This window comes from Rhinoderma darwinii, chromosome 9, assembly GCF_050947455.1.
Source record: "Rhinoderma darwinii isolate aRhiDar2 chromosome 9, aRhiDar2.hap1, whole genome shotgun sequence".
In the NCBI taxonomy this organism is placed as follows: domain Eukaryota; kingdom Metazoa; phylum Chordata; class Amphibia; order Anura; family Rhinodermatidae; genus Rhinoderma; species Rhinoderma darwinii.
In genome coordinates, this window is record NC_134695.1 from 8,182,118 (window position 1) to 8,254,206 (window position 72,089).

The 72,089-nt window shown below is 42.5% G+C and overlaps 1 protein-coding gene across 4 annotated transcripts; it reads right to left on the reverse strand.

Moving 5' to 3' along the window:
* Positions 1–7,066: 7,066 nt before the first annotated feature.
* Positions 7,067–58,166, reverse strand: RCOR2 (REST corepressor 2). Of its 4 annotated transcripts, none has more exons than XM_075837227.1 (13): positions 57,953–58,166; positions 56,691–56,848; positions 40,081–40,137; positions 31,354–31,431; positions 29,230–29,282; positions 26,089–26,250; positions 25,205–25,323; positions 10,578–10,647; positions 10,165–10,380; positions 9,703–9,780; positions 9,562–9,619; positions 9,196–9,416; positions 7,067–7,774 (listed from the first exon to the last, which is right to left on the reverse strand). In XM_075837227.1, the coding sequence occupies exons 1-13, from the start codon at positions 57,988–57,990 to the stop codon at positions 7,508–7,510; spliced, it is 1,575 nt and encodes a 524-aa protein (XP_075693342.1). In that variant the 5' UTR covers positions 57,991–58,166; the 3' UTR covers positions 7,067–7,507. The 4 variants fall into 4 exon arrangements, with proteins under 4 accessions (XP_075693342.1, XP_075693341.1, XP_075693343.1 ...); XM_075837226.1 differs by lacking the exon at positions 57,953–58,166 and adding an exon at positions 57,293–57,569; XM_075837228.1 differs by lacking the exons at positions 56,691–56,848; positions 57,953–58,166 and adding an exon at positions 55,876–55,995.
* Between the last annotated feature and the right edge of the window lie 13,923 nt (positions 58,167–72,089).

A 72,089-nucleotide genomic window follows, 5' to 3' on the forward strand; every position in this document is an offset into this window, starting at 1 on the left:
GATTTTATTGCGCAAACGCTGCAAAACATAAAAAAACCTGTATACATATGGTATCGCCATAATCGTACTGACCCACAGAATAAAGTTACAATATCATTTATAGCGTACGGTGATCAGTGTCAGAATTCCTGGTTTTTGGTCAGGATTGCAAAAAAATGTAATAAAAAGTGATAAAAAAATAAATAAAATAAAAAAATAAAATAAAATAAAATAAAAACAAAAAACGCATGTACCCCAAAATGGTACCAATGAAAACTACAGATTGTCCCGCAACAAATAAACCCTCACACAGCTCCGGTGGTGAAAAAATAAAAAAGTTCTGGCTCTCAGACTATGGCGATGCAAAATGTGCAAAGCGTTCCAAAAGCGGATAGGATCGGGCGCCATTTATAAGTGCGACACCGGCCACACATCTGCGGATTATTATTTATTTACCCCATTATTATACCCTCTTATTATGCCCTTATGTACTCTGCCCAGCTTACATACGCCCCCACATTATAAACTGAAATACCAGCAATACCCCAAACAGAACTATTACCAAGCAAAATCTACGCTCCAAAAGCAAAATGGCGCTCCCTCCCTTCTGAGCCCTGAAGCGTGCCCAAACACCAGTTTGCGCCCACATATATGGCATCACCATCCTGGGAGAACCCTCTTAACGTTTTATGAGGCATTTGTCTTCAGTGGCACAAATTGGGCACAACATATTACGCACTAAAATGGCATATCAGTGGAAAATTGCAATTTTCACTTTTAACCATCTGCTGTGCATTAACTGCTTTGCGCACTATGACTTAATAGCACGTCATGGTGCGGGGGTTGATGTATGGAGCCGGCTCACATGCTGAGCCCGCTCCATATGCTGCGGGTGTAGTAGTGTAGTGTAGTAGTAGTGTGAAAATTATTTTTTATTATATTTAACTTTTCCCATTTCTCTTCTAAAGTAATGTAAAAAAAATTAACAAAATTGGTATCACTACGTCCGTAAAAGTCTGAACTATTACAATATACCATTATTTAATTCACACGGTGAACACCGTAAAAAAATTGAGATCATTTAAACCGCCAAAACTGGTTTTTTTTGGTCACCTTAGCTCTCATACAACTTTTTAATCACTTTTTATATGCCAAAAAATTGTACCAATAAAAACTACAGCTCGTCCCGCAAAAAATAAGACCTCCCACCTCTCATTTAACCGAAAAATAAAAAAAGTTACGGCTCTCAGGATGTGGTGAAACAAAACAATTTTTATATTAACCAATAGATTTTTCTTTGGAAAAGTAGTAAAATATAAAAAAAACGATATCAATTTGGTATCACCGTAATTGTATTGAGCCGCAGAATAAAGTAGTTTTCGTTTTTATCGCACGGCGAAAGCTGTAAAAAAATAAAGATTGTTTCCAATTTCAGCTCGCAAAGAATTTTTTTCCCAGTTTCCCAGTATATTTTATGGTACTTTAAATGGTGTCAATAGAAGCTACAGCTCCTCCCACAAGAAATAAGCCCTCACACTGCTCTATTGATGGAAAAATAAAAGTTATGGCTCTTGGAAGCTGAAAAACGAAAATAAGAAAGCAAAAAATGGATCAGCACTGAAAGGGTTAATTAATTTCTAATGAAAAAAAACGTATGACCACATGTGGGGTATTTCCATACTCAGGAGAATTTTTTTTCTCCTTTTATCCCTTGTGAAAATGAGAAAGTGGAAAAAATTTGATATTCATTTTCGTGGCCTAATTCTAATAAATTCTGCAAAAGACCCGTGGGGTCTAAATGCTCACTATACCCCTAGAAAAATTCCTTGAGGGTTTTTCCAAGATGGGGTCACTTTTGGGGGTTTTTCACGGTTTTGGTCCCTCCAGTGCATTCCAAACACGACATGGCACCGAAAACCAATCCAGCAAAATCCGTGCTCCAAAATTCAAATGGCGCTCATTCCCTTCTGAGCCTTGCTGTGGGTCCAAACAGCAGTTTATTACCACATATGGGATATTGTTGTAATCGAGAGACATTGCTTTACAAGGTGTGCATTTTCTTCGTTATTCCTTGTAAATAAAAAAAAGTAGATTTTCATTTTTACAGACTAATTTCTATATATATATATATATATATATATATATATATATATATATATATATATATATATATATATATATATATATATCCTGCACTTCTTTGCAGAGGCAGTCAATTTACGCGTCGTCGTTTGACAGCTGTCAAATGACGACGCGTAAATGACAGGTCGTCGGCAAACCCATTCAAATGAATGGGCAGATGTTTGCCGACGTATCATAGCCGTATTTTCAGACGTAAAACGAGGCATAATACGCCTCGTTTACGTCTGAAAATAGGTCGTGTGAACCCAGCCTTTGGCCTGTGTATCAGTCCAGTAGCACACTAGGGCCACATGTGGATATTGCAGGATCTGGGCAATAAAATATTGAGTTGCATTTCTCTGGTAAAACATTCTGTGGTACAAAAAAAAAACATTATTAGAAATGAATTTCGGCAAAAAACATAAAATTTGTAAATGTCACCTCTACATTACTTTAATTCATGTGAAACACCTATAAAGGTTAAAACACTTTGTGAATGCTGATTCGAATACCTTGAGGGGTGAAGTTTTCAAAATGGGGTGATTTATGGGGACTTTCTAATATATAAGGCCCTCAAAGCCAATTCAGAACTGAACTGCCCCATGTAAAAATAGCTTTTTGAAATTTTCTTTAAAATATGAGAAATTGCTGCTAACGTTCTAAGCCTTGTAACGTCCTACAAAAATAAAAGGACGTTCAAAAAATGATGCAAACAAAGTAGACATATGGGAAATGCTAACTAGATAATATTGTGTGGTATAACGATCTGTTTTACAAACAGATACGTTTAAATTTAGAAAAATGCAAATTTTCTTACAAATTTTGGTGTTTTTTAGAGATACATACCGAATTTATCGACCAAATTTTTTCACTAACAAAGTACAATATGTCACGAGAAAACAATCTCGGGAATGCTTTTACCTATCCAAGCAATTCTAAGTTATTACCACAAAGTAACCCATCAGATTTGAAAAAAAATCGGCTGTGTCCTGAAGGCCAAAACAGGCTGGGTTCTTAAGGGGTTAATGACCAAGTGTTTTTTTAGATGTAGGTTTTGGGCAAAACAACGGACACCCAAAAGTGTGTGAAGGAGGCCCTAAACAGAACATGGCTAGACACCGTAGAAGCAGTTTTCCCTCATTTCTTCATGTTTCCCTAAGTCCTATAAAACGAATTCAGATCAGTTTGAATGTAAAATTAGAAAGCCCCGTGCCAGAATAAACCAAATATAAAATACATTTTGCTCTGAGCATGGAGGGCCCAAACACCCCTAATCATGAAGGGGTTAAAACAATTTTTACAGATTTTTAGTGTTGGGTCCCCTGCACACGGTCATGAACGTAATCACGGTCAGTGATTACGGACACTGAAAGCCACCCGCATTTGCAGGCCGTGCTTCCATAAAACGCATGGCCCGTCTGTAAAAAGCAAAAGATAGGACATGTCCTATCTTTTGCGGAGCCTTTCTACAGCACGGACACCTTCCAGTAAATACACAGGAAGGTGTCCGTGGGCAATAGAAATGAATGCGTCCGTAATTACGGATGAATTCTACGGTTGCGTGCATGGGTCCTTAGTCTAAATTTCCATGTCACAATTTTTTTTTTGGAGTTTGCATGTGTCAAGCTCGAATACTTTTCATTTGTTTAGTATTCCTAGAATATAGAATTGTATTATTATATACTTGTTACACACAAATAAAAATAGATTTTTAAAAAGGGAAAAAAAAAATCCTGAAACATTAGTTTTTACATTGACCACTGAGCCTCACAATGTGCTGATACTGTTTTGTAGAGAGCAGTTCTTACCTTTTATTGTAATCCTGCCCTCTGGTGACAATGTGATGACACCCAAGTTCAGATTTCTGTTTTTCTGCTCCGTTATGGGAGCAAAAAAAAACCCCAAAAAAAACCCGGATTAAAAACGGAAACGCCAGATCCGTTGCATGACTAACACCAGCCGCGCTCAATGGAACCCATTGACTTTGAAGGGTTCAGTCGGATTTCCGTCGAGGTGTCCATCATTTTACCAGAAAAAATAGTGCAGCATACTGCACTATTTTTGCAGGATTTTGGACTGGATCTGCAACGGAGCCTTCGAGTGAACAAAGCCTAAACGCCTTTATTATAAAATCTGAAGGAGAAACTACAGGATCCACCATTTAGAATAGACAATGGTCACCACTACAGCATATCCCTGTAAAGCATATCTCTAAACTGCGATCCACTGCCGTTCAGTGAAGATGGCAGCCCCCATAATCATGTACAAAAAAAATAAAACAAATCTACAGAGAGAATATATAATCACTCCAGATACTGGTTTTTTTATCTCTACCTCTGTCCAGATACTAAAACATTTATGTATAACATTTCCTTTAAACAGGTTTTCCCATAATCAATATTTACCACCTATCCACAGGTGGGGGTGCGACTCCCTGTAAGCCCCCCATATGAATGGAGGGGTACTGCCCACACTCCATTTTCTATGGGGCTGCTGGAAATAGCGCTCAGGGACGGCCAGGTAAGCCCATTCCTCAGGATTGGTGGGGGTCCCAGCACTCAGATCCCCACCGATCAGATACTCATCACCTAAAATAAATATCAATTATTGCAAAAAACGCTTTAAATTGGTGGTAGCGGCGGGATACAATTGGCACGGAGGGTAATGCATCAACAAGAAATAAAGTTAGTCATCACCGACCTCCATTAGTGTAGTAAAGACATCTTACTTGAAGCTAAAACGAAAAAAAACTAAAAAAGAGGGCAGCAGAAAAGATCATCCACTTGCAATTCAACATGTGTGTCAAAGAGATTGTATAATAGTAACCACCAGCTTTCCAAAATATTTAAGTTGGAAAAAATTGAGGCTTCCCTCAAACCCTTTCAGAAATCAAAAGGGCGTATTAGCCACATGCAGCGTTCTTTGACTGAATCTTAACAATCACGCCAGAATTTTACTAAGTTTTTACTCACATAAAGTCAACTTAACCATGGGTCAATTTGCTGGCAAATTCCAATTAGGCCCCATGCACACGAACGTGCTTTTGCGGCCTCATTTCCCCCGACAATCCACGGCAGAATTGCGGCTCCATTCATTTCTATGTTGCCATGCACACAACCGTGGTTTCCACGGTCTGTGCACGGCCAAGGAGCCTGGACCACAGAAAGAACAGACATGTCTTATTACGGCCGTGTTCTGCGGTCCAGGCTCATAGAAAATAATGGACGCAACCATGTGTGCGGCCCGCGGATGACACTCCGCCCCTGGTCGACCCGAAAATCACGGCTGTGCACATGGTTACGGTTGTGTGCATGAGGCCTTATGCGATGGACAAATAACTACTCTTCTTCCACTGATTTAAGACACTTATGCTGAAAAGTTCTTGGCAGCTGTTTGACTGTGGGAGAAGTACAACTGAACCACCAAGGCTTCGTTCACATCTGCGTAGGGGTTCTATTTATGGGTTCTGGCGTACCTTTTCGTCAAGGGAACCTATGAACAGAAACCAAACTGAAACCATAGCTTTCATTTTACATTACCATGGATTTCAATGGTAACGCATCCGTTGCAAATGGTTTCCGCGTGTCACCATTTTGTAAAGGTGTCCGTTATTTTGACCGAATCCATAATGTAGTCGACTGCGCTATGGATTCCAAACAATGGCCTATAGATGAATTCACACGGGACGGAAATGCTGCAGATTTTCCTGCAGCAAAACATACATGCTTTATGTGTTTTATTTCACTCCAACACTGAAGAGACTGAAATCCGCAGTTTCCTTCCTTCCTTTAAAAATCCATCATGCTCTGAGCTCCGCTCAAAAAATGTTTAGCAGCATGTGGATGAGATTTGTTCAAATTTCATGTACAAGGCTGGGACTGTAATTACTAGTGCATTTCCATAGGTCCGTTTAGGGCGGCCACCCTGGGGCCGAGGCACCAATGACCGGCCGAAAAATAAATCCACATGTTTTGACCGCGAAACAGGGCAAAAAAAAAAACAGGACTGCTTTGTGTATGGGGCAGAAAGCCCACTTGACAAGGGCGGGTAGGCCCTTACATAGGACTCAATTGTATCTGCATCCTTTGGTTTCGGATACAGTTCACCGCGCTGGCGAGGAAAGGGAACCATCAGTTCCCTACCCCGCCATTCAGAGCATATTTTGTAAGACAAGCAACATGATGACTTTATCGCACGGCCTACGTCGCTCTGCTGGATGAGGCCTGGTCAGAAAAGACCAGGTCTGCATCGCTGCGAGAAGAGGATGGTGCGGAAACCAGTATGTGTGCCGCTACCTACAGGGGGGCTCTATATGAGGCACTACCTACACCGAGCATTGTGACTGGCTCGATCGACAAGGGGCACTGTATGTGTGTGGTGCTTATAGGCCAGATTCACACAAGCATGTTCGGTCCGTGATATACCGCCCTATGTCGGCAGTATTTCCCGGACCGAACACACTTCAGGAAGCCGGGCTCCTAGCATCATAGATACCTATGACGCTAGGAGTCCCTTCCTCGCTGCGGGAAATCTGTCCCGTACTGAAAACATGAGTGGCAAGTACTACAGAAATAGGTTGTGGCTGGGAGAAGTCATCATGAGGTCTGGACCGGATGAAGAAAATAGAAAAAGGACGATGAGAATGAGAAGACGTCACTGGATTTAGAGCAGTGCTGTCACCTCTACGGACATGTCTGTTATAGGAAACACTTGTAAAACTTGTAGGAAAACATCATGATATCTAAAACTTCTGGCTACCATTTCAAACACTTGCAACATTAAGAAACTAACCGATTTTATTAATTAACTATTCACAAAAAGGTAAAAGCCACTACTACATCATACACAGTGAGTGTAGCCTAGCATGACCGAACACTGTCTAATGACACCATCCTGAAAAATCAGCTCAATACTCCCCATCAAGAGTTCGTGTGAAAGTTGAAACAAAGCCATCTTGAAGACACAATGCCAAGGCTGTTACCTTTTCACACAGCTGTAGACATTTTACTTTTCAAGTAAATGTATTACTGCTACAGGGGACACCATCGCCAAAGAAAACATCAGTTTTATAAGAACTCTCATATTTAAATCCTTGATGGAAGAGTTCAAATGATCCTTAAGAGGGCAACAGCAAGTACATAGAAAAACATTCAATGGCAAAACATTAAAAAAAAAAAGTTCAAAGCTTGCTTTTTCACCCTCTTGTGCTCTCTGAACCGTAGCTCCACATGATTGTGCATCCTGAACTACAAAGGGCTCCTTGACTGCACAATGTTCCTTGCGGTTCTTTTGAGAATAGATGAGTAGTTTCACAGGTCAGATGTTTAAATACTACTAATTCAGTGCTACCCCATAAATAAACCCACCCCATTCACAATTTGCCACAGGTAATGTATGAAATAAATCTTCATGAGAAGGTTGGCTCTGCGTGATTTCCTAATAGGGCAGGTGGTGCACGAGGACTCTGCCGGGGACCTGGACGCACAAGAGGGGGAGGACGGGGTTGAAGGAGGCGTCCTGGCTGGAGTGGAGGAGGCTGACGATGCAGCGTGGGAGCTGACGGAAGAGCTGGACGTAGTAGAGGAGGTGGAAGAGACAGAGTGGCAGCAGCAGGTGACGCTATTGTAGCGGCTGTGATGGTCTGCGTTGTGGAGGAGACTGATGTGATTTGTACCTGCAGTCAAATAAGTGGATTTAGCTTTATGACCTTTTCATATTATGTGTTAATGAGTACAATGACCGTAAATACACGTTCGGGCCTGTTCATATCACCTGTGCCCTTCCGTTGTTTTGACGGAATCAATAGCGCAGTCGACTGCGCTATTGATTCCGTCGAAGCGACGGTGACAAACGGAAACCTTTAGCAACATTTCCGTGACCATTGATATCAATGGTGAGGGAAACGGAAGCTTAGGTTTCCATTTGCCTTTTCGTTGAGGGGTTAACCAGACGGAACCTCTCAGCAGAAAGGATTGGTGATGGGAACACAGCCTTACTGTGTTCAGTATTGCTGCTTTCAGGCCACATCCAAAATATTTTAGACACAATGCACAATATTAAAGGAGCTTTTCTCAAAAACTTTTACGGCATGCCAAAAGCAAGTGGGTTCTGGTCCTGGGTCTTAGCAGTGCAGAAGTTGCATGTGCATGGTCACGCTCCAACTTAATAAAAAAACAAGTAAAGCCAGTGGTCGGACCTCACCAATAACACTTTTATGGAATGTCTAATTCACATGCAATAAAATGTATTTGTGGGAAAACCCAAATGCATAAATAGATGGCATCCAGAGTGGTTGTCACTTTAGTCCCCTATGCTATGAGTGGGGGATATGAGAGTAGGAATTGACTTAGAAGTAAACAATTTACACTGGTCAATCTACTCTACTTGTGCAGATAATGCAGCGTGAATATACAAAGCAATGGCATAAAAATGTGTTAAGATGTGAAGACTGCAAAAGTAGGATCCTAATCATAGTCCTATCAAAATAAACCATGCTCCTACCGCACTGATTAAGTGCAATCCTCTCTGTCCTTCTCTGTCTGTAGCGCCGTGTCAATTTCGCCTTGATCAGTAGACCAGAGTGGTTTGAAACCGGAGACTTAAAGGGTCAGTCCTAACTCAGACATTTATGGCATGATATGCTATAAATGTCTGATAGATGCGGGTCCCAGTGGCCGCCTTACCAGGCGGACAAGAACCGGGTGACCCCCTGTTCCTGTGGATATTCCATAAATGTCTAAGAGTTGGGAATAACCCTTTAAGCTGGTCATACACTATGATTTTAGATGGCCAAAAACACTGGTTCAGGCTATTTTTGCAGACTGTCGCGGCTTTTCAGAACACAGAGACACTGACCGAAGGTAGATATCTGTGGAAAATTGAATCTGCCACAGACTTTTCAGTCATTGTCAGATGCAGACCTTGGAAAGTCGTTCATGCCAAATGACAGATCTGCATCCCATCAATAAAAGGCCAGGCCACAGATCAAGACCGAGATTGACCGGAAATTTGTTAGGAAAGCACCACTTAACCACATTTAAAGGGCAATAGTAATTAGAATGATTAGTAAATTAGACATCTAACCAGAAGTCTCACCTCATCTTCAGCGATCTCTTGGGAGGAGCCAGTGTTCTTACTGGTGGAGTCCATAAGTGCATTCGATGGAGCAATGTCCTGTTCCGCCTCCCATTCATGAAGTACCTCCTCCAAGTTAAAACGTCTACGATAACTTATGAAAAAAGTCTTCACCTGGGATGGAGTTTTATTACCCAGAACCTCTGAGATGGCCTGAAAATCCTTACCATATCGTCTGACAGCTAGAACAGCAACAAGAAACTTTTCTATCTCTGCACATTAGTTATATTCCCCAGTACATCACAATTATCTACAAGCCAAGTGACCCCTAACATATTGATTTAGTACAATTTAAGAATTATGAATTTTAACACCAAACAAACTTACCTTGTACAGCCAGTAGCTGCTCATCCGTAGTCCAGCGAGCGTTCACTTTGATATTCAGCTACAAAGAATAAATAAATCAAAAGGTACAGTCACTTTTTAAGCTACTAGAAAGACCGGTACTCAGATATTAAGCGATCTCACCTCTGGGGGTCTCAGGTCACTTATCCCTCCATTTATAGTCATTTTTAAGCCACTGTTCATTTGCTTAATGTTCTGTACCTGAAAAGTGAATAAGAATACCTTAACATCTACAAAACCCTTATATATATATATAAAAATAAAAGGTCTGTGACTTGGAAGATTATTTGAGCGCAATTAAATATTACAAAGTATTATTTTACTTTAAATACATACACAAGGGGTTGTCATGCAACCACTAAATAAATAGCCAGGCAGGTCTTCATAACTACAATCCAGCAGAGCAATGTGCTGTGTATATATACAGTTTCTCCACTGCCACCTAGTGGCTACATGGCACACTGCAGTTACTTATTACCATCATGTACCGTCTGCAAGTAGGACATAATGACCATGGCTCAGCTCAAAAAGACTGCAATATCTTCGGCAAAATAATCAAAAGAAACCTATAACAATCTTCCCTACCTGGCGCTTAAGTTGGACAAGCTGTGTGTCCAGCTGACTCAGAGTGAGTGCTGGCATTTCTGAACTAGTAGACACAGAGGAAATATCACTCTTGCTAAGATGCATGCCTTTTGGTGGCCTCCGGCGGGACCGTAATGGGTGATGTCGATACTGAGACACCACAGGTTGCTTTTTGATTGGTCCAGGCTTTCCAATAGATACTAATTTCTGAGGGTCCTAGAACGTTTCAGAAATAAGAAATGACAGAAGTGAGAATTACCACAAGAAACAGTTAAATGTTTAAAAAAAATAAATAAAAAAAAAGGACAATAGGTGATGAAGCACAATCATAATGTGAATATAGTCAGAAGTGCATCCCTGCTGAAAAATAAAGAAATAATGAAGAACACTGAAGCTACAGAACGTTAGCTCACCTCTTTTGTCGTCTTGTCGGCAGCATCTAAGTCATTGTCATTTATTTTTTGCAGATCTGTACCTTCATTACTGTGTGGGAGAGGAGACACATTTATTCATTGCAATAACCAAAAGCATAGAAAACCGTGCTCTATGTAGATTACTTAGAGAAATGCTCTGACTGCTGCCCATTACAGATGTGTCCACCCTTATCTTTGCTTGAATATGGTTAAGGACTCCAATTTCTTATAAAACAAATTCAACATAATACCGCGAGATGCTAGTAAAACCCATGAAGGCTGCAATTAACATCATAATCACTTGTTGACCACACAGAAACATATAGCAAAGACATCTTGTGACAGAATATTAAAAAAATAAAGTTTGGGGTTTTTGTCAAAGCTGGTCACCTCACACAACATATCTCAGGATTTGTTGTTTTGAGAGGAAAGGTAAGTAAGAACAGATTTGTTTATTACTTTAACCCCTTAAGGACGCAGCCTAGTTTGGGCCTTAAGGCTCAGAGCCTATTTTTCAAATCTGACATATTTCACTTTATGTGGTAATAACGTCGGAATGCTTAAACCTACCCATGCGATTCTGAGATTGTTTTCTCGTGACACATTGGGCTTCATGTTCGTGGTAAAATTTGGTCGATATATTCAGTATTTATTGGTGAAAAATTGCAACATTTGAGAACATTTTGAAAAAATAGCATTTTTCAGAATTTAAATGCATTTGCTTGTAAAACAGACGGTTATACCACCCAAAATAGTTACTAGTTCACATTTCCCATATGTCTACTTTGGATTGGCAACGTTTTTTTGAACACTTTTATTTTTCTTGGACGTTACAAGGCTTAGAACATAAACAGCAATTTCTCATATTAAGAAAATTTCAAAAGCCTTTTTTTTTAAGGTACCTCTTGAGTTCTGAAGTGGCTTTGAGGGGCCTATGTATTAGAAACCCTGATAAAACACCCCATTTTAAAAACTAGACCCCTCAAAGTATTCAAAACAGCATTTAGAATGTTTTTTAACCCTTCAGGCATTTCACAGGAATTAAAGCAAAGTGGAGGTGAAATTTGCAAATTTCATTTTTCTTGCTGAATTTCAATTTTATAAATTTTTTTTTTCTGTAACACAGAAGGTTTTACCAGAGAAACACTACTAAATATGTATTGTCCAGATTCTGCAGTTTTTAGAAATGTCCCACATGTGGCTCTACTGCGCTCGTGGAATAAAACACAAGCCCTAGAAGCAAAGAAGCACCTAGTGCATTTTGAGTCCTCTTTTTTATTAGAATATATTTTAGGCAGCATGCTAGGTTTGAAGAGGTGTTGAGGTGCCAAACCAGTAGGAATCCCCCAATAGTGACCCCATTTTGGAAACTACACCCCTCAAGGAATTCATTTATGGTTGTTGTTAGCATTTTGACCGCACAGTTTTTTCACAGCACCTATTTCAATTGGGCTGTGACATTTAAAAAAATGACATTTTTGGGGGGCGGAGTTACGATGCATCGTGATGGCAGCTTAATTCTTGAGCTCCTCACTTCACCTTCAGAAACCACAGCTTTATAGACGATATAACCAACCAAAATGGTGAGAACATCAAGGGACAAGAGCAGAGACTCACCCGGTCCTGCAAAACAGGGAAAAAGTCAGTCCGAAATGGACAAATACCTGAAGAAAAAAAACTTTCCTCTCCTGCGGCCCGGGAAAAAATGGCGCCGGCACAGCATGCAGACGAGGCTGGTGATGATGACTCAGAGGGAGATAGCTCTGCAGCCTGTTCAGAACCGGCGAGGGACAGAGACACGCTATCACGCTCCTACTTTAAAAAGGTACTGACACAAGCAATCACCCCTGTAATGAAAGAGTTGGCGGATATAAAAGGGGATATTAAACAGATTGGGCAAAGGGTGGAATCCCTAGAAGAAACGCAAACCTCTATTTTGAGCCACAGTGCTGTCGTTTCCAACATGCTTGTCTCACATCAGACTCACATAAATAACGCTCATTTGATGATTGAGGACCAGGAAAATCGAAGCCGCCGCCGGAATATCAGAGTGCGGGGCCTCCCTGAAGCAGTAACAGGAGACACATTGCCCCAAGTAATCACACAGATCTTTGCTGACCTCGTGGGTCAAGAGAGGGCCGACAAGATGGTGGTGGAGAGGGTACACAGAGCGCTGAGACCAAAGCCTGCGCCGAACGAACCGCCGAGGGATGTGATTTGCGGCCTGCTGAGTTTCCTAGACACATCAAGCCTGCTGAAAGCGGCGAGGGAACGACAGGAGTATCTGTATGAAGGGACACAAGTACTCTTTTTTCAAGATATAGCACCCAGTACTTTGGCTAAAAGGAGGATCTTAAAGCCAGTGACAGACATGCTTCGTGTCAAGAAATTGCCGGTGCGGTGGTTATTCCCGTTCGGTTTAGCGACTATGATAGAAGGGCGACAATGCATCATTCGTTCCCCAGATGACCTCCCTAAACTCTGGGAAAAGTTGGGCATTTCACCGCTTGACATTCCATCATGGCTGCCTGTGCAAGCAACATCGGATATACCAGAACTTCCATACTTACCGTCGCCAACAGGATTGCAGGTGGCGTCCAGGATGAAGTCTCCGCGATATCGGAAACACCCAACGCCAGCTTTGGCTGATTGAAATGCTCATCATGGACGATGAAAATATTTTCCATAACTACATAAGTGGTGAATCCTAGGGAGTGCGTGAGTGTTTACTGAAATGCTTTTGTTCAAAGCAGCAGATCCCTTTGTACCTTGTATTACATAAGTAAATGGTCTATTTCAAATGTCCTCATATAATACGTGTACTATTATCTGCTATATAGGGGTAGATACAGTGGTGTTAGACATTGCTATAGTATATTTGCTCACGATTAGACAGTGTTGAACATTGTTGAGCTGTTAGGAGTGATTATACTGTGATAAAATGAGATGCAATATAGATATGCTGGTTTACACTAATATAGTGAGTTGGACGTAGAGGACAGCCCATTCTTACTTTAGTATTGTCGATGAGCTTAAAGTGGATATTACAGTTTCTGGAGGTGGAACCTTGTTTTCTGGCGTTCCAGTCTCCCCCTCACCCCCACCCTTATCCAGGTGCTTTCTCCGGGACGGATTAGTTAATCTTTATGGACCAAATGTGAGACAGGCGCAGTGGTTGACGAAGGTATTGCATTCTCTTCAGCCATTCTTTGAAGGAATGGTTATAGTAGGAGGAGATTTTAACATGGTATTAGACCCGAACTTGGATTCCACATCCAAAGTATCACATATTACCCATAAGACCCGCAGAAGATTAAAAATGCTGTTAACCAGGTTAAAATTGATCGATGTGTGGAGAGTACACCATCCATCCGACCGGGATTATTCCTTTTATTCAGCCCCACATAAGTCATATCAGCGCTTAGACCATTTGCTAATTTCAGAACGTTTGCCTGCGGTCACATCTTCCGGAATCGGTAACATTACCATTTCGGACCATGCACCGATCTTTATCAAAATTAAGTTGACAGACCTCCCTATGAGAGGGTGGAACTGGAGGCTAAATTACACTTTACTAGAAAATGTAAAAGATTCATATGCCTTAGAACTCCGGTTGAAGGAATTTTTTGTGGTTAATGATGATCCTCTTATCTCCCAGCCTATACTATGGGAGACACATAAAGCTGTCATAAGAGGGGAACTAATTGCCTTGGGGTCTAGAGTTAAGAAGGAACGGATGAAAGCTATCAACCAGGTGTTGGGTAAAATCTCCTCACTGGAAAATATACATAAATGTGCACAGTTGGAGTCAGCACAAGCTGAATTACGACACCTTAGGCAGGAATTAAAGAATATCCTTAATGTAAAATCGGCGAAAACCCTTCAACTATTAAAGTATAAAACCTATGCACACGGGGACATGGGGAACAAAATAATGTCAAACCTCATTAAAAAACAAAGAGGGAAAACGTTCATTTCATCCATCAAAAACAAGGTAGGGCATAAACTCACCACAACAGATCTAATTGCCAGGGAATTTAGGAATTATTATCTGGAATTGCATAATATTAAAAAAGATCCTATACAGGCCAGTAGGACCCCACAGGCGGACGCCATACAAAAATTCGTAACATCTATTGAAGCGCCCTCCTTGTCAGAAGAACGAGCCTCGTTGGTGGTTCCATTCACTATGTCTGAAATTGAAAAGATTCTGATGTCCATACCAAATGGGAAAAGCCCTGGGCCGGATGGTCTGCCCATAATTTATTATAAAAAATTTAAAAACACACTAATGCCGTACTTTTTGTCACTATGTAATGCCCTGCTGAATGGAGCTACCTTCCCTAAACAAGCTTTAGAGGCCAACATTACCATTCTACCAAAAGAGGGGAAGGATCTGGAAAGGTGCAGCAGTTACAGGCCTATTTCCCTATTAAATTCGGACTTGAAATGGTGGGCAAAAATTTTGTCAACACGCATTAATGGTTACCTTTCTAAATTGGTTGGAGCGGAACAGGTGGGATTTGTTCCAGGGAGGGAAGGGAAATTTAATACCATAAGAATGGTTCATGCTATATATCACGCTAGACAACACAAAATTCCCTTGATCTTATTAGGGACAGACACGGAGAAGGCCTTCGATCGCATTGATTGGGTATTCCTGAAAGCTGCTCTTACTAAATTTGGCTTCCCCCAAACACTTAGACATGATTTTCTCCTTATATCAAAATCCTACAGCAAGAATACAGGTGAACGGCACCTTTTCAGATCCTTTCCCTATTCAAAATGGAACAAGGCAAGGCTGCCCTCTGTCCCCCACGTTATTCGTTTTGGTAATGGAAACACGCTTACTTAACCCCTTTGGCCACTTTTGACCTTCCTGACAGAGCCTCATTTTTCAAATCTGACATGTTTCACTTTATGTGGTAATAACTCCGGAATGCTTTTACCTATCCAAGCGATTCTGAGATTGTTTTCTCGTGACACATTGGACTTTATGTTACTGGCAAAATTTGCCCGATACATTCAGTATTTAATTGTGAAAAACACCAAAATTTAGCGAAAAATTTCAAAAATTAGCATTTTTCTCAATTTAAATGTATCTGCTTGTAAGACAGGCAGTTATACCACACAAAAATGTTGCTAACTAACATCCCCCATATGTCTACTTTATATTGGCATCATATTTTGATCATCATTTTATTTTTCTAGGACGTTACAAGGCTTAGAACTTTAGCAGCAATTTCTCACATTTTCAAGAAAATTTAAAAATGCTATTTTTACAGGGGCCAGTTCAGTTGTGAAGTGGCTTTGAGGTCCTTAGATATTAGAAACCCCCAATAAGTCACCCCATTTTAAAAACTGCACCCATTAAAGTATTCAAAACAGCATTTAGAAAGTTTCTTAACCCTTTAGACATTGCGCAGGAATTAAGGCAAAGTAGAGGTGAAATTTACAAAGTTCATTATTTGTTTCCAGAAATTCATTTTGAATCCATTTTTTTTGTACCACAGAATGTTTTACCCAAGAAATGCAACTCAATATTTATTGCCCAGGTTCTGCAGTTTTAGAAAATATCCCACATGTGGCTCTAGTGTGCTACTGGACTGAAACACCGGCCTCAGAAGCAAAAGGAGCACCTGGTGGATTTTGGGCCTCCTTTTTATTAGAATATATTTTAGGCACCATATCCGCTTTGAACAGGTCTAGTGGAACTAAAACAGTGGAAACCCCCCAAAAGTGACTCCATTTTGGAAACTACACCCCTCGAGGAATTTATCTAGGGGTGTAGCAAGCATTTTGACCGGCCAGTTTTTTTGCAAAAATTTTTGGAACTAGGCCATGAAAATGAAAATCTACATTTTTTCAAATAAAATGTAGGTTTAGCAAATTTTTTTTCATTTCCAAAAGAACTAAAGTAGAAAAAGCACAACAACATTTGTAGAGCAATTTCGCCCGAGTAAAACAATACCCCACATGTGGTAATAAACGGTTGTTTGGACACACGGCAGGGCTTAGAAGGGAAAGAGCGCCATTTGGCTCTTGGAGCTCAAATTTAGCAGGAATGGTTTGCGGAGGCCATGTCACATTTGCAAAGCCCCTGAGGTGACAAAACAGTGGAAACCCCCAACAAGTGACACCATTTTGGAAACTATACCCCTTGAGGAAATTATCTAGGGGTATAGTGAGCATTTTGACCCCACAGGTTTTTTGAAGAAATTATTGCAAGTAGGCTGTGAAAATGAAAATCTAAATTTTTTCAAATAAAATGTAGGTTTAGCTAATTTTTTTTCATTTCCACAAGGACTAAAGGAGAAAAAGCACCATAAAATTTGTAAAGAAATTTCTCCCGAGTAAAACAATACCCCACATGTTGTAATAAACGGCTGTTTGGACACACAGCGAGGCTGAGAAGGGAAAGAGCGCCATTTGGCTCTTGGAGCTCAAATTTAGCAGGAATGGTTTGCGGAGGCCATGTCGCATTTGCAAAGCTCCTGAGGGGACAAAACAGTGGAAACCCCCAACAAGTGACCCCATTTTGGAAACTACACCCCATGAGGAAATTATCTAGGGGTGTAGCAAGCATTTTGACCAGCCAGTTTTTTTACAGAACTTATTGTAAGTAGGCCGTAAAAATGAAAATCTACATTTTTTCAAAGAAAATGTAGGTTTAGGTTTTTTTTTTTCATTTCCACAAGGACTGAAGGAGAAAAAGCACCGCAACATTTGTAAAGCAACTTCTCCCGAGTAAAACAATACCCCACATGTGGTCACAAACATCTGTTTGGACTCACGGTAGGGCTCAGAATGGAAGGAGAACCATTTGGATTTTGGAATGGTTTCTGGGTGTCATGTCATATTTGCTGAGCCCCTGTAGTACTAGTACAGTGGAAACACCCCAAAAGTGACTCCATTTGGGAAACTGCACCCCCTGAGGAATCATCTAGGGGTATAGTGAAAATTTTGATCCCAAAGGTTTTTTGCTGAATTAATTAGAATTAAGCCATGAAAATGAAAAATAATTTTTTTTTTCCAACAAGATGTAGTTTTAGATACACATTTTTCATTTTTACAAGGAATAGAGAAGAAAATGCACCCCAACATTTGTAAAGTAATTTCTCCCGAGTACGGTAACACCCCATATGTGGTTATAATCAGCTGTTTACATATATGGGAGCATTCAGAAGAAAAGGAGCGGTATTTATCTTTTGGAGCGTAGATTTTGCTGGAATGGTTTGCGGACGCCATGTTGCATTTGCAAAACCACTGATGTACCAAACAAAAGTGACCCCGTTTTAGAAACTACACCCCTAAAGGCATTTATCAAGGGATGTAGTGAGAATTTAGACTCCACAGGTGTTTTTCAGAAATGAATACGCAGTGGATTGTGCAAAGTGAAAATTGCAATTTCTCCACTGATCTGCCCATTCACCGCACAAGATGTTGTGCCCCTAGAGAATCTTACCCCATAAATTGTTAAGCGGGTTCTCCCGGGTATGGTAATGCCTTACTTGTGGCCATAAATTGCTGTTTGGGCACACTGTAGGGCTAAGAAGGGAAAGACCGCCATTTTGAGCATGGATTTTGCTTGGTAACTGTTCTGTTTGGGGTTTTGCTGATATTTCCGTTTATAATGTGGGGGCATATGTAATCGGTGCGGAGTACATCAGGGTATATGTAATCTGTGCGGAGTATATCAGGGGTATATGTAATCTGTGCGGAGTACATCAGGGCATAATAAGAGGGTATAATAATGGGGTAAATAATACAATTATCCATAGATGTGTGTTACGATGTGAAGTGATCCGTTATGCGCAGGCCGGCGTCACACTGATAAACGGTTTTCTTTCTTATCCCCCTTTTGTAACGCTCTGCACCTTTTGGGGACTTTTTCTCCTTCGTAGTTTGGGAAATATTGCTGGGAAAGTTTTGCGCTGGTATAATACGGGCGCCCTCGCTTCCAGCGGATGTGCTGTGTCCCTTCCCTTTCCTAGTTCCTAAATACTAGGGTCCTGAAACTGAAGGAATGTTCCCCTCCGGCCTGCGCATTGAGATGTTTTTCATCACCGCATTACTAGTGCCATAACTTTTTTATTTTTCAGTAGATTGAGCGGTGTGCGGGCTTGTTTTTTGCGAGACGGGCTGTAGATTTTATTGGTACCATTTTAGAACACATACGACTTTTTGATCACTTTTTATTTCATTTTTTGGTAAAGGAAATGACTAAAAACAAGCAATTCTGGAATAGTTTTTTATTGTTTTTTTTATCGGCATCCACAGTGTGCCCTAAATTACATGTTAGCTTTATTCTGCGGGTCGATACGATTACGGCGATACCAAATTTATATACTTTTTTTTATGTATTGCAGCTTTTGCACAATAAAATCACTTTTTTTATAAAATCATTTGTTTTCTGTGTCGCCATATTCTACGACCCATAACTTTTTTATTTTTGCGTGCACGAAACGGTGTCAGGGATTATTTTTTGCGGGACGGATTGTCGTTTTTCATGGTACTATTTTGGAGTAAATGTGACTTTTTGATCACTTTTTATAGCATTTTTTGGAAGGAGACGTGACCTAAAAACAAAGATTCTGGCGCTGTTTTTCATGGTTTTTTTTTACCGCGTTCACCGTGCGGGATAAATTACATAATAGTTTTGGTCGTTACGGACGCGGCGATACCAATTATGTATAGTTTTTTTTATTTTTACGGTTTTTCCCATAATAAAAGACTTACTATGGGAAAAAAGTCAGTTTAGCTTTATTTTTATTTGAAACTTGTGTGTTTTTATTGTTTTACCACATTTTTATTAACTTTTTTTTACTTTTCTGACTTGTCCCACTAGGGGACATGAGGGCCTGATGCCCCGATCGCTACTCTAATACACTGCACTACATATGTAGTGCAGTGTATTAGCGCTGTCAGTCATTCACTGACAGCAAGCCTATGAGGACACGCCGCAGGCGGGTCCTCATCGGCTCCCGTACAAGGCAGACTCGGCCGCCATTTTCTGGCGTCCGATTGCCACAGCAACCCAGCGATTGCATCACTGGGTTGCCGATCGGGTGAAAACCTATCAGATGCTGCGCTCTATTGAGCGCAGCATCTGAGGGGTTAATCTGCCGGATCGGAGAATAGCTCCGGTCCTGGCAGTTACAGGAGGGTGCCAGCTGTATAATACAGCTGTCACCCCGCGGTGATGGTGCTGGCTCTGCTCCTGAGCCCGCACCATCACTGCGCCGTACATGTACGGCGCTTTGCGGGAAGCACCTCCAGACAGCGCCGTATATATACGGCGGATGTCGGGAAGGGGTTAAAATTAGACAAACTCCCTCTATTAAAGGCCTGAAAGTAGGACAATTCGAGCACAAAACAGCTGCATATGCGGATGATTTATTGGTCCTCATAACAAACCCTGTAGTGGCCTTCCCAAATCTTTTACAAATTTTTGAAGAATTCGGTTGGATTTCAAATTTCAAAGATCAATTATGAGAAGTCAGAAGCATTAAATATAACCTTACCTAACAATATTTTATTGACAATTAGCTCATGTTCACCTTTTAAATGGCAAAAATCCGAACTGCAATATTTAGGACTTAAAATTACGGCTAACCCAAACTTGCTTTTTGCCAGGAATTACGACCCATTATACTACAAAATTAAAAATTACTTGAACAAAATACGCATCCCATATATGTCGTGGATAGGACGCAAAAATCTCCTTACTACATTCATTTTACCACAAGTTTTATACCTGTTTCAGACTTTGCCAATTGACATCCCGAAGTATTATTTCCTAAAATTTAGACGCTTATTCACGGAATTTATGTGGAATAATAAAAAGGCCTAGAATCGCATATCAGCAATTGATAAGGAAAAAAAATGGAGGATTGGCATTGCCAGACCTAATTTCGGATTACAATGCAATACAATTGGGGAGATGGACACAACTGGCAAAGGCTGAAGGGGGATTGCCACATGTAGCTATAGAGAAGGGGTTATTGATACACAATCAGACTTCTGCTTTTTGGGTCGGAAATACGCTTCCTGCCAGAGAATCGGTAGTGAGTGATATGACATGGGGGATGCTTAAGGTGTGCCACACTTCCTCGGCACTACATCTACGTGACAATAAGTTCTCAATGTTAGCGCCACTCTCTATACTTCCATGTTTGGTGAACCCCACTTGCTCTAGGGTTCCTGATTCTTGGTCTCATTTGAGCTCCTTAAAGATAGAAAGAGTTTTTGACTCAATGGGCCCGCCTACACTTCATACCTTACATGAGGAACTGAAAATTCGTAGCCCTTCAAGCTTACAAGTGATAGACTTCACACACACATGTAAGAGGTTTCTCGCTTCCGTAGCTGCAAGCAAATCTGATCCCACATGGTTGGAAAACTACACTTTATGGGATACGACCCCTAAAAAGTGTCTAAGATATACAAACAGTTAATAACAAATATGAGCAAAGACACGCCAGGTTTTATACCAGCATGGGAAAGGGAACTGGGTTGTTTGTTTACGGCAGAGGATAGATCTTACATTTTGCGCCCTTCACATGGTTTTTCTAGATGTGCCAGAATGCAAGAAAATTCTTACAAGCTACTAACGCGATGGTACAGAACGCCAGATTACTTATGCAGGATTCGGGCATCTACTTCAGATCAATGCTGGAGGTGTGAGAGGGAAGTGGGTAGCATTTCCCACATATGGTGGTCATGCAGGGAGATCCAACCCTTCTGGAAAGAAGTAGAAAATCTGATTGCAAGAATTTGTTCAAATCCAGTGTTACTCACAAAAGAATTGATTTTACTGTGGTTACCCACAAAAGAGTTCTCCCCATCCTCCAAAAACCTTCCCACATACATAATCTCAGCGGCTAAAATATTGATCCCTACCTTGTGGAGGAGCTCAATACCCCCATCATTGGACCAACTAGTGAACAAAATACACCAAATATGTCGGCTGGAGGAACTTGCAGGTTGGGAAAATAAAAACAGGAAATAATTTCTCAAAATCTGGCAGCCTTGGCTAGCGAATAGGGACAAGGCTTTAGGTAATCAAGGATAAGAAAGACATGAGCGGGACTCGTTGATAGAGAAGGGAGTAGAGAAAAATTTTTGATCAAGAGGGATAGTACAGAGTGTTTAGTACTTGATAGTACTTACAGTACGGGAAGGACATTACATGAGTCACGGTCACATGTTTACTTGGTTTATTGGTTTGTCTGGTTGTCTGTCATATCGCAGTTGAGCTTACAAGATATACTGATTATATACATTAAACATCGTATTGCTATGGCATAACATTTTTAGATGTCATGAAGAGAAGATATTGTTCTCAAGCATAACATATTGATGTGCCAGGCATAAATGCTGCCTGTTATGGTCGTTGTAATTGACTAATGTATTTCTATGTAACTGCTTCAATAAAAAGAGTTTATACAAAAAAAAAAAAAAAATTTTCCAATAAGATGCAATTTTTTTTCAACATTTCTTATTTTCACAGGGAACAAAATACCCCATTTTGTTGCCCAATTTGTCCTTAGTGTGGCAATACCCCATTTGTGGTGATAAACTGCCGTTTGGGCTCATGGGAGGGCTCAGAAGGGAAGGAGTGCTATGTGTTTGTTGGAGTACAGATTTTGCTAGATTGGTTTTCGGGTGCCATGTCGCATTTGCAGAGCCTCAGAGGTATCAAAGCAATGGAAACCCGCCAGAAGTGACCCCATTTTGGAAACTACACCCCTCAAGGAATTAATTTATGGGTGTTGTGACCATTTTGACCCCATAGTTTTTTCACAGAACTTATTTGAATTGGGCTGGGAATGAAAACAAAATTATCTTTTTCAAATAATATGTCGTTTTGGCTGAAAATGTCTTATTTTCACAAGAAACAAAATACCCCATTCTGTTGCCGCAATACCCGATTTGTGGTGATAAACTGCCGTTTGGGCCCATGGGAGGGCTCAGAAGGAAAGGACCACCATTTGGCCTACTGGGGATTTTCTAGTGCGAAGTCATGTATGCAGAAGCACCTGAGGTACCAGTACAGTTGAAACCCGCAAGAAGTGACCCCGTTTTAAAAACTACACCCTTAAGGCATTCATCTAGAGGTGTAGTGAGCATTTTGACCGGAGACCTACACCCCATAAACTGTAATGTGGGTTCTCCCGGGTACGGCAATACCCTACATGTGGCTGTTATCAGCTGCCTGGGCACACAGCATGGCTCAGAGTGGAAAGACGAGGGAGGATAAGCTGTGCGGAGTACATCAGGGTAAGCAAAATTGGGGTAAATTATAAACCAAGGGATGTATGATACATTTTAAAACACTCTTTCATACAGAGCTCTGTTTATTTGGGATACGTGTTTGCCAGTTTGGGGAACTTCTCCTGGAAAGTGTTGCCGCCCTGGTACGATGCGTGTGGCCCCGCTTCCAGAAGTACTGGGTGCCCCCCCTTCTTGGTCCCTAAAGATTAGGTTCTTGATAATCACCTCTTGAAATTCCAGGAAAGTTCCAGTCTGGCCTGCACATCGACGTAGCACGTACGCATTGTACAAAGCCATCTGTATGATGTGCCCGGCCAGCTTCTTATACCACACCGCATGGCGCTGTAGGGCTTCAGGATTTGATCTGACAAGTCCATCCCTCCCATGTACCTATTGTAGTCCAGGATGCAGTCTGGTTTGGGGGTGGCCTTTCCTTCATATATCCTAAACCTGTAGGTATACCCTGATGCACTCACAGCTTAGACATCTTCACGCCATACCTTGCCCTCTTACCCGGCAGGTACTCGCGGAATTGAACCCTCCCTTTAAAATGTACCAGGGACTCATCAATAGAAATACACTTCTTGGGGGTGAATGCTTTGGAAAACCGGGCACTGAAACGGTCTAATAGGGGTCTCCGTTTATACAAACGGTCAAAACTGGGGTCATCTCGGGGTGGGCACGGCTCATTATCAGTATAATGTAAGAAGCGAAGTATTGCCTCATTTATTTATTTTTTTAGGTTCTAGTTCAGTTCTGAAGTTGCTTTGAGGGGCCCATATATTAGAAACCCCTATCAAACACCCCATTTTAGAAACTAGACCCCTCAAAGTATTCACAACAGCATTTAGAAAGTTTATGAACCCTTTAGGTGTTTCACAGGAATTTAGAGCAAAGTAGAGGTGAAATGTAAAATTTTTTTTTGTCAGAAAATCCTCTTTATACCATTTTTTTTATAACACAAAAGGATTTATCAGAGAAACGCAACTTAATCCGTATTGCCCAGATTCTGCAGTTTTGAGAAATATCCCACATGTGGCCCTAGTGCGGTAATGGACTGAAGCACCGGCCTCCGGAGCAAAGGAGCGCCTAGTGGATTTTGAGGCCTCTTTTTTATTAGGCACCATGTCCGGTTTGAAGAGGTCTTGTGGTGCCAAAACATTGGAAACCCCCCAAAAGTGACCCCAATTTGGAAACTAGACCCCTTGAGGAATCCATTGTAGTTTTCTTGGGGTGCATGCGGCTTTTTGATCAGTTTTTATTCTATTTTTAGTTGGCGTGGTGACTAAAAAACAGCAATTCTACTATTGTTTGTTTATTCTATTTTTTTTACAGCGTTCACCGTGCGCTATAAATTACATATTCACTTTATTCTGCGGGGCGATACGATTACGGCGATACCAGATGTTTATAGTTTTTTTTTTATGTCTTATGGCGTTTGCACAATAAAATACGTTTGGTAAACAATCATTCACTTTTTGTGTTACCTTATTCTAAGAGCCAGAACTTTTTTATTTTTCCATCAATAAAGCCGTGCGAGGACTTATTTTTTGCGTAACGAACTGTAGTTTCGAGCAGTACCATTTTTCGGTACATGCGACTTTTTGATCTCTTTTTATTCCATTTTTTGGGAGGTGAAGTGACCAAACAATTGTGATACGGTTTATTATTATTTTCTTTTACGGCGTTCACGGTGCGGGATAAATAACGAAATAATTTTGTAGTTCAGGCCGTTACGGATGCGGCGATACCAATTATGTATAGTTTATTTGTTTATATATTTTTATTAATAATAAATGACTGATCAGGGAAAAAAGGGGGATTTTTACTTTTAATACTTTTATTTTCACACATCTTTTTTTAACTTTTTTTTTACTGTATTACTTTGTCCCACTAGGGGACTTGAGGGCAGGATGCCCTGATCGCTATTCTAATACACTGCACTACATGCCATTGTTTGGTGTCCGGTTGCCATAGTCACCATCGCCGGCCGCTATCGTGTAGCAGGCCGGCGATGGCAGCTTAACCCCTAAAAAGCCGCGCTCTCTATAGAACACGGCTTTTAAGGGGTTAATCAGCGGGGACACAGCGATCGGTCCCCGCTGTAGGAGCTGTGACAGCTGCTGAACAAGACAGCAGCTGTCACAGCTCCTGTATGTGTCGGGAGGACGGCCGAAACGGCCGTTACTCCCGAGACGTACTATTAGGTCATGGAGCGTGAACGCTATAGTTACCATGACCTAATAGTACGTCCAGGAGCGGGAAGGGGTTAAACCAGCCCCTTCATATCCCCCCTGTATCCCAAATCACTTCTCCACAAGCCTCCTACATTTAGCAGTTATATAACTCACCACTCCTCCCGTTTGCTCTGAAGTCGACGGGCCTGCCGATCCATCACACTGGTTCTGCTTCGGGTCTTCTTCCATGAGTAGTAATACTTCACCAGACTGGGGATCATTTTATCAGGGAGCTGGAACAGCAGTGAGTAGTTGGTTACTTCGTTATAATGACCATGCTTTTAACATATCTCTGTGCAAGTCTCATGTTCATGGCAAAGGCTTGTGCATGGAACCCGTATGGTGCAGCTCGGAGTTGTATTACCAAGCTGTGGGCATGTGTACCTAACACATGGCTGTCACTTTACGGTGTATATAAAAAGACAATGCTCACTAAATAGAAATATTATTGTTCTTTCGATCGGTTGACTTATTACATTCGTCCCTTTGATCACATGCCATACACAGCCTAAAAGAGCAACAGTGTACTACCCAGAGGAGGAGACGTGTAATAAATACTTGTTTGCATCTGGTGCTAGTACTTAAGATTGAATAAATTATGCACATTTTCAACAGGAATTGTTGTGCCTATCAAGACATGTAAACTTTTTAAAGCTGTATTAATGTTTTCTAGCAATGATTTGGTCACGGGAGAACGAAATATAAACCAAAAAGGATTTGAAAAAGTAAATGCTATAAACCATATTTTTCAACTAGCTGAGAGACATGTCAAAAGTTGTAAATGGTGGTGAACCAGGAGCTAATCCCCACCTGTTAGACAGTATAAGGCCAAAGGGGGTTAATGTCCACGTTCCCCTTTGTTCTAGCATTTGAAAGACATCTCAACACCTGGACCACATCAATCACAACTTCTGACATGCCTCGGTCACATGTCGGATATCAGTTGAAATTATAGTGATAGTAAAGGTATGACGTAATTGCACAACTGGTAAAGTTACCATTTGCTGTATTCGCTGGAAGCATTTTCCATGGAAACTGAATGCCTGTTCAAAAATAACTTTATCCTCCACACTCCACTCATCAGGAAATGGTGTAAAATTTGCAAGGTCAGCGAGAGAGCGTTCAACATCATGTTTATGCCAGAGCAGCATACCGAGAGCCTGTTAATGTCAGAGTATGAAGTAGATTGAAAGAAAATATTTAAGAAGAGAGGAATGGGAGAACGAGAATGGCAGAACAATGAGAAAATATGAGTGAATTAAAGAAAGAGCATGAGGAAAAGGAGTTAAGAAGAGAGATGCATGGAAATAGCGAAGGATACAAGGAAGAAAAAAAATAGTACATTTACTAGTGAAGATGAACTTTGATATATTATATTACAGTTGTCTGTAGAATTTTTGAAGACCTGCAAAAAAATCATGCAAAAGTTATATAAACCCCACAAGTCAGGCATAATGCAATTATTGTACAGCGCACCATATCTGAACAATAACAAAAAAACTGAGAAATATGGGACTATAATAAACACCCAGACTGCTAACAAATAAAATAGATCCCACACAGAAGTACCGCATCTATTTCTAGTGTCATACAGTAAAGGCCCTATTACACCGGCCGATAAAGCGAGCGCCTGTCAGTGAGACATTGTTGATCAGCACTCGTTTGCTTCTGTCACACGGAGCTATGGATGGGTACGAGCGGTCGTTACTCTGATCGCTCGTCCCCATACGTTATGTCGGCAGGGAGATGTGCTGACAACGACGTAATATTGTACTTTTTTAAAACGATACGATCAGCAGATAGTTTACTTGTTTACACTGGGCAATTATCGGCAACGAGCGTTCTATAAATGCTTGTCTGCCCGATAATTGCCCAGTGTAAAACCCCCTTAACTATTGAGTTTATATTTGCCGTCTACCTACAAAATCTGCATTTATTGGTCACACTGGATGGTCTGGGCAACCGGCTTTGGTTAGGTCTGAAGTATTTATGATTAATCTACAATAAATTTTAAGATATTATAAACAATCTATTTTATAGGAGAGGTCTAAATTTAGCGGTCAATTTAGTCCCATATTTTTGTGTTTTTTGCAGAAATACCTACAAAAGGAAATTATAACGGTTCATTTAATTATGGGCAGTCCAAAAATCGATGGCTACGGGGTAGGGCTGGGCAATTAATAAAAAAAACAAAAAAAAAAAACACAAAACCAAAATTCAGCGCAATTAACCGATGTCCGCTTGTGCATTTCTGTTTTTACATTTTTTCTATTTATCGCCGGATGCTGACGGCTCGGTGGAGACAGGTGCGAGGCCATTTGGTTTATCTGCGCTGAGCAACACAGACCAGAAGAGCAGAGAAATTTCCTCCACTTATCGTTAGAACAGGGTTAGGGGAGTATGTATTTTATTAGGCACTATTGGGGCTGTGTTGGGGCAGCTATGTGAACATTACACAGCGTGGGGGCAGCTATGGGGGACTTTTACCGTGGGGGCATTATACTGTGGAGAGCAGTTATGGGGACATTATACTGTGTGGAGGGCAATATACTGTATGGAGGGCAGCTATAGAGGCAATATACCGTGTGAGGGGCAGGGTCAGGGGGTATATTATATATAGTAGTATACAGCAGGCTCAGGAGATAAATAGTAATTCAATGGCGTAGCATGCAAAAATAATTGTTCATTAATTGTAAAATCGAGGTTACATGTTCAATTAAATGGGATTTTGATCATAATCGCCCAGCCCTACTGCAGGGTAGTATGCATGCCATCCAACATACCAAAAACATGCATCCATACAGAAAAAAAAAAATCATGGGTGTGTGTAAGCAGTAGAACACTATGGTAAATAGGGCCAGCAGCGAATACTGCAGCTTACCTGCTTTAGCTTGGGCTACACAGTAAAATTACCGCAACACAAGCAGGCAACCTTGCAAAAGATCCAACTTTTCAGCAAATATGATCATAAATATTCATCAAAATGCCATTGTCAAAATCATACTACAGGATAGAGGTATTGTTACAGAATAGTTATAGTCAGTTACAGGCCTGCAAAAATAAAGGAAGGATCATCTGTAACAACTAGCACGTAGTCCCAACCCCAGGGAAGCATGGCATTCTATATTTAGTAATGCGATGTCGAAAATGTAATGCTGCAAAACATGAACGTCACCATGCAGCCATAGCCTAATAATTACACCTGTAGTAACATCACTGCTTCTAAAAAAAAGTGCGAATACTATGCCATCTTGTGGTGAACACCGTACAAGACAGCATACAATGGGTGTGCATGCAACTTCTAACTAAACTGAAATTACATTTAAAAAAAACCTGTGCCTGCAGTTAACTGGTTATCCCATTACAATGTTAGGAACCCCCACTCACAAATTTAGAAGAGGAGCCATTTTAGTCCCACTCAACAGTGGAGAGCCAGACAAGCCTCCTCCGTCTCTCCTTCAGAATTTCAGTTACGGAGTAGGAGGGAGATCCAGTGATCAGACTCCCCAATCAAAGTTTTATGTCAGTCAGTCTGGATTGATTTTCACGCTAGAACAGACGTTGAAATCTGGCTTCACTAATATGTTTCACATAATGTAATGGCACCTCTTTATTGTAACACACAGGTCATTGCCCCTTCCATTCTTCCTTACCCCCTACTTCTATCGGCCCATTAATAATCTCTTCCCGGCTCTCATTTTTGTGAAGGTATTAGTACAGTTGAAGGTCTTCAGTCGGCCTTTTACTTCTTAATCTGAACAATGTGATTGTCTTGGCGGCCTACAGTTCCGACCTCATGCCATTCTAGTGGGACAATATGTTTTTGATGCCATAATGCCCTTATGCTTACTTCACTGTTATATCTTCTAGGATTGTGATATTTATTGTACTATTGGGTTTTTCCCGTCCTTTTGTGTTGTCTTTTTTATTGTTATATACATACACACGCTAAGGGGGTACATTTTGTGTTGGGGGCAAACGTGTCACGTGATCACAGTGCTGCTTCTCTGCAAAGAAACGTAGAGACAAGGCAGCCCAGGATGTCAATTATAGGCACTTGACAAAGAGATTTTGTGGGGACACGTGGCTGGCTACTGAAAGGTCAATAAAGATTTTAGAGGATAGATGTCTCCTCTTACCTGCTCCACATTGTAGCCATGTTTCTCCTTTGCCATGGAGATGTACTCATTCACTACAAAACAAAAAGCAAGTGGGAATAAAGACAACAGTGTAGAGGATTTACTTCACTTTTAAACCATTACTGCTTTCCTTGATCCCTAAAGCCAGAGCAGATCTGCCTTACAATTCTGGGTATAAGCTACACAGCCTGGACTGCAGATTAATACATTGCGGCATACTACCAGAAAGATTTGTGGAGCTCATGTTGATGTATTTAGCTCACAGAGCACCGTCTTGACTGAGAACAGGACTTGGACTCTACAGGCTTTTTAAAGGGATTTTTCAAGCTTATGAAAAATAACATAAAAACAGCTTTGTGTCTGTATGGTCACCAGATGATGCCACCATAGCTCAGAAGTAATTTTTTCATTATGTTGCCCAGCTCTGTGCATAATAGTTTTCATTTTGCTAAGGAATGCTATGGACGGGATTACCATGTAAAAAGGACTACAGTTCCCACGATTCCATTCACAGACACTGCCTATATTTACAAGCTGCCTGCAACCATTTGTAAGGTTGTGTTGTAATTACGTACTGTCTGTTCTGCCATTTGGTTACACAAGGACTCTGCATGATCTAGTGCCCAGCATGTGACGCACGATCCCTCCAGATGAAGAATACTTAATTTATACATTGATTAGGCTTTATTTGGATAAAACTGGAAAACCCCATTAATAGATTTTTCAAGAGGAACATGTTGGAATTTATCGACCTTTATCCATTATATTCACACCCAGAGGCACAATCTGGCTGTGCACAGACATGAGAGATTTTATAATAATATGTGCGTCTATTAGTACATACACTTTACGTTCATAGTAAAACCCACATGAGGGACAACACGCCCTTTAAGCATAAAACTCAGATACAACTTTATCATCAAGCTAAAAATATGAAAATCTAATAAAATGGAGTGTACAACCTTCACAGAAAAAGAGGGAGAAAGAAAAAGTTCGGTATTCGAGATGGGTACAAAGACTGTGTCAAGGTCCTTCATGTAAGGCCTCATGCACACGACCGTAGCCATGATTTTCGGGTCGGCAAGCAGCGGAGTGTCACACGCGAGCCGCCCGCAAATCGCGGGCCGTGCACATGAACTACGCAGAACACGGCTGTAATAAGACTTGCCCGTTCTTTCTGCTGTCCAGGCTCCTGGGCCATGCACGGACCGTGGAAATCACAGCCGTGTGCAAGGCCCCATAGGGATGAATGGGTCCGCAATTCTCCCGTGGATTTTCGGGGGAATTGCGGCCGCAAAAGCACGTTCGCGTGCATGGGGCCTTAGACATACAGTGATATAGTTAGTTAATGCATCCCAGCCCAGGTAAGTCATGATAAACATTGATAGTAACCATATGTCATAGTACACAGGTACAAATGCATAGTATGCTAAACAAATACATATCATTAACCCTAAGTGGGGTTAAGTAGCATACATGAAGGATCTTGACACTGTCTTTGCACCCATCTCGTCTACCGTGCCTTTTCTTGCCCCCTCTTTTTCTGTGAAGGTTGTACGCTCCACATTATTATATTTCTGTATTTTTATTTTGTTGATTAATAAAGTTGTATCTGAGTTTTATGCTTAAAAGTTTGCGTTGTCCCTCATCTGGTTTTCTTTGAATTTGCTTTACGTGAGAATAAATATATATATATATATATATATATATATATATTCCTTTTTAGGAGATATTTAATAGCAAAACAATGTGTTATCCACTAGGATGATCAATTTAATTATACGTTATGCAAAACAACTAATCACATTCTTTGAATCTCACCATCAACAAGGTATGAAGTTGTGTACTTTTTTTTCTAAATAAAAGGATATTGTGGTTCTATTCACACTATCGTCATGTGTCAGATCCATACGGTTACCGATGGACCCTACGGATTTAAAATTGGGTCTGTCATAGTTAAGTCAGGATTTCCATAATTTTGACAGCAAGTATATCATTGGCGTCAAATAATCTTGCCGTCAAAAGTGATAGAAACTCTGATGCTCTGAACGTTTAGCAAATGAAGTTATACTTGTAGCAGAATGAATTACACTAAAATGTTATTGGCAGCACAGAAAAACTTACATTTGGCATCGGAAACAAAATGATTGGGTGACCAAACCAACATCCCCCTCATCTCCACGATATTCTGTGCTGCATAGTCTGTAGAAAAAAAAACAGAGCATTCAATGGTCAGCTGTGCCAGACTGCAGATTAGTGCCCTAGAGGCGATGCTGTAGAATATCATAAAGGGTCAGTAACTGAGAATATTGAGCATAACAAAATCACTTGGCCTGTTCACTCTGAGTATTTTGACGAGCTTTTTGGAGCGGAATCCGCTCCGCAAAACCCGTCAAAAACCAGCCAAAAATGCCTCCCATTGAATTCAATGGGAGACGGGGGAGGTTTTCTCCCGCGAGCGGTAAAACCGCCTCGCGGGAGAAAGAAGGGACATGCCCTATCTTCGCACGTTTACGCCTCTAAACTCCCATTGACATCAGAGAGAGCATATTTCAGGGAGTTTTTTGTCCGTAGCACTCAATGGCCGAGGGCTAAAAACACAGCGAAAATGGCGGCAAACGACGTGCAGGAAGGACAAAATCTGCCTCAAAATCCCAAACAGAATTTTGAGGCAGAATTTTCCTCCTGCAAAAAACTCCATGTGAACACAACATGCTATATTTATTTACTTATTTTCCACACCACTCAGTATCTTCTCAGGCTGGGTTCCCACACTGTGCAATGGAATTCAGAGTGGAAATTCCACAGCAATAACAGTAGCAGCAAAGTGGATGAGATTTTAAAAATCGTAGCCACATGCTGCAGAAAAAAGGTGCCTGGAACGTGTTTTGCAGTGCGACTTTTAAATCTGCATGTCAATTTATGCTGTATATTCTGTGTGGAGTTGCTGCATGTTTGGCCCATAGACTTCTATGAAAAGCGTACATGTTGCACTAAAATGTGCAAGTTGAGTTTTGCACAGCACTTACATATGCGCACAAAGTTTGCTATAAATAATGCTTAACAAAAAATGCACTATTTACGGAGGATGTCTGTGACAGATTTACCAGCGTTTTATTGAGATGCTCTGTTGCAGATAATCTGCATCGTCTTCTGCCTTTGGAAACCTACCCTTCAGGTCAATCACATTCTGTCAAAGGGAATCTTCCACCTATATGGTTAGCTTCTTCTGAGCTGGGAAATCGATTTTAAACTTGATCTATAATTTTGGGCAGCATGCTTAACATTTCTAAAGTGCCTTGGTTATTGTGCCAGGAGATGCAATTGGTTACCTTTGCATTAACTTACATTTACTAGAAAGCTTGATTAAGGTTTTTCTTTTTACTTTATTAAATGATGACAATGATAGAACATGTTATGGATTACAGGGGGGGGTTCAGACCACTGGGACACCTACAGATCATTAGAACAAATGGGCCGCAGCATCAGATTATTTTTCCTTCATAGCGCTACTCGAGAAAAGTCACAGTGCAGGTGCTGCAACACAGCCCCACTCACTTGATTGGGAGATCAACAGGATCCCACAATTGGAATCCCGCTGATCGGTAAGTGGTGTCGTATCCTAACAATATACGTTATTAAAGGTGTGAAAAATCCCAGATGAAACTTTTATGCAAACATTTTGTGGAAGAAGCGTATGTGTTTATTTGAACGTGAATGAAGAGTAAAAGGAGTTTTAAAGCTGCAAGGATTCAAGGTGTCCTTAGGTATAAAATCTGCAGCTCTGAGAATTCTGGTATATTCCAACAAGTGATGAGCAGACTTTTGATAGGATAAATAATAACTCTCCTATATACCTTTGCTGTAATGTTATTATATAGTATTTATCATATCTAAATCACAATAAATTAAAATGTTTATACTGCTGTGTCTATATAAACTAAAAACTTATATCCTCACTACCTAATCCGTTCTGAAATTCAAAGTTTTGACACTCCGGAAAGTGTTTGTGCCATGAACACGATTCTTCCTTTTACGAATAGAATATCTGAGGACAGAAAGAGGTCCCATCATCCAATGGAAACCGTAATCATGCCAATCTATTGTCCTAATTGACAATCTCTGTGGCATACGAGGCAACCTTTGCTAAAGATATTCTTTGATGTTGAAATCAATCGAGCTATGCATTTCACATAATTATCTTGTATGTAACACAATCTGTATGTAATCACCTGACCTCTAAAGATAATGCGATGACTCTGCTCATTCTATCCCAAAGCTGACCAGTGAGCTACAGAAAATAGGGAGTGTCAGTCTATGGTGACTGCTCTAGCAGCTACTTTGTTTAGGTGTACAGTCACAAATACAAAAAAAAATTAAAAATACAGTATTTTTAGAAAGGAGGTTTATAACAAAAGCCCGATTTAAATAATATACAATTTTCTGAGACATTCTCTTTAAGACCTCAACTAGTTTGACAACAAAATGCAATTAATTATATTTTTTTGGGGGGGTGGGGTGTCAACTGATTTAGACCCACACTCTGTATAGACGGATTTATCAAATATTTCAGGCACATTTTGATGACCAACAGTATGTAAAACCTGGAAGTATGCGCCATATGCATGTGCTGTGTTAAGGAACATAGCGCACTCAACACTGCTCTTCAATAAAGAAGTATGTGTTCAGCTGTTCACATACTCCGTTGACATCCTGCATATGCATCAATTGTGAATCTCAAATTCCTTTGTGTAGCTTTTTAAAAAAAAAAAAAACACCTTTAGGTCAGGATAACACACACAGTTTTGATGCAGGTTTTGGCTAAATTTTGTGTGCCAAACACAGAAGTGGACACAAAAGTAAGGAGATACAGTCTTTGTTTTCTCTCTTTTGGATCCATTTCTGGCTTTGGCTCAAAAAACTCAGGCCTTAACCCCTTAAAGGGAATGTGTCGCTAGAAATTATTATTTTTTTTTTTCAGTTAACCAATTAGTATTTGAGTGATTATACATTGTTTAAATTTTTTCACAAGACAGGAAATATTATTTAGATTCTAATTTAGAACATTTCCGTGTGCTGGGCACTAGAGGGAGCAGCTCCCAAAATTGCAGCATGGTCACTGTGGTAAAGCAACCGCATTGATTTATGCTGCAAATTTGGGGTGGACACACTCTCCTCTAGTGTCCTCACACAATCCTGCCTCCCTTCTTCTGGCTAGTGCATGGAGAAGGAAGGGTTTGAATGTCTTCAAATCTCCTACACTGTGTGCCGCCATTTTCTGAGCGACTGCACAGTGTAGGAGGATTAGATACAGGGCTCAGCAGAAAGTATCACACGAACATAATACTCACATCACATACACGAACATAAATTACCTGCCGCCGCCTCCGCTGGTCTACGCTCCTTGCACCTGAACATATGGCCGGAAGCCGTGGCCGGAAGTCGTCATCTTACTGTCTGGCAGCGGCTTCAGGTCCACATGAAAATGGCGCCGGATTTCGCTCTGCGAACGAGCTTCGTTTTTGTCTGTGTGGGAGCGGCGCAATGCGCCGTTCCCACACAGACGACGTGCACTTCTGAGAATGGAACGGGTCCAGTTTGGATTCTCTATGGGGTTGTATGTGCCGTATTCCATCTCTGTATGTGTCGTTGATCAAAAATGGCAGTTCCCATAGAGAAGTAAAAGTTTGAACGTGACAACACTAATAAATAACATTTTTGTTTATATTTTATTAAAAGCAATATAATAATAAAAAATAAAAAAATCATGACCCCTTCCCTTTAAGAACACAGCAGGGCTGGGCAAGTAATCTAAAAATAATCGAAATCGAAATTCAGCCCAAATAATCGTTGTCATCTTACAAATTTTGGGTTTAAACAATTATTTTTTCCCGGTTTAAACTGTATCTGCATCTTCAGGACGCAGATACAGTTGAGCCCAATGGTAGAGCACGGGGCCGTAAGGTCCCTGCACTACCATTCATTATGCATCGCTGGACGCAAGGCAGTGACGTCATCGCGCCTGTCTGTGCCGAGCTGCACAGACAAGAGGGATCTCCTCCATTTGTCATTGGAACGGGGATAGGGGAGAATGTATATTATTATTTTTATCAGACACTATTGGGGGCAGCTGTGGAGGCATTATACAGCATAGGGACAGCTATGGGGAACTTTATACTATGTGGGGGTGCATATATGGGGGTATTATACTGTGTAATAGAAGCTATAGGGGCATTATACTGCGTGGAAGTTAATTATAGGGGCATTATACTGTGGGGAGGGCAGTTATGTGGGTATTATACTGTGTGTATAACAGTTATGGGGGGCATTATACTCTGTGGGGGCATTATACTCTGTTGCGAGCAGATATAGGGGCATTATAGTGTGTGGGGGCAGCTATGAGGTATTAGACTGTAGAGGCAGTTATAGTGCATTAAGTCAAAAAAGCTGTAGGTCTTGCGGGTTGTAGTGTTGAATGAATGGTATAATTTTGGGGAACATGCAACTTTTAGAACACTTTTTTTATTGTGTTTTGCGAGGGATAGTGACTAAAAAACAGTGATTCTGGAATTGTTTTTTATTTGATTTTTTCACGGTGTTCACCGTGTGGGTAAAGGAGCGTGATATTTTTATAGTACGAGTCATTGCGGACGCGGGGATACCAAATGTGTATACTTCTTATAAAGGTTTTCCATTTTTTCCTATAATAAAAAAAAAGTCTTATGGGAAAAAAGGCGGTTATTGTTTTTTTAACTTAAAACTTTTTTTTTTTACAACATTTTTATAAACTTTTTTTTTTTGTCCCACTGTGGGACTTTAAGGCATGAAGCCCTGATCGCTATTCTAAAACCGTGCACTAGCTATATAGTCAGCGGGGCATAATAGGCTTCCGTACTAGGAGGCAATTGTTAGGCCTCCGGTTGCCATAACAACCATCAGCAACCCCCGCGGGTGTCGGTCGTTGCCATTAGCAACCATCGGGTGCGATCTAACCACCTAGATGCACCGATTGCTTTTGAAGGCTACATCTAAGGGGTTAATCGGCCGGATCAGAGCCTAGCTCCGGGCCTGGCCGTTACAGCAGGATGTCAGCTGTGCCTTCTGAGCCTGCACCATTTTCTTGGCCCTGATAGCAAGACTTAAGCCTAAAAGGCTTCCGTACTTGGCAGATCAGGAGGCCAATATTGGGCCTTCGGCATCCCAGAGACTACGTCTCAGTGGTGCCGACAGGCTAGAAACCACCCAGATGTAGAAATCACTTTTGCTCGCTGCATCTAAGGGGTTAATCAGCCACATCGGAGGCTAGCTCCGATGCTGGCCGTTATATACAGCCAACACCCGGCAGCGATGGCGCTGGCTCAGCTTCTTAGCCAGCTCCATCACCATCTCATACAGTTACAAGGGAGAAGCGCTAACACACTAGCGGCCATCACGTAACTGTACGTGATTTTGCAGGAAGGGGTTAAACGGATACACGTCGGCAGATATATTAAGAATTTGTATAAAAAGCAATTCAGAGTCTTATTAGTGAATCCAGGTACTAACGTCTGCATTCTAATACAGATGGACAGATTAACTCAATTTCTGACGAAAGTTTTAAAGAGCAAAAGAAAAAACACCATCACCACGGATTGCACGTGACTATAGCAGTGATATTATCAGACTTCTGTACGTAAATTGTAAGTATCAGGTTGTTTAGATTCTACTGGCAGAGGGACCATCCATTAACCCCTGAGTGACCAGCCTGTTTTAGGCCCCAACGACCAAGCTAAAATTCTGTCCTTAGGCCTCGTGCACACTTCCGCTACAGTTTTCACGGCCGTTTGTGACGGATCCGTGTGACCGTTTTAGCGGCCGTGTGCACTCAGTGTTTCCGTTTCCGTGTTTCCGTTCAGGGTGCTGTTAACGGGCTGCACTGATCGGAGGTAACTCTTTCAGCAACCTTGACAGTACCATGCTCGGCGCGCGGAAAATAAAATTTTAATGTAATAAAAAAAAATTCATACTTCCATTCCTCCTGTCCGGCCTCCAGCGATGACGTTTCATCCATGTCGCCGCTGCAGCCAATCACAGGCTGTAGTGGCGGTCACGCACGTCAGGATGACGTCAGAAGGCCGGCCTCCAGGGATGACGCTTCATCCCACGTGACCGCCTCTGCAGCCAATCACAGGCTGCCGCGTCACAAAAGAAGGTCGGACTAGAGGAAGAGGAGGGACTCGTCACCAAGACAACGACCGGGTAAGTATGAAATGCTTTTTATTTTATTTTTAATCAGCAGCCTCTTTTCTCTATCAGTGATTGATAGAGACAAGTGGCTGCCGATTAGTGTAATATTTTTGTAACGTTTTTCTGCCAGCCCGGCGGTTGCTAGGCAACGGCTCCGTCACACACGAACGCCTTCCGTGTGCCTTCAGTTTTTTGGACGGCCCCATTGACTCGCATGGGCCTCACGGTCACGGAGTCTCGGACCAAAGTAGGACATGCTCTACTTTGGATCGGAACGGAGCAACGGGACCGTCAAAAAAAAACAAACTGAAGTGTGCATGGCCCCATTGAAATGAATGGGTCAGGGTGCTAGCCGTCAGAAAAACGGCTAGCACCCTGAAGGAAAAAACGGAAGTGGGCATGGGGCCTAATCCTATGAGTTTTAAATTCACGCCATTCACTGTGCGGTGTAAATAACATGTTTCCTTTAGTCTATGGGTCAGTCGATTACGGTGAAACCACATACGTATAGTTTTTTTAATGGTTTTATGACTTTTGTGCAATAAAAACTCCTTTGAACTAAAATTTGTTTTTGCATCGTCGCTTTCCAAGAGCCGTAATGGTTTCATTTTTCCGTTAATGTAGCGATACATGGGCTTGTTTGTTGCGGGACGATACGTAGTTTTGATTGGTACCATTTAGGGGTACATGGGACTTGATTAACTTTTATTATGACTTTTTTGGGGGGCAATGTAAAAATAAGCAATTTTGCCGTTGTTTTTTGCGGTTTAAATTACATGTTAGCTTTATTGTTTTGGCCATTACGGTCGTGGCGATACCATATATGTGTACTTTTATTTCTTTTTTACTAAATTAAAACTTTTTATGGAAAAAAATGATTTTCATACTGTAATCTTTATTAATAATTTTCATTTGACATTACTTTTTTTTTTTAGTCCCCCTAGGGGACTTCATTATGCGATCTTTTGATCGCTGCTATAACGCTTTGGTATACTTCGTATACCAACGCATTATTGTCTGTCAGTGTAAAACAGACAGGCAATCTCTTAGGCCATGCTATCCATATTAACCAGGGCAGGCATGGGGGCCTTTATTAGGCCTCCGGCAGCCATGACACCCCTTCGGAGGCCGGCGTTTGCAAATGATGCTTTGGAGGCCCGCGATTGCTTCCTCCCTCTGCAAATGATTCAAATGCCGCGGTCGCTATTGACTGCAGCATTTAACGGATTAAACAGCCGTGATCAAAGCAAACTTCGATCGTTACCGTTGGAGCAGGAGCCTGGCTGTCAGACAACTGAGCACCTGCTCCAGCCTGCACAAGACACCAATGCAGGACTTAGGCTAGGCCGCCAATTTTCACAGCAGCCTAGGCGAAGGCCCCTTAATGACCGCCGTGAAAAGGCGTTTTGGTGGTCACTAAGGGGGAACTATTTTGTTTATTCACATTTTACAAGAACTATTAAATATAAAATTTTACCAGACATAAAATTCAATTATCTTCAATGTTCAAAGCCAAAAGAAAGATTTTCAGTCGCATCAGTTTTTCCATGAGTTATCCCAATCAGTCCAACAGTTGGAAGATTACCTTTTTTTTTTGTCATCTAAATAGGTCCAACTTTCTGTGCAGATTATCTTTATATCAGTCAAAGCTCAGTTTTTCTAAACAGAGCTCAAAATCTATAAACATAAAGCTAAACTCAAAAATTATTCTGGCTGCATGTGGTTTAGACCAGTGATCCACAACTATCAGGATGTGGACAAATACAAGGCCGCAGATCATTTGGTATTGGGCCGCGGTATCTGGTATCCGCCCCGTTGGCCGCAGGGAATTTCAGGCAAAAAAAAACCGCACTAAATTGTGGTGCAGATTTTCGCCCGGAACGTCCGCTGCGGAAAACTGCTGAGCATTTAGCTGACCTGCTAATAGGCCGGCCTCCTGTGATGATGTTTCCCAGGAGACCGCAGCAGCTTGTGATTGGCTTTAGTGGCGGTCACATGGGATGAAACTTCATCCAGGCTGGCCTCCTGGGATGCCGTTTTATCCCATGTGACAGCTGCTGCAGCAGTCACATGTGATGAAACATCATCCCAGGATGCTGGCCTGGAGGAAGAACACAGACATATGGGTAAGTATAAAGAAAAATTAAATCGCTACGATTCCGCCACAATAAACGCAATAACTGCTATTTGTTGTGGGTTTTATCTCCCCATTGAGTTCAACGGGAAAAAATCTGCCACAAATAAGCAGCGTTTACGCAAATACAATTGACATGCTGTGGAATAAAATTCTGCACAGTATATAAATTTCTGAGCAGTTCTTCCGCTCACTATTTACGCAGAGAACGGATGAGATTTGTTCTCTCTCATCCACTTTGCTGCTACTGTATTACACTGGATTTTCCGCAACTATTTCCGTTGTGGAAAACCTGCGGTATTTATGCAACGTATAACAGAATATTATCATAACTTTTGATCCATGCAGTGGATTTGGAGCTCTGTATCAGAAATAAAGAGCTTCTATTAAGAAATACTGTATATTAGCACGGAATGTTGCACCTAAAATATGATGGTGTTAAATGGTACAGATTCACTTTGGTTTCGCAATATTTAAAAAAGAGGTTTTACCTGGTTTCCACTCTGGAATCGGAGCCTGGTAATCAGAACCCACTCGGATCATGCTGTCTAAAAAGAAAACATGAGATAAAATTTTAAATAAACTAAAAAAAAAAAGTCTGACCATAGAAATAAAAACAAGCCCAACCATATACACAATAGGCATCCATATAGGACAGGATAATAAAATGGTAGGTACTAGGGGGAATGGTCTAGTACAAGGTGTCTCAAACACACGGTCCCGGAAGCGGACATCCGCGGCCCGCTTGAGAGAGCAGGCCGTAAAAGGGACTCGCCAGCGCTCCTTATCGACGTCATTAAGAAGCACAGTCCGTTGGTGGTAGGTGGGCAATGGCTACACAGCCCCCTGTACATATTGCCCCCCCTGTAGATCGTGTTGCATACCCTCCCGGGGCCTCCCAACCGCCCCAGATTCAGCGGGACTGTGCCAGATTCTGGGAGGTGTTTCACTGTCACGGGCGGCCGAGGGTGTGTCCCGCTGTCAACCATATCTGCGTCCTCAGGACACCGATACAGTTGAACCCAATGCTGAAGCAAGGAACAGTCAAGCTCCCTGCTTCAGCATTAGTTCAGAGCTGAGGAGCAGAGGGAACTCCTCCGCTCGCCAAGGACAGCGCTGTGCCTGGAGAAGCCCATGAGGTCACACACACACACACAACTGACTTGTTAAGAGTAAACAACCTTCAGGATAAGAGCCGAAAATGCAATGTTTGGCCTTGTGAAACGCCATATTATAATGCAGTGCTGGAAACAAGTTACAGATGATCAAAGATCCTAGTGCTGGATGGGAAAGAAATTTTACTGTATAACGTATTTGGAAGTAGAAGTGGTATTCCCATCATAGAAAGTGGTGGCATTTAGCTAGCATATGCCATCTTTTTCTGATCGGTGTGGATCTTACCGCAGGCACTCCTACCGATACTGAGACTGAAGGGGCTGTAACGCTTTAGTACTTCAGTCCCTTTAAAGCTTTTCTCTGCAAGGCTAGGCAAGGAACTACAACAGTCCTTGACACTTGGATAGCCGGAAGCACTAGTGTGCAGGGAAAAACTGCAAAGAGGCCGCAGCCTTACGGCAGCACTGTGGGAACTTAAGGCTACATTCAGACGAGCGTGTCAGATTTGCGCGCGTAAAAAAATGCAGCGTTTTTCCTTCATCTCTTGTCAGTGTGCATAACGTATTGGCATCAGTGCGCTTTGCGGGTAACATGTGTCTTTTACGTTCGTGCAAGCACTTCATTAAAAAAAAAAATAATAATAATAATATTATTGCTCTGCTTTTCAATGTATTTGATGCGTGAAACACGGGACAGCACATGGATGAAAAAACGCAACAATATAGGAAATGCAGTGAGTTTCACACAACGGACACACGCTGCGTGAAAAACAATGTGTGTGAATGGCACCATTGAATTGCATGGGTCCGAGCGCTGCGAGTGATTTCAACGCACAGAACATGAACCAGTATTACGCTCGTCTGAATGAGACCTAATTCTCAGGTTCGGTGGGTTCCTTGCAGTCTGACACCCAGCGACCAAAAAGTGATTGCACATCCTAGCCATATGCCATCACTTTCTGTGTTAGGAACACCCCTTTAATTCATTGTGCAGCACACTAAACATACTGGTCACGGATGCAGAGTAAAGAATCATTCACAACACCATAACAAGAGGAATCAAAAAAAGGTCAAAATCAAAAAAATGAAAGGAGGTTCCAACTCTAGCTGGGAACGATCACCAAACTGAATACAGAAGTTAAATTGGATCTCATATATTGCAAGCCGTAAAGTAGCAAATTAGAGGTCAGTGTATCCCGTCCAAAATATGTGTATGGGAGGCTCTTGACTGTCCCGACAGCAGATGTTGTGAGAAACTAAGATTCGGTTTGCCTATTCCTTTTTTGCTCTGTTTGGAAATAATCTGTGTTCAGAGGTGAATGGCAGCGGCTTGTCTCACTCTCCACATTGAAATAAACAAACATACACACTAGTCTCTGCTGAGTGGACATTTTTATGGAAAAATCAAGGAAGATAGTGGTTGGATGTTTGTATGCCCATATTACAGGTAAGGCCAGCTTAAAGAGGCTCTGTCACCACATTATAAGTGGCCTATCTCCTACATAATGTGATCGGCGCTGTAATGTAGGTGACAGCAGTGGTTTTTTATTTAGAAAAACAATCTATTTTCACCAAGTTCCGAGCGATTTTAGCTTTATGCTGACTTTCTTAATGCCCAACTGGGCGTTTTTACTTTTGACCAAGTGGGCGTTGTGGAGAGAAGTGTATGACGCTGACCAATCAGTGACCAATCAGCGTCATACACTTCTGTCCATTCATTTACTCTGCACATAGTGATCCTGCGTTGTTCACTATGTGCAGTCACATACACACACACACACACATTAACGTTACTAAAGTGTCCTGACAGTGAATAGACATCACCTCCAGCCAGGACGGGATGTCTATTCACAATCCCGACACTTCGGTAACATTTGTGTGGGACACACACACACACACACACACGTTACCGAAGTGTCGGGATTGTGAATATACATCCTATCCTGGTTGTATGACGCTGATTGGTCAGCGTCATACACTTCTCTCCACAACGCCCACTTGGTCAAAAGTAAAAACACGCCCAGTTGGGCATTAAGCAAGTGAAAATAGATTGTTTTTCAAAATAAAAAAAACCACTGCTGTTACCTACATTATAGCGCCGATCTCATTATGTAAGAGATAGTGCACTTATAACGTGGTGACAGAGCCTCTTTAAGCGAGTACAATTGTTTGTATAATAAAAATCAAAAAGTTTTGTTTATGGGACACCGATTCTGAAATGGTCCTGTGCTGATCAAAAGGATATTTTCTCTAACTTATTTTCTTCATTCAAATTGCTACACTCAGGGGGAGTTCACACTGAGTTTTTTGACGAGTTTGACGTGGAAACCGTGTCGGATAACGCGCCAAAAAACGGCCGAAAATACCTCCCATTGATTCCAATGGGAGGCGGAGGAGTTTTTTTCCCACGAGCGGAAAAACCAGCTCGCGTGAACAAGGGACATGCCCTATCTTCGGGTGTTTAAATCTCGGACTTCCCATTGACATCAATGGGAGGCAGAGAAAGCGTATTTCGCTGCGTTTTATGCCCGCGGCGCTGAATGGCCTCGGGCGAAAAACGCCACGAAAAAAATCGGCATGCAGGCAGGGGAAAATCTGATTCAAAATCCAGACGGAATTTTGAGACAGATTTTCCTCCTGCAAAAAACTCTGTGTGAACCCAGCCTTAAGCCCAGTTCTATGATATTCATAAGAAATAAAATAAACAAATAAAGAAAATATTCATAGTAAAGAAGTATGGAAAAACAGAAAAAAAAAAAAAAAGGATGAACAAATTAAAAAAAATACATAAAATTCTAAGTGTAACAACCGTAGCAAAAGCAAAGTAGGCATCACTACAGAGGGTTGAGAAAAAGCCTAGAGAGTGCATCTTCAGAACGAGGAAATGTTCAGGCTGGAAAGCCAAAAGGAAAGGAGGGTAATGGTGCAGAGAAGCAGGAAGAGTGCTAAAAAACAGGAATAAATAATAATATGCCCTGAATATGTTCAAAGAAAAACTATATATATTTATTGTCTATCTGAAAAGGGGCATCAATTAACATTTTAGGAGCAAGCTGACATAAAAAAGGTGGCTTCCCTTCCCCCCTCCGTGTGGAAAGAAACAAAAGCAATGATCTGTATTTAAAAAAACAAAGGGAAGAGAAAACTGGAAACCAGAAAAAAAGGAAACATTCTTTAAAACTGTATATGGCTACGGTATAACCCACAGCATGTTGATATGTGCAACATTAATTCCCTGTAGTAAATGAATGATTACGTGGTGGGGAATCGGCTTCTGCATATTATTTGATACATTGATTCTTTGCTGAAGTTTAGGCAAGTAGATATTGAACAATGAGAAATATTTTACTAATATGTTTAATAAGGCATCAGTGCTCTGTTTCTCTTAGTACATAGCTCAATTTCTCTGTCCCCTCACTTAAGGGCCCTTTTACATCAATTAATTATCGGGAAATGAGCGTTCACAGAAAAATAGGCAATAGGGCAACAATCAGCCGATGAATGAGCAAACGCTCGTTCATAGGCTGACTGCATAGTTTTAAATGTATCACGCCGACATGATAGAAATGTACGAGGACGAGCAATTGTAGTAACGTCCGCTCTTCCCCATAGATAGCTCCTTGTGAAAAGAGCAAACAAAACGCCTATCAAATAGCTGTCTCGTTGATCAGTGATCGTTTATACGGCCCACATTTGGCTGTGTAAAATCACTGTAAGCTCTCAAAACGCTGGTGGCTGCTTCTACCGATACAGCTGCAAACAGCTCCTATTGACTAAGGCCCCGTGCACACGAACGTGCTTTTGCGGCCACAATTCCCCCGAAAATCCACAGGAGAATTGTGGCCCCATTCATTCCTACGGGGCCATGCACACGACCGTGGTTTTCACAGTCCATGCATGGCCCGGGAGCCTGGACTGCAGAAAGAACGGGCATGCCTTATTACGGCCGTGTTCTGCAACCATGTGCAAGGCCCGCGATTTGCGGACGGCTCGCGGCTGACAGTGCGCTGCCGGCCGACTTGAAAACCACGGCCGTGCACATGGCTACGGTCGTGTGCATTAGGCCTAAGGCTGCTCCCTGCACACCTAGCAGATTTGTTGCAGATTTTATGTCTGGATGTGCAAGTGGAAAATCTGTAGCAAAAAATTGTTGCAGGCAAGTGGATGGGATTTTATAAAGCTCATCCACATGCTGCTAAACATTTTCCACACAGAATTCAGGAGCATTCTTTCACTATAGAAGGGGTAAAACATGAAGCGAAACAGAACGTCACATTTACAGATTTTGGTGCAGAAAATCCTCTACATGTGTGGGTACCCTAAACGGATGAGACCTGTACAGCTCTAATTCAGCATCTTGAGATCTTAAAGGAGTTATCAGCTTTTAAAAAATAAATAAAATACACAACATGTTTTGCATTATCACTTGTCTTTTCGGACTCCTTTTCTGTGAAATTTAATGAAATTCATGCTCTCCCGCTGAGCTCTTGTTTACTCTCACCGTTATTTTAAATTACGCGGTTCCCACTGTGCTGTTTTCCGGTTAAAAACTACCTTTCCCATGATGCATCTCTCCTACTGTAATACCTCCCTCCTCTGAAAGATCACTGCCCCCCGCCTCTGTACAAGCTTCCCTCCCCTGTCCATGCCACATTCCCTCCCAATGTACCCTGCTACAGACATTACTCATCCCTACATGGAACACCCCGGTTACATTTGTTGAGGAGGAGTTTATTGTAGCGGAGGAAAGATCACAGGATCTGTGATGTTTCCATCAGGTGGTGTTTTACACTGAGGAAGTAAGGTAACAAGACATGATATGTGACGTTTTGTTCTAGAGGCACATAGGAGTAAAGAACCACGATCAGTGAGGTTTTATTCTCTCAGCACTATAAGAGCCGGGAAAGCGTCACATGATGTGAATATGAAACATTCCTGATCTGGGGCAGAGACAGCATGGAAGCGGTCATGTAAATCGCATGACAACTGGAAAAACGGATCAACTGCAAGATAAAATATATTAGTAAGGGAAATATATTGAGGGTGGGGGAATAATTGATCTAAATATACTTTTAAGCCAATTTTTGTGAGAACTTCCACTTTGGCGAACCTGGCCCGTCCTTGTATTACATGGATAGCCGTTCACTTGAATGGCCACTATGTAATAAGTTTTCCTTACTGCAGCAGGAGAAATGACCCCACAATAAAAGATGACCATAGTCATTTTTAGAATCCTTAAATCGCATTGATCAGCTGATCACCAAGCCAGCTTAATTTCAAAAAGGTGTTATCTAGAGTAGTGATCCCCCACAACAGAGCCCTGGACCGATACTGGGCCGTGGATCATTTTGTTCTAGGCCACGGTATCTTGTATCCACCCCTGTGGCCACGGGGAATTCTGGGCGAAAAACCACACCAAATTGTGGTGCAGTTTTTCGCCCGGGATGTCCGCTGCGGAAAACTGCTGAGCATTCAGCCGGCCTGCTAGCAGGTCGGCCGCCTGGGATGATGTTCTATCCCAGGAGACCGCTGCAGCCTGTGATTGGCTGCAGCGGCGGTCACATGGGATAAAGCATCATCCCAGGAGGCTGGCCTGGAAGAAGCAGACTTCTGAGTAAGTTTAATATTATTATTTTTTTGCGACTAAAATAGCTTCCACAAGATTTTAGATCGTGTCTGTGGGAATTTTTGTCCATTCATCCACCAGAGCATTTGTCAGGTCAGACACGGACGTTGGGGCTAGAGAGCTTGGCTCGCAATCTCCGTTCTAGTTTATCCCAAAAGTGTTCGATGGGGTTGTGGTCAGGGCTTCATGACGGCAAGTCAAGTTCTTCCACACCAAATTCACCAACCATGCCTTTATAGATCTTGCTTTATGAACTGGGACAGTGCCATGCTTGAACAGAAAAGGGCCTTCCCCAAACCGTTCCTACAAAGTTGGAAGCATACAATTGTTCAAAGTGTCTTGGTATACTGAAGCATTAAGATTTCTCTTCACTGGAACCAAGGGACCTAGACCAACCCTTAAACAAACAACCCCATAGCATTATCCCTTCACCAAACTTTACAGTTGGCACAATGCAGTCAGGCAGGTGACGTTCTCTTGCATTCACCAAACCCAGACTCGTCCATCAGACTGCCAGATAGAGAAGCGTGATTTGTCACCCCACAGAACAGAGTCCAGAGGTAGCATGTTTTACACGACTCCAGCCGACACTTGGCATTGTGCTTGGTGATGTAAGGCTTGATTGCACCTGATTTTTTGCTGATGTGAATACCAGAGGAGGTTTGAAATTCTGAAGTTATTGAGTTAGCAGAGCATGGCAACTTTTATGCACTATGCGCCTAAGCCATCGGCGCCCTTGTTCTGTAACTTTGTGTGGTCTCCACTTTGTGGCGGAGTTGCTGTGGTTTACTAAACACTTCCATTTGGCAATAATACCACTCACAGTTGGTCGTGGAATATCTAGGTGGTAAGACATTTCACAATCTGACTTGTTACAATGGTCGTATCCTATTACAGCACCACACTGGAATTCAGAAAACTATTTAGAACGACCCATTCATTCATAAATGTTTATAAAGGCAGACTGCATGGCTACGTGCTTGATTTTATATACCTGTGGCAATGGAACTGAATGAAAACACCAATAGTCAATATACACAACAAACACCTATAGTCAATGTGTCCCAAAACTTTTGTCCATATAGTATATATACACAATGACAACATCATAATCCTGCAGTATGTACAAAAAGAAAGGATGTAAGTCACATGAAAGAAACATACAATACATATCCCAAAAAGGTCAACTGGGAGAAAGGCACACATTACAACCATAACAATCTACAAGACTAACAGCAAAAAGTCATTGTGTAGTGCATTAAACAAAAAGAGTAAAAGAGTTATGCGTTCCACCTAAAAGTAGGAGTGAACCCTACTTATGAGGTCTAGGCATCTACAGAGAAAGATCTATAAAGAGGGAAAGCTTGCCGTTTCTAAAGGACCACATGGTCAAGGGAACACAGGAGGGACTAAAAATAAAAAAAGGGGCTGCGAGACGTTTTTCGAGCATGATTAGAACGTCTCAGAGACAATACAAAACCTAAAAAAGGCAAACCTTGGGGTCATCAGGTACTGTGACATCCATCACGTCATGAAGAAACTTGCAGATTTGCTCCCAGTGCCCTCTGAGAACAGGACAGAACCACAATGATTGAAAGAAACAGCCAGAGGTCTCCCTACACTTTGGGCACAGCTTATGGAAACCTGGCTTAAAATTTGTTGAGCCTGCTAGTTGTCATGTATGCCCTATGTTAAATATATATCTTCGACATGTGCTCACTGTGATATGGGGCCTCAGGGAAGTTAAAGCCAGGGACCACTCCTCATTTGTGAGGACTCCCAAATGTATGTTCTAATGAGATCCAGCAAGAAGGGGGACACTTGAACTGAAGAGATGATAAATCCTCGTAACAGGATAGAAATTGCATATCAGCCAGGGGACATAACCAGGTATTTAGCGATAGAAAAAAAAAAAAAGGCCTCCTGCAGTTGAGCTCAAGGAAATTGTTCCTGAATAATATGTCGAAGTTGTTTCTTTCTCCATTTATCAGCCTCCCCCCCCCCCCCCCAACTGTTCTTGCAGGCCTAGTTCACAGTGTCTTTTCTCTGTCAGAGGACTAGATCGGGACGTATAACAGTGGGATAAATCATCGGAACCCCTAGGGTAGAGTGCCCAGGGAAGCCTTTGATGTCACTGCCCATATAAATGGACAGTGATATCAGGAGCTTTGCAATGCTGGAGTCCCCAACCGCAGCTTCGGAACGGAAGCACCCTGGCCGGGAACTCCAGACACCACCTGCCTGGTGGCTCTACATTCACTGTGACCGCCAGAACTTTAAAGCAGCCAGAGCCCCTGGCTGCTATTTCTGCCCGAGGCTACATCACTGCGTAATGTGTGCGGTGTATAAAGGACAGGTTAGCAGTTAGGCTCCACCCACTAGCTCAAAGAAACCAAGAATTACTCATCAAGCCTGCAAAGAGGAAAACTGCTAAAAAAAAAAAAAATATCCTAAACAAGCCGTATAATGTCCAGAAAGCGTGTTATTCCTCATGTACACACGACAGCTTATTCTGAAAAGTTAAAAACGTTAGGTACGTTTTCAGTTTTGATTTTTTTTAAATCCTTGGAATGGACTTTGACCACTGGGGACACCCATGCATCACCATGTTCTGGTTGGTTAGGCCTTAGTAGAGAAAGTTTGAGAAGCCCTGATCTAGGGCTCCACATCATCTCCACAGAGTGAATGATAAGACTTTGTCAGACTGCAGCTACCGCTATGGGGTGCTTAAAGAGGCTCTGTCACCAGATTATAAATGCCCTATCTCCGACATAATCTGATCGGCGCTGTAATGTAGATAACAGCAGTGGGTTTTATTTTGAAAAAACTATCATTTTTGAGCAATTTATGAGCAATTTTTGATTTATGCTAATTAGTTTCTTAATGACCAACTGGGCGTGTTTTTACTTTTGACCAAATGGGCGTTGTACAGAGGAGTGTATGACGCTGACCAATCAGTGACCAATCAGCGTCATACACTTCTCATTGTTCCAGCCCAGCTTCTTTCACTGCACAATCACACTGTAACAATTGGCTGGAACATTAAGTGTATGAGGCTGTGTAATGCAGGATAGGACAGGTCCTCCAGAGCGAGAGATGCCGTTTGTAACCACTCTCCACTCTGGCAAAGTGAAGAGGATCCTGAACAGGGGAGCCCCCTCTATTAACTCAAAATTCCCTAATAGTGTATATGAAAATGGGTTTTCTAAACTGGACAACCCCTTTAATGCTAATCATCTACAGTACTAAAAAAAATAAAATTATTAATTCATATGAAGGGAAATCCATATTATCATATGACCCCCTTCTGACAAACGTGCAAATCACAAAAACAAGATACAGTGTATTGAGGGAATATCTTGATGCCTATGACTAATTTAAAAATCTCCTCTCACATTGAAGAATACCTTCTTTTGTAAGAGCTCCCCTAATATAAGATGGTCACATGGTACCCCAATGATGGGACCCTGAGGGACACTAATATGCCACGAATGCTTTGTTTCCCTGCCGCACCACAACAGGGGAAATTACGCATTACATGGTGTCTATTAAAATCAAAGTGCAGTCCGTGTAATGCACAGATATACTGGGTCCTCCAGAGGAAAAAGCGCACTTTGTAGCAACTCTCCATTCCATCTAATTGTAGGAGGTTACCTACATTAAAGAGGCTCTGTCACCAGATTATAAGTGCTCTATCTCCTACATAATCTGATCGGCGCTGTAATGTAGATAACAGCAGTGGTTTTTATTTTGAAAAACAATCATTTTTGAGCAAGTTATGAGCAATTTTAGATTTATGCTAATTACTTTCTTAATAGACAACTGGGCGTGTTTTTACTTTTTAGCAACTGGGCGTTGTGAAGGAGTGTATGACGCTAACCAATCAGTGTCATTCACTTCTCATTGTTCCAGCCCAGCTTCTTTCACTGCACATTCACACTAACAATGGGCTGTAACAATGACAAGTGTGTGACATTGATTGGTCAGCGTCATACACTCCTCTGTACAACGCCCAGTTGTCTATTAACCCCTTAACGCACCATGACGTAACTGTACGTCAAGGTGAGCAGTAAGTTCGCGCACCTTGGCGTGCAGCTACGTCTGTGCTTTGACCGTTAACCGCCAAGCGGCGCTACACTGCAGCGGCGGTTAACTGTGCAGGGTGTCTGCCCTGCATTCCCCGTTGCCGATCAGCGGCCCATCGCCGCTGATATCGGCAGTTAACCCCTTAATTGCGGCGCTCGATTTTGAACGCCACAATTAAGGTGTTTAGCGCCGATCGGCAGCCCCTATGTGAAATCACGGGGGCTGGCGATCGTACCCATGGCAACCGGACGCCAGACAACGGAGGGTGGTCGTCGTAGGCTTCCTGTCAGTGTGACTGTTACGTCACAATGACAGTTGGAATGCATTACACAACGTGTGTAGTGTAATGTATTCCAGCAGCGATCAGAGCTGCAAGTCTAAGTGTCCCCTAGTGGGACAAGTGAAAAAAGTAAAAAAAAAAAAAAAAAAAAAAAAAAAGAAGAAAAATGTTTTTAAAAAAAGTGTAAAAATACAAGTTATAAAGGGATATAAACAAGAACTGCTTTTTTCCTATTATAAAAGTCTTTTATTATAGGAAAAAAAATGAATACGTAAAAAAAAAAAATTGCACATATTTGGTATCACCGCGTTCGTAACGACTCCAACTATAAAAATATAATATTTTTCCCGCACGGTGAAAAATTTCCCCTCCCAAAATATGTAATAAAAAGTGATCAAAAAGTCGCATGTACGCCAAAGTAGTACCGATACAAACTACAAACCGTCACGCAAAAATCAAGCCCTTACACAGCTTTTTTGACTGAAAAATAAAAGTTATGGCTCTCAGAATATGGTAACACAGAAAATAATTTATTTTCTAAATAAGTTATTTTATTGCGCAATCGCTGCAAAACATTAAAAAACTATATACATATGGTATCGCTGTAATCGTGCAGAATAAAGTATAATAGTCATTTATAGCCCAGGGTAAACGCCGTCAAAAATAAATAAAAATCATTGTCAGAATTGATGGTTTTTGGTCACCTGGCTTGCCGAAAAATTGAATAAAAAGTGATCAACAAAATCACATGTACCCCAAAATGGTACCAATGAAAATTACAGATTGTCCCGCAACAAATAAGCCCTCACACAGCTCTGGTGGTGAAAAAATAAAAAAAAAAAGTTCCAGGTCCCAGATTATGGCGATGCAAAATGTACAAAAGCGGATAGGATCGGGTGCCATTTATATGTGCGACACTGGCCACATATCTGTGGATTATTATTTATTTACCCCATTATTATACCCTCTTATTATGCCCCTGATGTACTCTGCCCAGCTTACATGTGCCCCCACATTATAAACTGAAATACCAGCAAAACGCCAGAGCTACTACCAAGCAAAATATGCGCTCCAAAAGCCAAATGGCGTCCCTCCCTTCTGAGCCCTACAGCGTGCCAAAACAGCCGTTTACGTCCACCGATATGGCATCGCCATACCCGGGAGAACCCTGTTAATATTTTATGTGGTATTTGTGGAACAAACTGGGCACAACATAGTGCACTAAAATGACACATCAGTGGAAAATTTTAATTTTCACTCTGCACCACCCTTCGCGCACCATGACTTAATAGCATGCCGTGGTGTGGGGGGTGATATATGGAGCATCTCACGCGCTGAGCCCGCGCCATACGCTGCGGGTGTCAGCTGTGTATTACAGCTGATACCCGGGACTAACGGACAGAAACAGCGATCACGCTGTTACAGGAGCCTGTAAAAATCACAATATACTGCAATACATTAGTATTGCAGTGTATTCTACCAGTGATCTAACGATCGCTGGTTCAAGTCTCCCAGGGGGACTAATAAAATATGTAAAAACAAAAAGTAAATAGTTATCATCAGTGGAAAAAATTTAATAAATATTTAAAGTCCAAAAATAAAGCCTTTTCAAATTTTTTCTCTAAAGTAAACTTTAAAAAAAAAATACAAAAAAAAAAAAAAAAAATACACAAAATTGGTATCGCTGCGTCCGTAAAAGTCCAAGCTATTAGAATATACCATTATTTAACTCACACGGCGAACGTCGTGAAAAAGAAAGAATTTTAAACTGCAAAATCGCAGTTTTTTGGTCACCCTGGCTCTAACAAAAAATGTAATAAAAAGTGCTCAAAAAGTCTTATGTACCAAAAAATGGTACCAATAAAAAAAAAAAAAAAAGACAGCTCGTCCCGCAAATAATATGCCCTCACACCACTCTATTGACGGAAAAATTAAAAAGTTGTGGCTCTCGGAAAGCGGGGAGGAAAAACGAAAAAGCAAAACATGAATCAGTTCGTAAAGGGTTAATTACTTTCTAATGAAAAAGCATTTATGACCACATGTGGGGTATAGCCGTGCTCGGGAGAAATTGCTTTACAAATGTTGGGGTGCATTTTCTCCTTTATCCTTTGTGAAATTGAAAAAATGCAACATTTTAGTGGAAATAATGTTGATATTCATTTTCACGCCCTAATTCTAATAAATTCTGCAAAAGACGTGTGGGGCCTAAATGCTCACTATACCCCTAGATAGATTCCTTAAGTGGTGTAGTTTCCCAAATGGGGTTACTTTTGAGGGGCTTCCACTCTTTCGGTCTCTCGGGGGCTTTGCAAATTCGACATGACACCCAAAAACGATTGCAGCTAAATTGGAGCTCCAAAAGCCAAATAGCGCTCCTTCCCGTCTAAGCCCCGGTGTGGGTCCAAACAGCAGTTTATTACCACATATGGGGTATTTACGTAATCAGGAGAAATTGTTTTACAAATGTTGGGGTGCTTTTTCTCCTTTATTCCTTGTAAAAATTAAAAATGGCTACCTTTTTTCAGAAAAAAAAGTAGATTTTTACCTTTACAGACTAATTCCAATGAATTCAGCAAAACAATTGTGGGGTCAAAATGCTAACTTTACCCCTAGAAAAATTCCTTGAGGGGTGTAGCTTCCAAAATGGGGCCACTATTGGGGGGATTCCACGGTTTTCATCCCTCCAGTGCATTGCAAACGCGACATGGCACTGAAAACTATTCCAGCAAAATCAGAAATCCAAATGGTGCTCCTTCTCTTCTGAGGCCTGCTGTGGGTCCAAACAGCAGTTTATTACCACATATGGGGTATTGCTATAATCGGAAGAAATTGCTTTACATATGTTGGGGTGTTTTTTCTACTTTATTCCTTGTAAAAATGTAACATTTCTAAGTTTTTTCACAAAAAAAAAAAGTAGATTTTCATCTTCACATACTAATTCAAATAAATTTAGCAAAAAAACTGTGGGTTCAAAATGCTAACTATACCCATAGATAAATTCCTTGAGGTGTATAGTTTCCAAAATTGGGTCACTTTTTGGGGGTCTTTACTGTTTTGGTACCACAAGACCTATTCAAACCGGACATGGTGCCTAAAATATATTCTTAAAAAAAAAAAAAAAAAAAAGAAGGAGGCCCCAAAATCCACTAGGTGCTCCTTTGCTTCTGAGGCCTGTGTTTCAGTCCATTATCACACTAGGGCCACATGTGGGATATTTCTAAAAACTGCAGAATCTGGGCAATAAATATTGAGTTGCATTTCTTGGGTAAAACCTTCTGTGGTACAGAAAAAATGTATTACAAATGAATTTTCGAAGAAAAAAAAAATGAAATTTGTACATTTCACCTCTACTTTGCTTTAATTCCTGTGAAACGCCTAAAGGGTTAAAACACTTTCTGAATGCTGTTTTGAATACTTTGATGGGTGCAGTTTTCAAAATGGGGTGACTTCCGGGGACTTTCTAATATATAAGGCCCTCAAAGCCACTTCAGAACTGAACTGGTCCCTGAAAAAATAGCCTTTTGAAATTTTCTTGAAAATATGAGAAATTGCTGCTAAATTTCTAAGCCTTGTAACGTCCTAGAAAAATAAAAGAATGTTCAAAAAACGACGCAAACATAAAGTAGACATATGGGAAATATAAACTAGTAAGTAATTTGTGTGGTATTACTATCTGTTTTACAAGTAAATACATTTAAATTGAGAAAAATGCACATTTTTGCTAATTTTCTCTAAATCTTGGCTTTTTAAAAAAATAAATATTGAATTTAACGACTACATTTTTTAAGTATCATAAAGTACAATATGTCACGAGAAAACAATCTCAGAATCGCTTGGATAGGCAAAAGCATTCTGGAGTTATTACCACATAAAGGGACGTCAGATTTGCAAAAATGGGGCTGGTCCTGAAGGCCAAAACAGGCTTAGACACTAAGGGGTTAAGAAACGAATTAGCATAAATCTAAAATTGCTCAAAAATTATAATTTTTCAAAAAAAAACCCACCCAAAAAAAAAACCACTGTTACCTACATTACAGCACCGATCAGATTATGTAGGAGATAGGGCACTAATAATCTGGTGACAGAGCCTCTTTTAGGCATAGGTTCCTGAGAACAGAGAAATACAACCATTATCTTAAAGAACAGTAGACAAAACAAAAAAGCATTACCGCTACTAATGATAAAACCGGGGAAAATCTATATCCTGGGTCATATTTCATAGGTTAGCTCCTTCAAAGACAAGGTGAGGAAAAATGTTATTCTAAACAATCAGAAAAGAAATGAGATGGGGACAAAAAGTGACCCCTGCAAATACAATGCTTCTCCATCAGGTCTAAAGAAGAATGGCCTATGAGAGGCCATCAGTTCTTTACCATTTCTCTTTATGTTTTGGCTATGGCGCATCTAGCATAAACATATGGAATGAGAGATGATTCACCATCAGAATAAACTGTAGAGTGGGAAGATAATACACTGCAAATAATAAGCCAGGCACTAGAAATGAACAGAGGCAGGCCCAAAAATGAGAAGACTGGCAGCCAGTGGCACCTACTGAAGGGCGGCAAAAGAAATGATTGAGGAATACACAGCGTTCACGGTCATGGGGGGGTGGAGGCTAGCGAGCATCAACACACGAGATTCACTGAGACAGCTCCGGGTGGTAGTAAGAGACTAGAGGACCCAAGCAGACTAGTAGAAGCAATCTTGAGAATTAAAGAAACAGAGGGCAGGCGCTTCTAGAAAACAAAGAATCGAAAACATGTAAATTAGAAGGGTCAAAGACTATAAGAAGACAAAAAGGACACAGAGAATAACTAATGATATTAGAAAAGGATTATCATATTGGGTCTAAAAAATGGTCAGTATATAACAAGGGCAGCTGCAAGCCAACCGCAAACAGAAAGCTCCAGTAAGAGGTTAATGAACTACTGACAAAGACCAGATAAAAAATATGACATGCTGAGCAACCATCTAACTCCTAGAATGGTTTACTCCCAGCTTTATTTGTGAATCATGCAGAACCCCTTATCTAACTATAAAGTAGATAAACAGTAGCCACCGACAATATCATTATCGATAAGAGCCTCTTTAATTACGGCAATACATGGCAGCAACTAAACCCTATAAAAGGTTCATGTGACTAGAATCCTGCAATCGCAGCACTCAACCATTGCCCTACCAAATAGCGGCATAGGTCGTGTTCAGCCATTGTCCTGCCACAGCTGCACTCAGCCCTCGTCTTATTGGAGACCGGTGTGGTAGCATTCAGTCCTGATCCTACCAGAGAGCAGCGCTCCACCGCTCCTTCTAGGTGGCTGCTCGGAAGCCTGACCACATTTCCTGCCAGAGAACAGATGACAGCACTCAATCCCTCATTTTCCAGAGAACTACACAGCAGCTCTTTACCCTTTTCAGGGGGCTACAGGGCAAATCGTATTCTTTTTCTTCCTTTGGGAAGCTGCATGGAAGCCCCAACCCATTTTATGGAGCTTTAAGTCAGTCAATTTTTTATTTTTTTTTTGGAAACCCTTTAACCATTTGCTTTAGGGAGTTGTAAAGCAGACATTAACCCATTTTCTGCAAGGCAGCGGTAAGGAAACCCTACATGGCTACCCTACCAAAGTAAAGCAAAGCAGCAGGGTTAACCCTTTCCTGCTATGCAGCCATAAAGCAGCTATTAAACCCATCTATTCCATGGAGTCGCATGGGAGCCCTTGACCCCTGCTAGGGAGCTGTAAAGCAGCCATGAACCCATTTTCTTAAAGATGGAAGATACAGTCCTTAACCCTTCCATTCTAAGAAACTAAAACAGCCATTAACCCATTTAACTCCTACCATACCAAAGTAATGCAAAGCAGACCATAATCCTTTTAGTTCCAGGGAGCTTCAAGTAAATCCTTAACCCTTACTCTACCAGAGCAGCCAAGCACGACAATGAGACTGTGAGGGAGCCCTAAAACAAGTCCATCATTTTAGGGATTCCTGAAAGCTTACCCCTTGGCGCTTCATCCTCGCTGCTTTCCTCCTCGGAATTGCTTCCCAAGCCGTCCGATTTGGCTTTGTTACGAGAGATGATTACCGTGGAGCCTGGAGACTTCTCCATCACGGAGGGCATTGCAGGATCCTTTAACCCTTCAATCGTTGACAGGATGCTGGATCACCATAAACAGCCAAAAAACACACAAAAAATAAATTACAGTGAACCAAAGTATAGATTATGTTACTTCAGATTAAAATATATAATCCATGGATTAGAAAGAGTGAGCGTGGCACAAATGGCTGCAGATTATTTTATTGGATTAGACAATAACAGGAATAAGGTAAAGTAAGGGTTTTGATGATCAGGAATGGGACATGAATTATCACAGAAAAACACATTTGCAAACAAAGTTTTTCTTTAAGTTAAAAAACAAAATCAGCAGAAATCATTTTATCACCAATATAACACATTCCTAATCCAAACTGAAGAAAGATCAGCGCATTAAATGATGAAAAAAAAGAGAGCAAGTGGCATTGTTTTAGGTGAGGAATAAAGGGATGTGGGAGTTGCAGGAGTACAAGGTTTTTGTAGGTTATTCTAATATTATTATCTATACCTGGAGCTCTGCCTTTGTGCAGCACAGAGAAAAGTTTGCAGAGGCAATGTATTCCCTTGGAAGGAAGCACAGGACATGGACTGGACGTGAGAAGACAGAAAGTACCAGAGAAAGGGAAGTCCAGCGGTTCCCAGAGCCGTTCAGTCACAATAAGATTCAGCCACACACAAGCAGCCTGCTCACGAATCAAGATCCGGTCCAGCCATCTCACTCCCGCGGAGGCACCAATCCGCCGCTTAGACTGCTCTGTTTCTCGCCATGTGAGTGCACAGCTGCCGGCATCACCCAATGTGACCTCCCCTCCTCTAACCCTTTCCTAACCCTCCCAGCTCGCAAGTACCCTCTCCCCTCCACCACCATGTCGCCCCTCCCCCTCTGCTACTCAGCGCATTTCCTTCAATTACTTACCGCTCCTAAGCTCCTTTTCTACTTACCGTCCCTTATCCCTATTTTTCAGTGCCACCAAAAGAAAAATGTATCACCACAAGCCCCTCCTGATGCCAGTCAGCCTAACTTCCTTCCATTATGTGTGCCATTCTGTACGATCTTGGGACAATGCCAGAGCTGTCCATTTACACAAAGATATTTTTCTTGGTCGGGGGTATTTTTTTACAGGGAATTTATTTTTCCCCTTGTAGCAAAATAAAACCTTCCAATTACCTGTAAATTAGCTGCTTAACCATTGACCAGTAACACATAGCGTTTCTTGGTGATTTTCAGCTGAATGGTGGAGAAGCTCCCTATGCCTCTTTAAGACTGCAGATCCCTACAGTAATCGGTTATTGCCAGGCTCATTTTGCCTGCAGAGCCACTGCAGAGAAAGGAAAACATTACATAGCGCCCATTGAAATCATTGGCCATCTCTTATTTTCTATGGATACTGACAATCTAAGTGCAGTTTTTGGCTCCTTCTTCCATCTGCTGGGATCCATTCCTGTATGTGGGAAAAAGAATACGGACATGCACATTTCTGTTCCAATTAATAACCATTATATAATGTGTGCCCCGTGCATCCTTCCTGTATCCTAACCAGTTGTGTCCATATCATGAATTTTCTGTCCACACATCCCTTACAAAGTATCACTGTGACTGGCCTCTCATTTCTTTTATTTTCCCTCCTGAGCTCCTTTATTTATTGACCCAGCATTCATTTCCAAACTTTAAATTAAACTATTCTGAAGCCTGAAGGACTATTTTATCATTCTAGTTGGTAGCGTTAACCCTTAGGGGTAACAGTGGTTCCTGCTCCGCTGCTGGCCAGACATCAGTTAAATTAACTCATTCACTGATCTGTTCAGGTAATGAATACAAGTTATGTAATTCCCAGAAGAGGTAAACATATCATTTTACAGAAATGATATCAGTGCCTTTGCTTATGGAGGTTTAGGTTGTGTAAGGCTCGACTTTAGCAGACAGTAAGGCGTACAGAGCTCCTGGGAATTAATATAGTGTCTGCAGCACCGCATGCAAAATGTGCATGGATCACAGAGGGGAGATGTGCTGCACACAAAGGGAGTGTCTTGCACACTTCAAAATCTGTGGAGGTGTCAGATTGCATATAGAGGAAGTCGACACTGCTTTAGGGAGGGGGGAAAGGACCCTTTTTGGAGTATTGTCGCACACTATATACACATATATGTGACATCGGAAAATACAGAAAGCTTGGTATTGAGTTAAAGGCAGAATGATGGTCAAGATGATGGAATATATATATATATAGCAAAAGAAACTTTGCAGCACTCCAAGTTGAAAAAAATGGTGGTTTATTCAATCCAAATACAGCAGCAACGTTTCAATCCTACAATAGGAGGAGCTTCGCGTCGCTGTCAAAAGACGGCGCATAAATAGACGCCCGCGCCAAAGCAGTGTCATGTCACTTCTTCAGATGTAATTGGAGCCGTTTTCCATGGACTCCATGGAAAACCAGCTCCAGTTACGTCCGTAATAGACGCGGCGTTCAAGCGCCTGCACATGCCGTTACGGCTGAAATGACGGGGCTGTTTTCTCCTGAAAACAGCCCCGTAATTTCAGCCGTTCCGGACGCTGCCGTGTGAACATACCCTTAGACTGGCATAATACGTAATGTGACTGGTGTTTTTTTGAGCCCTTTATGACGGACGCAACATACCCATGGATAATCAGAACCGTAGTTAGAGCACCATATAAGCCACGGGAAGTCTGGGTGTTGCGTCCATAATACGGGCGCAAAAAAGGACCCATAATACACCCGTTTGGAAGTGTCCTACGGCTGGTTTTACGTACAGTAATTTTTTGCTATAATTTAATGAGGTAATTAGATAATTGCAATGTTTAAATGGGCAAATGATCTCATCCATCAGATCCAATCACTATCAAACTTATATAAATGTTTCCGATACAATTACCATCGTTGCTATGATGATGAGTATGAACGGATATAGAAACATTAAACCCTATTGTGGGCAATAGCAGGGATTTAGTTTTGCCACAATGGAAGCAGCAGAAATATTCCTGTGTCTAAGGCCTCATTTACACGAGCGTGTGCGTTTTGCGCGCGCAAAAAAACGCTGCGTTTTGCGTGCGCAAAAGGCAATTGACAGCTCCGTGTGTCATCCGTGTATGATGCGCGGCTGCGTGATTTTCGCGCAGCCGCCATCAGAGATGAGGCTAGTCAACGCCCGTCACTGTCCAAGGTGCTGAAAGAGCTAACTGATCGGCAGTAACTCTTTCAGCGCCCTCGACAGTGAATGCCGATCACAATATACACCAACCTGTGAATAAAAAAAGACTTTCAAACTTACCATGAACTGCCTGCTTCCTCCAGTCCGGTCTCCCGGCCGTTGCCTTGGTGACGCGTCCCTCTCTTGTCATCCGGCCCCACCTCCCAGGATGACGCGTCAGGCCATGAGACCGCTGCAGCCTGTGATTGGCTGTAGCCTGTGCTTGGCCTGTGATTGGCTGCAGCTGTCACTTGGCCTTAATTGTCATCCCGGGAGGTCGGACTGGAGGAAGGAGCCGGGACTTATCGGTAAGTCCGAACTTCTGTTTTTTTTTACACGTATATGTATATTGTGATCGAAAGTCACTGTCCATGGTGCTGAAACAGTTTAAGTCTTTGAGCACCGTGGGCAGTGACTGTCTCCTGACGTCGCGTACCCGAACATTTTTTGCCGGGTTCGGTCAAAACGAGTTCGGCCGAACCCGGTGAAGTTCGGTGCGCTCATCTCTAATTTGACACTCCGTTTGGATGTTTGTAACCAGAAAAGCACGTGGTGCTTTTCTGTTTACATTCATCCTTTTGACAGCTCTTGCGTGATTTTCGCGCAAGCAACGCAGGACCGTCCGTGTGGCATGCGTTGTTTTCACGCACCCATTGAAGTCAATGGGTGCGTGTTGCGTGAAAAACGCAAGAATATAGAACATGTCGTGAGTTTTACGCAACGCACTCACGCAGCGCAAAATTCACGCATCGTCTAAACAGCCCCATAGACTATTATAGGTGCGTACGACACGCGTGAAAAGCACGCGCGTCGCACGCGCGTATAATACGCTCGTGTAAATGAGGCCTAAATGTCCAGTTCAAACTTCTAATTAATCGAGAATATCCTTATAATTGGGGCTAAAATCTGTGCATGTAATCCCAGTCTGGATAGGAGGGAGGCAGCTTTGTTTGGGGGTGGCTGAGCATGGATACTGAAAAGCAGACATGCAGATTTCACATTGCTATTGGGGTGGACAGGCTTCATTCAGAACAGCATCTCATGGGAGGAAAATAAAAAAAAAACACAAAACACACAGAAAAAAGACAGTAGAGAAATTAATAACAAATACATTCATTATTTTTGGGTATTAATGATCCACCAGGAATACAGGAACTATATTAACACAGGCTGATCACCAGGGCACCTACATGTAAAAGACTGAAAGGAAATGCATAGAAAGAATTGGTGAAAGGGCTGTAAAAATAGTCAGATACTTAGTGCCATGGTGCTTCTTGATGTATCATCAGACCATGGCACAGAGAGGGTTAATCAAAGGGTGGTGAACTGGGCAGACATTTTTTTCAGGACGAATACATGTTTAATACATTAATTAGACCATAAGAAAAGACAATCTTGAAAAGACAAGATTGATATAAATGCGGGGATTCATTATAAGCAAATGAGGGAGTCTTATACATATACATGAGTGGTAGCGAGTTCTAAAAGACTACAGTATAACCAACAAATATGTGATAAGAAGCATTTGTATGCTGGTCACTAACGCTGGGCTTGCACAGACAGATAATAGGCTCCAATTGGATCATTATAACATGCTGGCCATTTACACAAATGGACACTTTCCTAAAATGAGAACCCCAATAATATTTAATTCAATCACACTCACAAATGATGGAGATGTATCAAAATTGGTGCAAATGCAAAATGGTGTAGTTGCCTATGGCACCCAATTAGGTTGCTGCCTTAATTTTGCAAAGGGACACTGAAAAATAAGAGGTTTAGTCTGATTAGTTGCCATGAGTAACTGCTCCACTTTTCCTTTGCACCCATTTTGATACATCTCCCCCAAAGTTTACAAACCACAGTCATAGTAACTATTCTTATTAGGGTAAAACATTCTTGTATCTGATGGATCTAATGAATAATATGATTTACACACAGCAATTACTACAATCAGTTGTTTTCAGTCTGATTATAGCAACAAATACACTACATACACATACTAATATGTTTGTCCTGATCACTTATATTGATATAAGTAGTGGACCATATATAATAACACACTAGATAGAACAGTTAGGCTTCGTTCACATCTGCGCTAGGGTCCCGTTCCGACGTTCCGTGGGAGCTTTCCTTCGGAACCGGACCCTGACTGACACAAACGGAAACCAAAGGTTTCCGTTTCCATCACCATTGATTTCAATGGTGACGGATCCGGTGCCAATGGTTTCCGTTTGTCTCAGTTGTGCAAAGGTTCCGTCGTTTTGACAGAATCAATAGCGTAGTCGTGTGTGAGTCAGAGTCCCGTTTTGACGGAAAGCTCCCACGGAACAGGACCCTAGCGCAGATGTGAACGAAGCCTTACACGGATATTATTCACACAAATAATAGTAGATATATTAGTGGCTGGTACAGAAACAAGATCACTTGCAACAGTGGGTGGATGGTATAGGGACAGGGTCATGTTTACAGAAGACAGGGTGGGTGCTACAGAGTCTGGAATATGAAAACAGATAGTGGTTAGTCTGCAGACATGATCACATAGATGCCTGAGGAACTGAGATAGGGGGACAGGAATGCACAGATAAAACCGTTAAAATCACTAACCAATAAATTTCAGAGGCTGGTATGGAAATAGATTATGGAAAGATATAGAGGTGGGTGGTGGTAGCGAGGCATGGTCACACACAGAGATGTGCTAGAAGAATTGCCAATAATAAAAATGTAGGAGTGGGTGGTAAGAAGAAATAATCAAACAGTGGGGATACAAAACTACAAAAAAAGGATGAAGACCACAGATAGAATAGCAGGCATTGCTCTTTGTTCATTGATCAGCCATAACATTAACCCTGTGCCCAGTGGCGTAACTACCGCGGTAGCAGCAGTAGCGGCTGCTACGGGGCCCGGGGCTTGAGGGGGCCCGTGCCGCCAGCCGACACGCCCTCCCAAATGCCCGGTGGCGCCGCTAGCAGCCGTTATGGCTGCTACAGGGGTAGCACCGCTACTGTGGGGCCCGCGCCAACGAGCCTTACACAGGCACTCTCATGCCTGTAGGTGTCGCTAGCACCGGAGGGGGCCCCAGTGCTAGCGGCAGCCAAATACATGTATTAGCACTGAATGGCCGGGCATGTTCCGTGCCTGACCATCCAGTGCCTTACAATGACACTGATTGGCTAGCGGCGCGATGACATCATCGCGCCGCTTCCATGCTTGGAAGGTGCTGATTGGCGGGGCAAGTCATTCTGCCCCGCCAATCAGCGTCATTGGAGGACGCTCGTTCAGCTCCTGCAGACATGCTCAGAAGAGAGCATGTCTGCATCGCCAGTGAACAGCGTGGGAACCGGAGAATGTGAGTATGTCAACTTTATATATTTTTTTCCTCATAAAAATGTGAATGGCATTATCTATAGTGGGGGGGGGGTCTATCTACAGGGGGGGTCGTCTTTATGTGGGCTATTATATATAGGGGGGTCTATATGTGGGGCAGTAGCTACAGGGGGGTCTATATGTGGGGGTGGGGGCCACTATATACAGGGGGGTCTATATGTGGGCCACTATATACAGGGGGGGGTCTATATGTGGGGCACTAGCTACAGGGGAGGTCTGTATGTGGGGATGTGGGCCACTATCTACTGGGGGGTCTATATGTGGGGCAGTATATGTGAGACACTATACAGGGGTGGGCTATATGTAGAGCACTATCTATAGGGGAGCTATTTTTTAGGGTACTTTCTATAGGGGTGGGCTATGTGTGGGACACTATATACAGGGGTGGGTTACCTGTGGGGCACTAGCAACAGGGTGGCTATATGTAGTGCGCAGTCTACAGGGGTGGGCTATATGTGGGACAATATCTACAGAGGTGGGCTATACGTGGAGCACTAACTATAGGGGAAGCTATATGTAGGGCAGCACGGTGGCTCAGTGGTTAGCACTATTGCCTTGCAGCTCTGGAGTCCATATGTGGGCACTATCTACAGGGGCTTCTATGTAGGTCACTATCTACAGGGGGCACTATCTACAGGGGGCACGGTGTGTGTGTGTGTGTGACAGTTATATTTAGAGGTGTTGAGAATTTTAACTTTGTTTACAGGTGCAGAAATGTTTTAAAAGTGAGAAGCTGAAGACATCTAAACGGAAAACTGCAGAAATGGGTCATGGCCGGGAGAAATCCATCATAGATGTCTGAACCGGAGTGAGAAGAAAAGAACTAGAATCTGAGACGTCACCGGTGAGTCACTTAATGTAAATGTTTATTCTGCCTCTAATCAGTATTGTAGTCACTGTATGATCTGCAGCGAGATGATGGTGGTATGATTTTTTTTTGTGAAACCGCATCTCCCAGCATATCCTTATCATTGTTTCGGCCATGCTGGGAGCTGTAGTTTTACGCCGTACAAACCTATGCGCAGTGGCGTAACTACCGCTATAGCAGCCGTAGCGACTTCTACGGGGCCTGCAGCATGAGGGGGCCCGTGCCACCCGCCGGCACGGCCCCTCCCATGGCCGCAGGCTCCGCTAGCAGCCGCTATGGCTGCTACAGCGAGACGCCACTGAAGGGGTTGTTCCTACAAAAGACATGCATCCCCTAACCACAGGATAGGGATACATGTGGGATCGCTGGGACGCCCAGCGATGAGGAGAACGGGGGACCGAAAGTCCCCCCTAAGTTCTCCATGGCAAACCTCGGACTTCCGTAGTCTGTCTGCAGCTCCATGGAAATGACTTGCGCACCGGTCGTGCTTGTGCGCATGCGTGACCAGCGCTCCTTTCATTTTTATTGAACTGCGCAGACGCCAGAAGTCCGAGGTTAGTCATGGAGAACTTCGGGGAACTTTCGGTCTCCTTATCGCTGCCAGCGATCACACATGTATCCCCTATCCTGTGGATAGGGGATGCATGTCTTTTGTAGGACAAACTATAGGCCGCTTTTTTTTTTGGGGGGGGGCTGTATGGCGTAATCTACAGAGGGGGCTGTATGGCGTTATCTACAGAGGGGGTCTGTATGGCGTTATCTACAGAGGGGGCTGTATGGCGTTATCTACAGGGGGCTGTGTATGGTGCTATCTATAGGGGGGCGCTGTGTGGTGGAATCTATAGGGAGGCACTATCTACAAGGGGGGGGGGTTGTGTGATACCCAGCAGAGGGGGGGGGGCCCAGTCAAAAGTTTGCTATGGGGCCCAGTCTTTCCTAGTTACGCCCCTGCCTGTGCCTAATATTGTGTAGGTCCCCCTCGTTTAACGGTGTCCATTAGTATCTGCCACCAAGACGTTAGTAGCAGATCCTTTAACTGCTTAGTGACTCTGGTCATCCATGCTCATCATGAGAGGCTGGATGTTGCCGCATCATGACGAGCATAGATGTCATGCTCAGTGCTGGCTCCAGGTTTATGTGAGCCCTTGGGCGATACAGACTTAGTAGGCCCCTTTGCGGGGGAACTCACGGCGGCAGTAAATGCGAAAAATCGTCACTTTGTGCCCCCATATAGACGTTAGGCCCTGTTTATGCCCCCATATAAAAGTTAGGGCCCCAGTTTGTAACCCCATAAATTTAGTGCCCTCTGTAGATAGTACCACACAGCCCCCCTCCCAGGTAGTGCCACACAGCCCCCTCGTCCCAGGTAGGGCCACACAGCCCCTGACGTCACAGTCTATATATGGACAGTGTTGTCAGGGTCAACCCCAGAGCCATAGTCCCGGGCAGAGCACTACTAGCACTCTGCCTAGGAGTGGCGTAGCTAAAGGCATATGGGCCCTGCTGCAAGAATTCAGCTTAGGCCCCCCTACCCCTCCCCAACACCACCAGACCCCTGCGCACGCCTATGCCCAGCTGCCTTGCCCGACAGACCCCATAAATGCCCCCACAGTATAATGAAACCCCCATAGCTGCCCCCACAGTATAATGACCCCCCCATAGCTGCCCCCCACACAGTATAATGCCCCCATAGCTGACCACCACAGTATAATGCTCCCCGTAGCTGCCCCCACAGTATAATGCCCCCATTACTGCCCCCTCACAGTATAATGCCCCCATAGCTGCCCCCTACAGTATAATGCCCCATAGCTGCCCCCACACTGTATAATGCCCCCATAGCTGACCACCATAGTATAATGCTCCCTGTAGCTGCCCACACAGTATAATGCCCCATAGCTTCCCCCACACAGTATAACTGCCCCCCACACAGTATAATGCCCCCAAGTAGTCCACTACAGTATAATGCTCCCAGTAGCTGCCCCCCATTTGCTGCCCCCCACAGTATAATGCCTCCATTACTGCCCCCCACAGTATAATGCCCCCATAGCTGCCCCCACAGTATAATGCCCCTATAGCTGCCACACACAGTATAATGCCCCTATAGCTCACAGTATGATGCCCCATACTGTATAATGCCCTCTCCATAGCTGCCCCCACAGTATAATACCCCCCATTGCTGCCCCCACAGTATAATGTCTCCATGCTGCCCCTACAGTATAATGCCCCCATAGCTGCCCCACACAGTATAATGCCCCCACACAGCATAATGCCCCTATAGCTCACAGTATGATGCCCCCATACTGTATAATGCCCTCCATAGCTTCCCCCACGTATAATGCCCCCATAGCTGCCACACACAGTATAATGACCCCATATCTGCCCATAAAGTATAATGCCCCCATAGCTGCCCCATACCATATAATGTCCCCCATAGCTGCCCCATACAGTATGATGTCCCCATACAGTATAATGCTCCCCATATCTGCCATATACAGTATAATTTCCCACACGGTATAATGCCCCCATAGCTGCCCCATACAGTATAATGCTCCCCATACCTTATAATGCCCCCCATAGCTGCACCATACAGTATAATGCCCCCATAGCTGCCCCATACAATATAATGCCTCCCATAGCTTTCCCTTACAGTATAATGCCCCCTCAGCAGCTACAATATGACACCCCCCCCATACCTAGTATAATGCCCCCATATGTACCTAATAGAAAAATAATAACATAATTACTTACCTATCCCCATTCCCACGATATGTGGAGGATCCTATTCCTCCTCTACACTGCCCTGTGAGTGACTCGTCGCAGACAGGCGCGATGGTGTCACAACATCGCAGCTGCTTGCACCGAGCTGCTCACGGCACAGTGAATGCTGGAGCGAGGCTATGATCACATAGAGTTTTTTGACAAGTATTTTGACACGGAAACCGCGCCGCAAAACTCGTCAAAAACGGCCCGAAAATGCCTCCCATTGATTTCCATGGGAGGCGGGGGCGGTTTTCTCCCGCGAGCGGTAAAACCGCCTCGCGGAAGAAAGAAGGGACATGCCCTATCTTCGGGCGTTTACGCTTCTGACCTCCCATTGACTTCAATAGGAGGCAGAGAAAGCATATTTCGCGGCGTTTTATGCCTGCGGCGCTCAATGGCGTGCAAGGAGAGGAAAATCTGCCTCAAACTTCCAGAAATTCCGCCTGCAAAAAACTCTGTGTGAACATAGCCTTAAATGCCCCGATCAAAGTTGATTGCTGCATTCAAATAAAAATGGGAAGGGACCCCCCCCCTTTGATCGAGGGACATACCTTCTACGGACAGACAGCCCAGGGTCCATGGAAGAATATAGGTCAGTACATTAAAGTTAAAACAATCCAAATGAAAAATCCCCCTATGGGATTAAAAAAAAGAAGTAATGTTAAATTAAAAAAACTGTAAATAAAATACAGACAAATGCAATTTTTTTTACAATAATAAACTTTATTAGATATGAGCGTTGTAAATTTCACATGCCTGACGAAGACCTCGGTGCGAGGTTGAAACGCGTTGCAGCAAATCCTTTTATCACTTTTATTATTTGTTATCGAAATAAACCTTTTAATTCACAACCAAGACTCCGTGGAATCAGTGAATCACTCACGCAAAGTTAAGTTGTGCTGACGACCCTGCACAACTCAATCAGATGAGTCCTACCACATCAGTCCACGATTGATTTTTCCACCGTATCTATACGTTATCACCTTAGAGGAGCGCGGTCTCTCTCTTTTTTTGTCTTTTTATCAAGCATTATTATCATGTTGGCAGCGCGTCTTCATGTTTACACAGGGAGATGTAGTGCAGACAACGATAATGTTTCATTTTTTTAAAACGATACGACCAGCAGATGATCGAGCATTTGCAACGAATGTTGTATGAAAGCTTGTCTGTCCGATAATTGCCCAGTGTAAAAGGGCCTCAAGTCAACACCTTGAACTCCTTGTCATGTTCTTCAAATCATTCCTGAACAATTTTTGCAGTGTGGCAGGGCACATTATCCTGCTGAAACAGGCCACTGCCACTAGGAAATACCGTTGCCATGAAGGGGTGTACTTGGTCTGCAACAATGTTTAGGTAGGAAGTACGTGTCTAAGTAACATCCGCATGAATTCCAGGACCCAAGGTTTCTCAGCAGAACATTGCCCAGAGCATCACACTGCCTCCACCGGCTTGCCTTTTCCCATAGTGAATCCTGGTGCCATATCATTCTCAGGTAAGTGAAGTACACGCACTTGGCCGTCCACATGATGTATGGGAAAACGTGATTAATCAGAGCAGGCCACCTTCTACAATTGCTCCATGGTCCAGTTTTGTTGCTCATGTGGCCCATTGTAGGTGTTTCAACAAGAGTCAGCATGGGGACTCTGACTGGCAGCCACCTGCACTGTACTTTGCGTTCTGACACCTTTCTAATCATATAGTCCTATCACAAAATACAGGCAGGATAACCAGTGCAATCCAAAATACAACATCTGTATTAGACACATAATAAAATACAGAGTATAAAATCGAACGACAAACCCATGATGCAAGGATCCACAAATGTAAATACTAAAAACCTATAGAAAAAAAATGCATGGGTAAATACAGCAAAGTGCTAGTGCCTGAACAATAAATGCAGCAGCCCTAGTTGAGTAAGGGTATGTTCACACGTAGTCAACAAAAACGTCTGAAAATCCAGAGCTGTTTTCAAGGGAAAACAGACCCTGCTTTTCAGACGTTTTTTTACCAACTCGCATTTTTCGCAGCGTTTTTCGCGCCGTTTTCGCGGCGTTTTTTACGTCCGTTTTTGGAGCTGTTTTCATTGGAGTCTATGAGAAAACAGCTCCAAAAACGTCCAAAGAAGTGTCCTGCACTTCTTTTGAGGAGGCTGTATTTTTACGCGTCGTCGTTTGACAGCTGTCAAACGACGAAGCGTAAATAACAGGTCGTCTGCACAGTACGTCGGCAAACCCATTCAAATGAATGGGCAGATGTTTGCCGACGTATTGTAGCCCTATTTTCAGACGTAAAACGAGGCATAATACGCCTCGTTTACGTCTGAAAATAGGTAGTGTGAACCAAGCCTCAGGGAAAACAATTAGACTAATCAGGCACAAAAAGGGGTATAGAATACAGACCAAAAGAGGGGGAGCCTGATCCAACACGTGTTTCGCCACCTGCTTCGTCCGGGGTTCTATCATAGTCACCATTTACTTTTTCAGCAATTTGAGCAACAGTAGCTCTTTTGTGTGATTGGAACAGATCAAGCACGCACCGTCTATGAGGCGAGATGAGTTTCTCGCCTCAGGTGGCGGCATGCTATCTCTCTGAGGGGGTGGCGGCTCCACTTAAACCAGCCGTCGCCACCCCCTCCTGCACTAAATGTCTATAGGATGCAGATACCATTACATGCATAAGCGCTGAATGGTCGACCATTCCGCGCCTTACAATGACGCTGATTGGCAGGGCAGAATGACTTGCCCTGCCAATCAGCGCCTTTCAACGAAGCTAGTGGTGCGATGACGGCACTATATACAGGGGGAGCTATATGTGAGGCACTATCTACAGGGGGGTCTATCTATTTAGTACACTATCTACAGGGGGCTATATGTGAGGCACTATCTACAGGGGGAGCTATATGTGAGGCACAATCTACAGGGGAGGCTGTATGTGGGACACAATCTACAGGAGGGCTATATGTGGGAAGCTATAAACAAGGGTGGGCTATATGTGGGGCACTATCTTCATGGGGTCTATATGTGGGGCACTATATACAGGGGGCACTATATGTGGGGCACTATCTACAGGGGGGATTTACGTGGGGCACTATCTACAGGGGGGCTATATGTGGGGCACTATCTACAGAGGGGCTATATGTAGAGTGCTATCTACAGGGGGATCTATGTAGGGCACTATCTACAGGGGATTCTATGGGGGCACTATCTACAGGGAGCATTGTGTGTGGCACAGTGTATGGTGCTATTATAATCAGGGACACAGTGTATGGTGCAATTGTAATCAGGGACACAGTGTATGGCGCTATTATAAATAGAGGTGCAGTGTATGCAACTATTATATTTAGGGGTGTAGTGTGTGGCACCATGAGAATTTTATCTTCATTTATAGGTGCAGAAATGTTTGAAAAGTGAAAAGTTAAAGACATCTGAGCGGCAAACTGTAGAAATGGGCTGTGGCCGGAAGAAGTCGTCATGGAGGTCTGGACCGGATTGAGAAGAAAAGAGAAAAAGAACAACTAGAATCTAAGAAGACGTCACCGGTGAGTCATTAATGTAAATGTTTCGTCTGCCTCTAATCAGTAATGTAGTCACTGTATGATCTGCAGCGAGATAATGGGTGGTATGATTCTTTATTTTTTTTTCTGAAACTACAACTCTCAGCATATACTTACCATTGTTCAGGCCATGCTGGGAGCTGTAGTTTTACACCGTACAAACCTATACGACAGGGGTTGCACTAAATTGAGCTGTATTTGTGCTGGCGCTGTATTTATGTGCTGAGCTTTGTTCTGGTGTTGTATATATGTACTGAGCTTGTTCTGGTGCTGTATATATGTAATGAGATTTGTTCTGGTGCTGTATATATGTACATAGCTTTGTTCCGGTGCTGTATATATGTAATGAGCTTTGCTCTGATGCTGTATATATGTACATAGCTTTGTTCTGGTGCTGTATATATGTACTGAATGTAGCGTCCATGGCCGCGGGCCGTCGGGTTCACTCACCTCCCGACACCCACAGCCATGGATCTGTGAGCGCTGGTCCCAATCTCCTTCCTAGGAGACACCAGGGCTCACTTCCTCTCCAGTCTGCTGTGTCCCGTAGGGTGCGCGCGCACACTCGTGCCCGCTCTTAAAAGGCCAGCGCGCGCACATGAAAATCATCATCATCAACCCACATGATTTCCTGGTCTATAAGTAGGCCCCAGCCCTTCTGATCCTTGCCTGAGCGTTGTTAGTTTATCCCAAGTCTGTCTTGCAAATGGTCCCTTAGTGTTTCCCGTTCCAGTTGTTACCCGTGCCCTGTTACCTGTTCCTGTATCCCGTGCTGTGTTCTTGTTCCTGTGCCTACTAGTGTTGGAGTCGTGTCCTACTGCACCTGCTGTCGTTTGCCACGTCCAGTGTCTTCTGCCATGTCCTGTGTCTTCTGCCACATCCAGTGTCTTCTGCCACATCTTGTACTGCCCGCCACGTCTGGCGCAACCTGCTGCACCGACCTCCATCCGTGCTGAAGCCACAGCCACTGTCTGGACTAGTTCAGGTATCCGGGTGTTACAAACTGCTGTAGACTTTCGTATAGACTGAGACCTGGTCAGCTGTCTCTCCGCTACGGCAGAGCGGCCTAGTGGGTCCACATACCCTGTGACCATGACACTGAGCTTGGTTCTGGTGTTGTATATATATATACTGAGCTTGGTTCTGGTGTTGTATTTATGTACGGAGCTTGGTTCTGGTGCTTCATTTATGTACTGAGCTTTGTTCTGGTGCTGTATTTATGTACTGGGTTTGGTTCTGGTGTTGTATTTATGTACTGAGCTTGTTTCTAGTACTGTATATATGCACTGAGCTTGGTTCTGGTACTGTATTTATGTACTGAGTTTTGTTCTGGTGTTGTATTTATGTACTGAGCTTGGTTCTAGTACTGTGTATATGTACTGAGTGTAATGTCCGTGGCTGTGGGCTGTCAGCTCCGTTCTCCCGCTGACAGCCGCAGCCACGAGTCGGCATGCGCTGGCCCCAGCCTCCTCCTCAGGAGAAGCCAGCGCTCGCGTCTACTCACAACATCCGGATCACGTAGGGTGCGCT

Excerpts from the sequence above, each read along its gene's own strand:
- RCOR2 (XM_075837226.1), bottom strand. The coding sequence starts at position 57,369 with ATGTCCTGTGCTTCCTTCCAAGGGAATACATTGCCTCTGCAAACTTTT. Across the intron at positions 29,283-31,353 it reads TTTTGTTTCCGATGCCAAAT|TGAATGAGTACATCTCCATG; the intron begins GTAAGTTTTTCT and ends TTTGTTTTGTAG. Across the intron at positions 10,648-25,204 it reads CAGAGCAAACGGGAGGAGTG|TAATGAAGGTACAGATCTGC; the intron begins GTGAGTTATATA and ends TCTCCCACACAG.